Genomic DNA, 72089 nt, shown 5'->3' with positions numbered 1-72089 from the left:
CCCACTAAAAAGACCACAGCGCTCACCACTGCGCCAGGGAGGTCGTCAGATACAGTTGATATTGACAAAGTCGAGAAGGTACAGTACGCGGCTGAAAGTAATGTACATCGGCCATTAGAATGACATTTCACTCATACCTATATGACTTTTGTCGGTCTCAACGACAGAGACAGTGCTCTACAAAACTGCTATCTCCTTGTTAAGGTCGATGTACATTACTTTCTGCCACGTAATGTATTTACTCTCACGTATACTTAGCTCATTACAATATACACAAAGCTGGTAAGCATTAAAATATGGGTATAATAGATTGTATGGGTAGAATAAATCTATTATATCTACCTTTCGATATTAATCTCACTAAATTTGCAGATCTAAATCTAGTGCTATCCTTTTTCGCAGGAAGCAATACATTTATAACTGCTCTTTAAATTTAGTTTAAAGATAATATGTAAAATCTGATTTAATCGCAATATCAGTATAGTTTTACACAATTTTAAGTTTAATTTAGTTTAATGCTTCTTAGCTATCTATCTGTTTCTAGTACAATCTATATCGTTATTCCTTTTTTCAGAATTGGTGCAGGCTATCTTAAGAGCTCGTCTCTGCAGAGAATCGACCAATATTTACATTGGAGGCCACAAGTTCTTCCGCCACTCCCGATCTCTTATTGGCAACAGGATTAGATGGACTTGCGCCAAGAAACATAAGCTTAAGTGCAAAGCATCTGCAGTAACCATAGACGGAGTTGTGGTGTCAACGACGGGTCTTCACTCTCATGCTTAATTAATCGACGCTTTACGTACTGCAGTCATACATTTCATTATTGATTGATTCCATTTTAACGTTGACCAATAATTCGATTCGATTGATTAATATTAATTCATCCATAGTCCATACTATCCAAATCCATCCCTATTTCCGTACTAACAATATTATAAATGCGAAAGTGTGTCTCTCTTTGGCACTGAGATAGCTTGCATCCCAGGAATACACATAGTTCACTGTTTGTCGCGAAAATTCAATAATTTCCCGCGGGATTTTTACACTAGTTTAATTTTGACTACATTTGGTATAGAGATATATTTCGTCCCGGAGACGAACATGAGCTACTTTTTGTCCCGAAAAATCAATGATTTCCCTCAGCATTAAAAAAATCTAAATTGACGCGGACTAAGTCGCAAGCATCAGCTAGCCTATTATTAGTATTTATCTGTTCATCATTCATCACATTTCACTAAAATGATTCTTTACTAATGAACCGCCTTCTCTTCCTTGTCATCTCATTGGACCTATTTTAAGCGGTGTTTCTTTTTCCATTATATGGATAAGATGTGAGATTTCGGTATCACTTTAGTCACTGCCTTTCTTTATTTTTGAATCTCAAATATTTTCAGTATCTTATTAAAAAACTAGCTAGCTGATTTCAACGACTTCGCCCACGTAGATTTCGATTTTTAATGAACTTGTTGAAATTTCTCAAAATATTTTCTTAGTGCAAGGCTATGTTGATGATTAGGTATAAATCCCGCAAATTGCTAATGCGCTTTTCCGCCATTTTAGTAACGTCAGCACTAGACTGAAGTTTTGAGCTGATGGTACATTTTTATTTCGGCTGACGTCAAAATGACTTCATTTCAATGTTAATGAAACATGGTTCCAGCGCAATAGCAATTTGCGGATTATCATGGCTAAAAGAAAGCAACAATGAGATCGACGTTTAAGAGTATTAGGTCCCCATACCTTCTTGCCTTAAAGGCACTCCAGTTATACATGGCATTTTGTTAATTAGACAAAGCTAAGTAGCTTAAAAAATTATTAGGCATTGTTTTGGTTTAAAAATAAGAGATCTTGAGCTAGGGGATGTGGCATTTGTGCCTTACATTAAAAATTCAAAAATTCTATTAATTAATTAGTATAAACATCTTTTACATTAAGTTAATTAGGACCATGTTGATGTTAAATTTTAGGTATTTGAGAAGATTGAAAAGAGATTTAGTATATTATTATTATTATTAATGAATTAAGAGTTTCATGCAAACTCACCGTAGGTAAAATAATTTTGTAATGTAAGCAATTTGATTTAATAATAATTATGTAGAATCTTTTAGTAATATTCACGGCTAAAGTTCTTCACCTACTACATAAGACTGATAAGGTTCGTACGCACCTGAGCAGCGCGGCGCGGCGCTTCAGCGAGCTGCACGTCGCGGCACAGAGCTTCAAAATATCATTTGTATCATTTTGTATGGCGCATATCGCCCTAGAGCGGCGCTGCACAGCGCTTAACCGCGCGTTGCCGCGCGGCACGGTTGGAGAGAATATTTTGAAGCGCAGCGAAGCGACGCGCAGTGCAGTGACGCTAGTGCGACATACCCAGCGGCGCGGCGCGGCGCTTCGCGCTCGTACGCGAACGGGTATAAAAGTGACGCGCAAGTGACGCGAGGTGCCGCGTACTGAAGTTGTAGTGCGGTAGGCACCGTCGAGCGGCCTGAGGTGACGCGTTCTGCAGTCGGACTGAAGCGCCGCGCCGCGCCGCTCAGGTGCGTACGAACCTTTATGGGAAACTGTAAAAGTCATACACGGCTGTTACAGCCGTATATGACTATGTTACATCGTAGAGTAATTATTTATTAAAGCCACCCGCATGTTAGCTACAGTGTGATGCTCGCAATCATCTGATAAGCTGACACTCTCTTACTATTAGCTAAAATGCACAGCTGCAGAAAGAATACCATAAATTCAGTCAATTACAACATTTGCAATTTGATAATCAGTAGGTCGAGTCCGTAAAACTTGCATCAATCATTGTTATAATCGCAATTGTTGTGATTAGCTGGATTTGTGGTATTCTTGTTACAACAATGCATTGCAGCCAATAGTGAGCGAGCGTCAACCAATAAAACTCGATATAATTTTGTAGACATGTTGTAAATACGTTCTAGGAACTAATATTCATGTCTGTGGTTGGAAAATTTACGTAAAAATAATTAGTTAAATTCTTGAGACGTGTAACTTTGAAATTAAATATTTTAATGTAAATCTGGAAACCTACAGACATAAATTTTAGTTCCTAGAACGTATTTACAAAATTTCATTGTGTTTGATCAGTTGGTATTCAAATGAAAAAACCAATTTTAAAGTATGGAATTTAGCTGATATCTAGTGGGTGAGGACTTTCAAGCAATGACCTAAGCCGTAACTTAGAATGTATTGAAACTAATATATTTTTATAAAATTTAACGTAGATTATAGTCGAATAAAGGCGGAAACACATTTACAACGTGCGACCCGATTACGATATGCGATAAGAGTTGAGCGTTCTAAATAAAATGATAGATTTGGAAAATCTGTTCTCTAGAATATAAGGCAACGTCAACTAAATTGTATCGCAAACCAAATATAAAGCAAAGTAAATATGATAAATTGTAATATTAGAGCCTCAATAGCTCAACCGGTAAAGGAGTGGACTGAAAACCGAAAGGTCGACGGTTCAGACCCCGCCCGTTGCACTATTGTCGTACCTACTCCTAGCACAAGCTTGATGCTTAGTTGGAGAGGAAAGGGGAATATTAGTCATTTAACATGGCTAATATTCTTTAAAAAAGATATATTATTTACGACCAAAATAACACTATAATTGTCGCCCTGACCTGCCGCGACGTATTTTTGGGACACATGTTAAAAGTGTGCTTCTACCTTCCCTTGAGAACATTCCGATCACAGAGTAAGTTATGTTGATATTTTTATAATATTTCATTAGGTAGGATAATAGCATTGATAAGTAATAATAATAATTAACATATTTTAATAATGTTACCAAAGGAGCTTTTTTATCATGTTCGGATTGGTGTTTAAGGTTTTCGAAAAAAATACGACCAAAAATTTCAGAAATGTTCATAACTTAAAAATAATTATAATAGTTAGATATTTTTTATTAAATCTAAAAAAAGAAAGTTTGATAAAGTATTATTTTGTTTTGATGTTTGTAATAGAAACGTGGAGGGATGTCATTCTATTATTTTTGATTTTGTTAAGTATATTATGCATTATTATTATTATTAGTATACTAATACTATTTATAAAACAAGTGTTTACTTATAGCGATATATGCGTTGTTTTATTAAAATTTTGTTTAACGGTATTGCCTTTTTTTAAAAATCTAAAAACCAAAGTATCCCGACACTAACAAATAGTATAGTTTAATTTAATTCATTAAATCACAGTGTAAGAAAACCCATACAGTGACCCAAGCTTTTAAGCCTCGTAGCACCGAGGGTTGTATTTATAATTAAAATTAATACAATATTTTATTGTTCGTATTATAATCGGAAATGACATACATTTTCAAATCCAAGAAGACCGAAGTTAAAATAAACTTGGTATGTGTATCGCTTTCGAAGTTTCTAGTATTTTGTCCATTACGACTGTGATAACCATTTTCAAATTCCAATATGGCTGAAGTTATTTCTTTTAAACCCATGTTAATAGCTATATCATCATCATCATCATCAACCCATCGCTGACTCACTGAGCAGGGATCTCCTCTTAGAATGAGGGTTTGGGCATAGTTCAGGACGCTGGCCAAGTACGGATCGGCTGACTTCACACATATTTAGGAACATTATTGAACTCTCAGGCATGCAGGTTCCCTCACGACGTTTTCCTTCGCCGTTAAAGCATATATATTGCTTCGAACGCACATAATTCCGGAAAGTTAGAGGTGCGTGATCGAACCCCCGACCCCTGAATATGGCCGACGCGCATCTTAACTACTTGGACTAAGAGCCCGGGAGGGTCAGACCTTCGTGTTATTTTATAAAAGCTGAAGGTTTCTCTGCGTATTTTCCCCAACACAGTGAGGAACGATGAGTGATTATGAAGTTTGGATCATGGTGGCTTTGGGAGATAACAGGTATTAAATAAAGGTTTACAAATCTTACGTCAAAGTATAAGTGTAATTTTTTATATTTCCTTCGGAATAGTATTGCAAATCACGTCATGTATTGCCAGACACTTAGTATCGTGGCGACCCCCTGCCAGACACCCTTAAACTTTAACAATTTATTAAAAGTGTCTGGGGCGGGGTTAAAACTGAAGCAAATATAAAATAACTGGGCTGTCACCGATTTTTTGCATTTAACGTCAAATATTTTGGCTTACAGAGAGCAAAATGATTTTACTGGGACAAAAGGAGGCTTTGTATATTGACGGATTTACGTTCAGGTTGCAGCGCAAAGCTAGCTTTGGCAGTATCTGGTACTGCTCGATGTACCATAGAGGATGTAGGACTGTGGCTCATCTTAATAAAGAAAATGGGCTGTTGGCTTTGAAAAGAAAACATAATCACGAAAAACCAGTGCTGCAGCTAACAGCTTGCGGTTCATATGTAAGACGTCAATGACGCCTTCCTAAGAAATGAATTAGTACCTATTATATACCTATAGACAAAGCGTTGAGAAAAAGAGAGATTCTTCTAACTGCAAAAAAAATTGGGGTCTCAAGGTGGTGACACCACGCCATTCTCGCACCTTGAGACCTCAAGTTTTCATCAATACCGGGCCTAAAAAAAATAATGATTCCTACTATGTATAATAATTTAGGTAAGTACTTACAATGTTTTGTTCGGAGCAAAACTTTGTTAGGTTTAAAATAATTTTTATTTATATTAATTTTGAATTTAATTGATGGACCAATTTTTAGATGAGGTTATGAATAAATATAATGTTATTCATGTTGTTTTTAATTTCATAAGATAGGAGACTATAACAGATAAAACAGGTAAAATTATTATCAGACTGAAGCCTTGGTCAAACCAAAGTTGCGCGAGTTGGTAAACTGTTAAACGCGACGCGGGCGTGAACTGACCCCCTTGATAAAGGACCCCCGATGCAAAGTTGCGCAAGTTGGTAAACTGTTAAACGCGACGCGGGCGCGAACTGACCCCCTTGATAAAGGACCCCCGATGGGTTCGAAACTAGTCGGGCTAACGTCGACTGGATACGTGAGTATAACCGTAGAAATATACTATATATAATGGAAATCACTCACGATAGTTTAAACGCTGAAATATGTCTTTCAGATTTTAAAATAATCAATCTTGGAAAGAAAGCAGTTTTATACGTGGACGGATATACGTTTAATATGCAAAAAAATAAAGAATTTGATTTCGGAAGCGTCTGGCATTGTGCGAGTAGAGGCTGTAAGGCTGTGGCGCACACTGGAGAGAAATGCGAACTGGAGTTTGTGAAAGGGAAACACAACCATAAACCACCAAATCTGTACCAGACTTCAGATGGCTCATACTTAAGACTAAAATAATAATTATTTAAATATCTCTAGTCATGTCAGATTGCCGTCCATTCAGACTAGAGCCAGGGCATTGAAAATTTGCATGTGTTTACACTTAAGTACTTTGTGTACTACACTGGTACTGGAGCGGATTCTCTTCAAGTATATATCTCTAAACGAAACTAAATTAACGTATTTAAATCTAGTGCTATCCTTTTAATAAATAGGGAATAGGGAAAGGGATAGCAATAGATTTACACGTTTCATTTTAGTTTAGTTTAGAGTCTGTGTACAATGGAATTAGCCACAATGATTCTGAACGCAACTAAAATTTAAAGTATTCGCATTTCTTTCTTACAAATGTAACAAGAAAAGGACAGGCAAACCTTATTTAATTTAGAGCTGAAAAACTTCGTGACGAAAGTCGCGAGCCTATTGTTTGTAGAGTGCACTAAAATTTAAAATTCATCTTTCGTCCTTTTTTAGCAATATTAAAAAGAAAAAGACGCAGATACTCTAAATTTAGTTTAGAGAAAAACAAGAGAATCGACGCCAATATCCCATGCGTAGTTAGCTAGTCTCAATCGAATTGGTCTCCGAAGCCATTCGGTCATGAAAACTTAATAATTATTTAAATAAAAAATACTAGTACTTAACTAATTTAAAAATAATTTCTAATTATATCGATCATTAGTGTCTTATTAAATAAGTATGTTAATAAAAAGTACCTACTGATTTGTTAGTTTGTAGAATAGTTTTGTTTAGCTTTAATCCTACTAATATTATAAATGTGAAAGTGTGGATGTTTGGGTGTTTGGATGTTTGTTACTCAATCACGCAAAAACGGATGAACGGATTTGGATGAAATTTAGAATGGAGATAGATTATACCTTGGATTGCTTTTGCGGGATAAAAAGTAGCCTATGTGTAACGCTGCTAAATCAAATATGATTCTGGTGCTGAAATAAGAAAAATACAGTTTTTTTTGACGAAATTATGTTTACTTTTGTAAATCATGGGTAATTAAAAGTATTCTTATTAATTAAGATAATAAATTAAACAATATTTAACGTGTATTTTTTGATACTTTTGAATATTAATTTAGTAAATTAATTATTATCGTACATCACGATACGTGAGATTGTTTGTTGACGAGAGTGTGTTTGAGTCTTGTAGACGAGCGACACTTTGCCGTCGTCGCTGGCGCCTCTCGTCGGCTGCCGTCGATGCGCTGGCTTGGCAACGACAACATTTGGAAAAAAATTGGAATTTTATAATTTCTACATTTTGCCTGGTCTGGTCTGGTACCGACAAGCGATTTAGCGGTCCGATACGATGCCTTGTAAAAACCAAAGGGGTATAGAGCTTAACAAAAACTGCCATACCCCTTTCAGGTTAGCCCGCTGCCATCTTAGACTGAATCATCACTTACCACCAGGTGAGTCATTGCAGTCAAGGGTTAATTTGTATCTGAATAAAAGAAACTCGTATCGTATCGTATTGGCATCGGCATAGTATTGTATTGTATTATTACTTTCAGAATGTAAAATTATCAATCTCGGAGCTAAAAAAGTTTTGTACATAGATGGATATACATTCAACGTACACCGCCAGAAGTCTGATGGAAGAGTCTGGAAATGCTCGCAATACTTCAGAGGCTGTAGGACAATGGCACATACTGATGAAAACGACGAACTGACGAGTTTCAATGGTAACCATAACCATAGACCGCCAAATTTGATCCGATCCTCAGGTGGCACATACCTGAGGATTTGATATTTTTATTCGATTAAGTAGGTAAGTACCTAAATAAATATCCATACTAATATTATAAATGCGAAAGTGTGTCTGTCTGTCCGTCTGTCTGTCTGTCTGTCTGTCTGTCTGTCAGGCCGTTCTCTGTTGGGCCGTGAAAAGTCACCGATTTTGATGAAATTTGGCACAGAGTTAGCTTACATCCCATGGAAGGACATAAGTATGCCACTTTTTATCCCGGAAAATTAAACAGTTCCTACGGGATTTTCAAAAACCTAAATCCACGCCTACGTAGTCGCGGGCATCATCTAGTAGATTTAAAAATATAAATAAATATATTTACTTTATATTATAATGTGTGTTTTTTAATTACCTCATGGGCAACCCTGATAATGAGCTGTCATTTTTTTGAAGCACACTCGTACAGTGCGATAAAAACAGTGCGTGGCGCAAAAATATACCATCAGCTCGAAACTTCAGTCTAGTGCTGACGTCACTAAAATGGCGGCCACGCGCATTAGCAATTTGCGGGACTTATAACCGCCGAGCCTGTACCAATTTTTTAGTGGTGCATACATATAAGAGTTTAACTAATGATAATATGTGTACAAACAAATAATATATATAAACATAGATAATATTATGTCATACTAGCTTATGCTTGCGACTTCGTCCGCGTGGACTACATAAATTTCAACCCAATATTTCATTCTCTTAGGGGTTGAATTTTCAAAAATCCCTTAGCGGATGCCTACGTCATAATAGCTATCTGCATGCAAAATTTCAGCCCGATCCGTCCAGTTGTTTCAGCTGTGCGTTGATAGATCAGTCAGTCAGTCAGTTACCTCTTGCTTTTATATAATTAGATTATTTCTTTCAGAATGTAAGATAATCAATCTAGAAGATAAAGAAGTTTTATATATAGATGGGTATACATTCGACTTTCATCGCTTCAAGAAACATCTTGGAAAAGCCTGGAAGTGCTCGCAGCACTTAAGAGGCTGCGAGACAATGGCGCATACTGATGAAAACGACAAACTGACGAGATTCAAAGGAAACCATAAGCACGACCCGCCAACTTTGATCCGAACTTCAGGTGGCACGTACTTTTAAATAAAATAAAAATGAATAAATAAAATAAAATAATAAATTGGGTATTTGACTCCAATTTTTTTATTACTTTATTATAAACTAGGATAAAAATAATGACGTAAACTGAAAAAACTAATTAAATCGATCAAATAACAAAAAAGTTATAAGCATTCAAATATTTCTGATTAGACAGATATGCGATACAGCAGTTTGACGTCACACCTACTAATACCATAGTAGCTTCGTGCGGTTTCATACAAATTTTCGGATTTTCGGAAAAGGGATAGAAGACCCTCCTATTTTTCAAAAGTAGGCAAATACCCAATTGGCACGTAGCGATGGCAAGAGACCAGATGGCATGACTCTTGTCCCGTGGAAGCAAGGAAGGTCGGTCGGTTGTGTGGGATGCCACATGTGTGGATGGACTGTCACCCATACCTGTATGTGGCGACCTCCGTGGCGGCCGGAGCGACGGCTACTAAGGCGGAAAGGGCCAAGAAGCGCAAATATGAGAATATAGAAAATAGTTTCACATTTGTGCCTTTTGGGGTGGAGACCATGGGTTCGTGGGCCGAGGATGCTAGATGCTTTTTTAAGGACCTGTCATCCCGTCTCGTGGAATCCACGGGGGACCGGAGGGCTGGCAGTTACCTCAGTCAGCATATTAGTCTGGCCATTCAACGAGGTAACGCAGCCAGCGTTCTGGGCACCCTGCCTCGTTACGGTGGTTAAGATAATATTTTTGATTTGTAATTTTATTATTTGATTGTCATAGGCTTGTAAAATATAAAAGTATGATTTCGAACCACGCTACACGCAGCAGTGCTGCCGCAACAGTGCTGTCACCAGCTGTCACAGTCCTGTCGCGGCACTACTGGTCCCCATACAATCTCTATAAGCTTATATGACATTACATTCCGAGCTAGGCAGCAATTTAAACAGCGAACAGAATGCCAGCTTTTTTTTGTGTGTTTATCGTGTGTTGGATCAACCAAGAAATGTATTTCTATTCTATTATATTCCATTCTAAATGTCAGATGTGCAAGAGGAATATGAAGAAAATATTCGAATGCGTGGTCGACCCGCAGCTGTATCGATACCTTCAAAAATACGTCGAACCCAAGGCGCAGCACATATGCCAAAAGTAGTTGTGAAACAGCATCGTTGTCGCATGAGTGGATGTGATAAAAAAACAACAATAAGATGTCTTAATTGTGATCTTTTTCTCTGTTTAACAGGCAAAAGAAACTGTTTCAAAGACTTTCATGAATAGTGCTTATTTTATTTTTGAGATGCTACATTTTAAATAGTTTATGAATCATGCTTAAAAGTATTCCCGTTTTTGGGGTTCCGTACCTCAAAAGGAAAAACGGAACCCTTATAAGATCACTTTGTTGTCTGTCTGTCTGTCCGTCGTCCGTCTGTCCTTCTGTCTGTCAAGAAACCTACAGGGTACTTCCCGTTGACCTACAATCATGAAATTTAGCAGGTAGGTAGATCTTATAGCTGACATTTGGGGAAAAATCTGAAAACCGTGAATTTAGGGTTAGATCACACAAAAAAAAATTAAATTGTAGTCATGAACTAATTATTAGTATTTTCAACTTTCGAAGTGAGATAACTATATCAAGTGGGGTATCATATGAAAGGCCTTCACCTGTACATTCTAAAACAGATTTTTATTTATTTTTATGCATCATAGTTTTTGAATTATCATGCAAAATGTCGAAAAAATACGACTGTAGTACGGAACTCTCATTGCGCGAGCCTGACTCGCACTTGGCCGGTTTTTTTAATTATGTTCATGTGGCGGTACGGCTTTGCCGGTATTGATATGACATAATATATCTAACAAGCGACCCGCACCGGCTTCGCATGGGTGCAATGTAGATACTAATGTGGTGTCATTGAGGTGTCTTTGTCTCGGAAACTCTCAAATGAGAAGATTTTTTCCGACCTAATTCACATTATATCAATTTCTCTAGGGATTTCTAATTTCTCGAGAATTAAACTATAGATATAAACCTTCCTCTTGAATCACTCTATCTGTTGGTGAATACCGCATTAAAATCCGTTGCGTAGTTTGAAAGATCTACGCGTTCATACATACATACATACATACAGATATGTATGTATGTATGAACGCGTAATATATCAATACAATATGGTTAACGGGATTTAAAAAATGTTTAAAACTTTATGATTTAAATTTAAAATACTTATTTTAAAACATTTATTTAAACTTAGTGCCCCGCGATTTTAACAAAGTGTTATCGCTCACTTCAAATGCTCTCCATTCATTTTTTTTCAGATACAAAGCAGTGAACAAGACGTTACGTCTCCCAAGTGTCTCGTGTCGCTGTCGCGCGTCGCGGTCGCGTAGCTATAAATCTATAGGGCGTGACAGGTCGACATAGCAATCGGGGTTTGAGGCGGGGAGACGCCCGCACACTCACCCCAGCTCGCCTGCACCGGGCTAGCGTGGGGGCTGTGCGCAGGCCCATCTTTCCCACTGGGCATTCTGGGCACGTGCCCAGGGCCCACGATAGATCCACTAGTCCCTGCCAGATCACCAAACTATAACCGACCGACCGATGTTTTATTACCGAAAAACATATTTATTTCGATAAAATCAAAGGTCAAAAAGGCTCACTCAAACAGAAGACCATAGAGATAGTTAACTATAGTCAAGACTGACTTATATTCGATCCTTCTTGTTTACCCCCGACCCACTACTCTGTCAAGGTCATAGGGGCCCAATTATTCTAATGTGCCCAGGGCCTCCAATAGTTTAATGATGGCCCTGGCTGTGCGGGTGTGCGGGGCATCCACACCACGTTTAGCGTTCTCTCTAAGGAAACCTTACCGTTAAGTTCTCAAGATAAGTAATCATTTCATATGATTTCTTTCAGAATCCAAAATCATCGTACTCGGAAACAAAACCGTCTTGTACATAGACGGGTTTACATTTAATCTGCATCATCGGAGAGAAACTGGAAGTGTCTGGTATTGTTCTATGTACCACAACACTTGTAGGACTTGGGCTCATACTAATACAATGGATAGACTTATAGATTTAAGAGGAACACATAATCATAAACCGCCCCGTCTGTACCAAACTTCAAGTGGTGCTTATGTAAGGATTTAACTGACGCAACGGATCAGCCTGGCTGTCCAGCGCGGAAATGCAGCCAGTATTCTTGGCAACATTCCACGCGGGCATGTTTTGTATAGTAATTAGATAAGGCTAGCTTTAAGTTTAATTGTAATACTAGCTGTACCGGCGAACTTCGTACCGCCTAACAGTCGATTCTTTTTTTTTATATTTTTTTTCTTCATATTTACAAATTTTTAAATTTTTCTCTCCGTAAGAACCATCCTCGTACTTCAAGGAATATTATAAAAAAGAATTAGCGAAATCGGTTCAGCTGTTCTCGAGATTTGCGATCAGCAACACATTTAGCGATTCATTTCTAGGTATATATAGAGATTTTCACTAATGACATATATAAACGGAACAGAAATTTCTGTTCCGTGTAAATATACCATAGACATGTTACTTTTATATTATTAAATGGTGTATAATTTATATTTCTTTCATAATAGGTATATGGTATTTGAATAAATGGATTTGATTTGATTTGATATATAATTCATACTGGGTGATGAGTAAGACAGAAAATGAAAACGCATGAGAATAAAAGAAATAGCGCTCTACAAATGTGTGTCCTAGTTTTGAGTTTTCACTCATAGTCAGTTTTTCTTCGCACGGTATCGGTCACGTGATTATTGTGATGTGAACGATTAATGAACTAGTTGTGAATAAAGTATTGAACGCAAAATGACGGACTTTCATACAAACTTTCATCCCCTATTTAACCCACTTAGGGGTGGAACTTCGAAAAATCCTTTCTTATTGGATACCTACTCTTTACAAAGAACACACCCTCAAAATTTCATGTCTCTAGGACCAGTGGTTTAGGCTGTGCGTTGATATATATCTCAGTCAGTCAGGACTTTGAATTTTATATATATAATATAGATGATCGTCATGTTTTGAATCCGCGCGTAGTATGTGACACGGCCCGCACCCGCCACGTACTGGCAAAAATCATCACTTCAACAATTGACAATTGAAAACTGAATTTGAATGATGGCTTTGAGTTTGTCCTCCTAAGGTAAATAATTGTTCCTGTGGTAACTCGACTCCCCGCCTCCGTACGATTACCTTCCCACGCACACTGCGTGCGGTGAGACTCGAGACGACAGTGTTTTGAATGTAGTACATGTGTTAGTATGAATGTAAGTTTGTATGTATTATTTGCCTGTATGCTACAGTTCCATACTATTTCTTTCAGAATGCAAAATCATCAGACTCGGGACCAAAACAGTTTTGTACATAGACGGGTTTACATTTAATCTGCATCATCGGAGAAATTCTGGAAGTGTCTGGTACTGTTCTATGTACCACAATACTTGTAGGACTTCTGCGTATACAAATAAAAAGGATGAACTATTAGATTTAAGAGGAAAACATGATCATAAGCCGCCCCGTCTGTACCAAACTTTAGGTGGCGCATATGTAAGGCTTTAAAACTTTAAAACCAATGACACATTATACATACCATTTTACACGTGGCGTATAATATTCGTGCTCAGTAATGAGCGAAACAGAAGATAATAACCGGTCAAGTGCGAGTCAGACTCGTGCACCGAGGGTTCCGTACTCGGGTATGTAAGTACAAGTATACAAGTATAGAAAGAATGAATAAATGAGTTTGGTGTGATTTTCGAGTATTATTACAAGGAAATATCCCCCTGAGCTTTCAAGCTGACACACCAACATAGCCGCTAGTGCTCTTTTAACTTGTATGTTTCTTGCATTTATTTTTGAAGTCGTGGTAAAATCAATGATTTAGATAGACCTTGGAACATATTGAGGTGATGAAAAACAAACTTTCTACTTATTTGTTTTTCAAAATTATAGTTAGAAATACAAAATCTCTGATAAATAACCTACGATTTAGTACGTTGCTCACAGTTGTTAACATTTAGTGTCGCTGGCATTTGAGGTGGGGCATCTTGTAATAAGGTATTTACAAAATGCCCCAGTTATCACGGTGTAAGACGCCCCATTTTTAGTGTCACAAAATAATACGTATGTTTTACATTTTTCAGAAATGCCACGTCATTATGTAAGATCTACTTTGCGGGCATCTTGGTCTGAAACTGACCTGGATGAGGCCATGAAAAAAGTTCGCCAGAAAGAAATGGGTGTTAATGAGGCAGCACGAACATACAATATTCCTTCAAGAACACTGAGAAGACATATTTTAACTGGAACATTGAAGGTTGGGCTTGGAAGAAGGCCTGTTTTTTACCAAGCGGAGGAAAAAAAGTTGGTTGCGCACATCAAACAACTCGAAAAAGTTGGATTTGCACCAGATCGGAAGGATGTTAAAGAAATGGCGTATCAATTAGCTCAGAAGCTTAACATAAAAAATATTTTTTCTAATACGTCTAAAAAAGCTGGAGATGTTTGGTTTACCGGATTTTTAAACAGGAACCCAGAGCTGAGTCAACGAAAATCCGAAGGTTTATCTCTTGCAAGAGCATATGGAGTTAATCGCGCGGATGTCCAAGACTTTTTTACCTTGTTGGCTCAAATATACACCGAGAATGATCTAAGCACACATCCTGAGAAGATATTCAATATGGACGAAACGGGTATCCAAATGAATAATATACCTTCTAAAGTAATAGCAACAAATGGGTCTAAGGATGTGTACACGCTGACAAGCAGTGAAAAAGGAGAAAATGTCACAGTCATAGCATGTTGCAACGCACAAGGGAATTTTCTTCCACCTGTTCTAATTTACAAAGGCACATATAGTAAACCTCAATTTTCGGAAGGTTTGCCGCCAGGTTCGCAAGTGTTTATGAATAAAAAATCATCCTACATAAACACTGATCTTTTCATGAAATGGTTTGAAGAGATTTTTTTGCCAGCAAAAGGTTCTGGAAAAGCATTGTTGATCATGGATGGACATAGTTCTCATAGCAACAATATCAGATTATTGGAAGTGGCTAAAGATAATGATGTGACTTTATTATGCTTTCCCAGTCACACTACACATGCAATGCAATCTCTAGATAGAGCTTTCTTCAGACCGTTTAAAGTTTATTTTGCGCAAGAAGCCAAATCATGGATGATCATGAATAAAAACAAGAAGCTTACGAGGTACGATGTATCAAAACTTATTGGCAAAGCTTGGCGTAAAGCGGCAAGCGTATCAAACGGAGTTTCTGCTTTAAAATCTTGCGGCATATACCCTTACGACCCAAATGCCTGATCATTTTTTCGCTTTATCTGATGCCTTGCGTGAACAGGATTTGATTGCTAAAAAACAGCACGCAGGAACACCTTCAGACACGTTGGAAAATAGTTCAGAGCAACAAAATGTGGACGCTGGGGGAGTATCTTTGATAGATACTTTTGATGAGGATGCTATAGATATCATTAATCAACTTACTTCTGACGCAAATAAAGAAGGATCATTAGAACAGCTTTTGACACTGCCAATTCAAGCCACTCCTCAAAAATATCCTTGCTTACCATCTACTTCTAAGACCCCTGATCAAACACCAACAAAGCTTTTGACTGAAATCTATCCTGTTCCAAAGCTACCTGCAATGGTTTTAAAGAAAAACAAACGGTTGTGATCCTGACATCGCCAGAAAATATACAAAAACGGAAGTTGATTGAAGAAAAGAAGAAACCAGCGAAAACATGTAAATTATCTAAAAAAAAATGGTAAAAAGAACGTTGTAAAGAAGGATATAAAAGGAAAAAGACCAGCAAAGAAGAATAAATCTTTATTTCAATCATCGGACAGCGACAGTGAAAACGAAAACAAGCAAGAAAGTTCTGTTGAAGAGATATCCGAAGAAGACAACGAAAACAGATGACTGTAGAATGCACTGAAGATTATTATAAAATGACATCAACAGAAGACTGGATTAAGTGCTCTTCTTGCTCTTTTTGGCTGCACGAGTTCTGTACAATGTACAAACCTTTATGTAATAACTGTGGTAAAAAAGCTAAAAGAGAGAAGCTATCACGAAGAAAAAATAAAGTATACATTAAAGAGTATAAGTTACAATATGTGATTTAAAAGTCGATCTCTAACTAGACTGTTTTGTTATAATTATTTTTAAAATTTCTGAAGATTTGTTATTTCTATTTTACTGGAGCGTTTTGTAACTGAACTGAGGCATCTTGTCATGCAATGTCAGTACAAAACGCCCCACCAACCACCATAGGTTCGACCACCACTATTCTACATTCTATTTTTTGTTATGTGAAACAAAGTGTTTATTAAAATACAAAAAAATATATAAAATAAAGTGTTTTGTTACCTACGACGCGAGACGTAAGAATGATGGCGCTGCTTCAAAACGAAAGGGTCACAATTCGAAATTTTTTTTTTTCAGGAGAGCCAATTCAAAATTTTTATTTTATTTTTCGTCTGCTTTTCAGAACTGCCTTTGTGTCATAATTATAATAAATTGAATAAAATGGTAAAAAAATCTCAAAAATTGGTTGTGGAACGTTTCTTTTTATTGTCCCTTTTCTGTCCTGGATTTTAGCTTCAACTTAAAATAAGACGTCATTCCTAATTTTTTCATTTCAGGATTCAAAATAATTAAGCTTGGCACCAAAAAAGCTATATTACTAGATGGGTATACATTCAGACATCACCGTAAAGCTAGGGTTGGAAGCGTTTGGCATTGCACCATGTACCACAGAGGCTGCAAGACCAAGGTTCATATCAACGAGCGGTCCGAATTGATGTCCTTCATTGGGCAGCATATACATGAACCACCAAATGTGCTGCAAGCATCTGATGGCTCATACTTGAGGATTAACCAGTAATGTTACGTTGGTGGGAGCCACATTACTTTGCGGAAGTTAGGATATCTAAGGAACAACCGGTATATCAGTACCCTTATTATAAATGCGAAAGTGTGTTTGTTTGTTGGTTTATTGGTTTGTTGGTTTGTCCTTCAATCACGTCGCAACGGTGCAACGGATTGACGTGATTTTTTCCATGTGTATGAAATGAAATGAAACGAAATGAAAATTTATTTATAACAACCTATGTCGGTTTACAATTTAGTGTCGGGAACCCTGAAGTAAGTTTAATAAACAATATGTGTATAAATAAAAACCTGGGGAGTGACAAAGCCTACTTTTTATCCCGGAAAATTAAAGCGTCCCCACGGGATTTTTAAAACTTAATTCCACGCGAATGAAGTCGTGGGCATCAGCTAGTTTTTTCTATAACTCGCCAGACTAGAACCATAAACCCGGTATAAAGGGTAAATAAATAAGTACCCGGCAAGAGAGATTACTCTTCGAACTTTCATCATCATGAATAAATAACATGTCAACTGCAAAACATAGGACTCTTGTGGGGACTTCCACACGCCACAATCTTGCGCCGCCTAAATCCAGCAGCTCCCAGCGAGCAGTTCATTTGATCCATCTAGTGACTGGTTTTCCAATGCTGCGCTTTTCGGTGCAAGGTCGCCATTCTAGTACCTTGGGATCCCAACACTTTTGAACTATGTGCCCTGCCCATTGCCACTTCAGCCTCGTAACCCATTGAGCTAGGTATGTCGCTGGCATATTTTAATTTTGAAAATGTAAAGCGTAAGTCAAATTTTTTTTTGTTTACCTTCTTGATTTTATCTTCTTCAAGATACCTTGTTAGATATTTTGAAATCATTGAGTTGTCTTAGACCGTTTTTAGGAAAAACTACAGTTTAAGAAATAAATAATAATGATCGCCAATGAACTCTCACTTCTGCCTGACACGCACTTAACCAATTTTTCTTTTCTTTTATGGTTTAATAACTTCGGGTTTTATTGCAGAGTGCGAAATGATAACAATAAGCAAGAAGAAGTATTTGAAAATCGGTCATTACATCTTCAACCGTCAACGCCCAAGCATCGCCGGGTGGTCGTGGTACTGCACGAATTACCACAACGGGTGTAAGTCGACAGCGAAGACCACGGTGGACCGATTAAGCCTGCTGTTCTACTTGCCGAACCATAATCATGACCCGCCCGTTTTGTATCAAGACCTTGATGGAACTTACCGAAAGTGCTGAGTTTTATACCGCGTAGGATAACTTTTTCTGCACACACTCAAAAGAATATCACGAAGAAAAATGAACAAAAAGAAAAAGGCACAACAGGCAATCTTTCTGTTCTAAAACTACACATGATGTCAGCCGCAAAGGTAACTTCAGCGTCTACTTCTGTTTTTTCGATGCGCCGTATGTGGGCTGAATCTTGCTGGAAGATCTAAGACTTATAGTGTAGGAAAAGATTATGAATTGTTTTACTTAAATTTTAGTATGACCATTTAATTTTGGACCCGTTTAGGGTAGCAGTTTTTGCAATAAAAGAAAGACAATTAGGTAATTAATAACAATTTATCATCTACCTCTTTTTATCCTATTAAAGTCCGATTTGTATACATTTATTTTTATTTATATAAATTGTATTTCTGCAACACATTTTTATTTTTCACTCCGGATGCGATCCGGTTCGAAGGATCATAGTAATTAATAAAAAAAATGTTCTCATCTTCTGGTATGTAACTAAGGCCATACTAAGGCCTACTTTAGACCTTAATATTAACATCCAAAAGAGGAACTGTGGTTATGACTTTCAAATGAGTCAAATTTAACTGTGTTTTCATGAACAGTTGTGTTTCATGTCACAATATACGGTTAGCGCGTAGTATTTCAATGCTTATAGAGAATAAGGTGCATGAAATTAGTGCAGTCGACCGATAAAATGTGTCTAAAACTTCATTTACGCCAAAGCAACATAATGCGACATTGTGGCATGCCACAGGCTTCATGGTACTATATTTAAAATCTTGCAAGGATTGCCAGCAGACTATCATACCGTGTTCTATGACGTTGTCGCGGTATATGTGTATAGTAAGCGACAGATCGAGATTGCAATCGGGGTGGGGACGCCCTGCACACCCGCGCTAACCCGGTGTGGTATAGCACGGGTGACGTGCGGGTGTGAGGTGTCCCCCCCGCCTCATACCCCGATTGCCATCTCGACCTATCGCGTACTATACTTACCGTAATATTCCCTCTACTGTATAACATATTCTAAAAATAATATGCTGTTTAAGCCGCAAAATCAATGTTTCTATTTGTGGCATGCTACAGTGTCGCATGTTGTTGCTCTGGCGTACAGTACGATTCAAACGTAAATGCGCCCCTGAAGTTTACGCACGACGTTGCGCACCACACACTTTTTGGGTGTCCGGGGTAACGGGGAGGGTAACAGCGCACGTCTCGCGCAGACGCATTTAAGTTTGAATCGTACTGTACCTACATCCATATGCAACGCAACGACTACCACGAAATCACGATTCTCGATCTTTTCAGGGACTGGTCAATCCGCCCACATTTTCAAAAGAGGTTTGAAGAAGAGGAAGTGTCCGGTTTGCTATCAAAAGCTGAGGGAATCGTGCGGGAGTCGTGAAGCGAACAGGCGCTGCAATAAAATCTGGACGGAGTGCACAGGCTGTGTTAAACCCATGTGCATGACTTGCTTTACCGACACACATTTGTGTGAGCTGATGTCGAAATATAATACATATTTAAACAAGTCTTAGTACACATTAGCAGAGTTAACTAGAGTGAGGGACCTCTCGGGTCGACGATATGTCAAATATTAGGCTATGGTGACGTAGAATCAAAGAAAAATTGGGCTACTTGCATCAAATGTATACGCGACAGGACGAGAAGACAATCGGAGAGGGAACGCCTCACACACCCTCCGCGCTTTCCCGGTACGGGCGAGCGCAGGTGACATGCGGGTGTGCGGGGAGTCTCCACGCCTCATACCCCAATTACCATCTCGACAGAAGATTAAAAAACATGTTCAACACTATTTTTTCGTTATTTTAACGTTTAAAACAATGTCAAAACTGCCGACAGTTGACGAACGCAAAAGGTTAATGTGTACGGGGAGCTTTAAGAGATCACAATTTATTACACACACAATTTTTTATAGAACTTTTTAATTTTTATTATCAACTCTTTTTAATTTTTTTATTTTAGTTAAGTATTTTTTGTTTTCAATGAAACTACAATTAGTTATAGTTACATAATTCCTAGGTATTAGTATTTTACATTGTTTCTTTAATCGTAATTAATGTGCTTATCAAACCAATTTTCTTGGAATTTAGTATAATAGGATTTAAGCTACAACACAATGTCCGAATATCACAAATAATTAATTTCCACACAAAGAATATGTTTTATTGTAAATCCTGATCGGTCCCGGCATAGATATACAACATATTTGTATAGTATGCTAGATATGGTGTGCCGTAGAAAATTACATAATTTTTGTACCGATTCAAAGCGCCCCACCGAGCGTACTGGAAATTAAAATTGATACTGTATCAAATTGACAGATGTCTCATCACTCATCACTAACATCTAGTTCCAAATACGCTCAAATGACGCTCAGTGCTGCTATCTATGTTAAAAATGCCTAGTATTATTTCTTAATTCATCGTGTCATTATTTTTAGTCATATTAAAAAGCTCGTTAACGTTATAACGTTATATTCTGTAAAGGTATATATTTTGATATAGTTTTACTCGTATTTGTTACAGGTAAAATTATAGAAATGACGCCTGGCGGGAAAATGTTGCTTTTCAACCTTTTCACATACAACAGGTGTATTCTATCAAAGAACCTTAAATTGCGGTGGTACTGTTCAAAGTACCATAAAGGATGCAAAATTTCCATCATCACTACCCGTGATCATCAAATAGTTTCATCAAAACATTGGGGAGCATAACCACCCACACCGCCCAAACTGTTCAGGACTTCTTTCGGGAAATATGTTAATCTAAAAGGAGAACATTTTGAAGTACAAACTTACTAATTTCACAATAATATCTGTCCCGGCTCTACTCACGTGTTTAGTCGACGCGACGGTAGACGTTATTAGTGAGTACAGTCGAGACAGATATTATTTATAATGGAAATTACTAGCAGGCATCCTGCGACTTCGTCCGCGTGGAATTGGGTTTTTAGAAATCCCGCGGGAACTCTTTAATTTTCCGGGATAAAAAATAGCCTATGTCACTCTCCAGGTCTTTATCTATACCCATGCAAAAAATCACGTCAATCCGTTGCACCGTTGCGACGTGATTGAAGGACAAACCAACAAACAAACTTTCGCATTTATAATTAGTTTACTGATTACTGATTGCAAGAGGTTTTTTTTTGCAAAAAGGTTATTTAAACAAATAAATAACAAGAATTGTAATATTATTAGTTTTAATTTCCAAATAGACCTTTTTTACTTCTTTCTTTCTTTCATGGCATTTCTATTACATATTTTATAGTAGGTAACTGAGTATACTAGACTGTCCGTCCTGTCCCGTCCCGTCTGACTGTCCTGTCGTGACCACGACCCGTGCAATTGGGTTGAAATATAAACAAATAAAAATTAATCGTGGTATGTACCCGTTATCTACTTTAAAATATTATGTCATTAAACCGCGAAGTAAGCTTAAAATCATTAATTTCTATTACAGTTCTAACTGGTGAGTTGCTGGGCAAAATGAGAGGCGGTTCGGTCCTCAAGATCGCTCTCTACACGTACAACTGTCAAATCATGTCCCGGAACAGGAACTGGCGCTGGTATTGCACCAAGTACCATCGAGGGTGCAAGGCATCCGTCATCACTGACAGGAACCTGGGGGTGGTGGAGATGATCGGAACGCACGAGCATCAACCGCCCAATATGTATCAGACAGCAAGCGGGAAGTATATTAATCTTCCCTGATTTCTTGTACATACCAGAGTTTATTATAAAAGTGACATGGCGTATCTTTATATACTTTTTTCGTTCACGGAGATCTTCATAAATTATGTGATATGGGTTATGTGGGGTTTCTGTCCATTAAACCCCCTCGGTGGGCTCAGCACATAATTCTCAACTCAAAAAAACTCTTAAGAATGTGCGCCGGTGCCTCAACTTATTTGGACGATGCCCTTCTTCGCTGGACTGGTAATAAATAAATAATCAGTCCTATGTACATTCAACCAATTTTCCGTGTTTGAACGTATAACAAAATAAAGTTTTTTCTTTCCAAATTCGCATTATCACATTATACCTAATAATCTCTTTTAGTCAAATAAATAAGATACCATTATGATCAAAATGATCTCCTATTATAGGAGTAGTTATTTTTTTGTTAGGACATCAACTTGGTACTTTCATTACAGTTCTCACGGGTGAGTTGCTGGGAAAAATAAGAGGCGGTTCGGTCCTCAAGATCGGCCTCTACACGTACAACCGTCAAATGACGTCTCGGAACGGGAACTGGCGCTGGTACTGCACCAAGTACCATCGAGGGTGCAAGGCATCCGTCATCACTGACAAGAACCTGGGGGTGGTGGAGATGATCGGCCAGCATGAGCACCAACCGCCCAATATGTATCAGACTGCGAGCGGCCAGTATATTAATCTTAGCTGATTTTCTGTGTCTAAACTATGTACTAATAAATATAATTGAAGTATCTGTCTGTTGTTTCTAAAAACCTACCTCATATTAAGCTCATATGGTTATTTGAACTGTACCATAACTAAATCACACGTTTTTTAAAATAAATCTGTCTGTCTGTTTGAACGGGCTAATCTTCTAGCTGGCTAAACTTAATTTGACGGGACTTTCACAGACAAGTAGAGGATTAACCAGGGAGTAATATAGGCTACTTTTTTAACCGACTTTCAAACAAGGAGGAGTTGTGTTTTCTACCTATGTACAACCGAAATCTCCGAGATTACTGAACCGATTTACGTAGTTTCTTTTTTAATTGATAGAAAAACTTTGCGATATCGTTCTATAAAAAAATGAATTCAAACTTCTCAATTCTGTTGCTGCACGGGACCTGAACATCGAAACTGATGGGATTTAGAAACTGTCGGTTATAAATTGATATTGGAGGTACCTACCAAGTAAAGACTACCGTGGAAATCGAGGGCCCAACTCCTCTACCCTGATGCTGTAAGGAATTGCATTCCCAAATCATGGTGATTTAAATACTGGCCTACTAAGCTGGTTTAAAAAAGAATCGGCGACGACGAATTATTGTGTACTATGATAAACCGACGCGATGCCGCTTGCTTCCAAATTCTACTAACATTCCTATTTGCACTGGGCTTTGAAATCAGTTTTTTCTTTCATTCAGATACAAGTTAGCCCTTGACTGCAATCTCATCTGGTGGTAAGTGACGATGCAGTCTAAGATCGAAGCGGGCTAACCTGGAAGGGGTATGGCAGTTTTTAGTAAACCCATGCCCCTTTGGTTTCTACACGGCATCGTACCGGAACGCTAAATCGCTTGGCGGCACGGCTTTGCCGGTAATCAGTATGTTACTTGCCAGCGGGACAGGAGTGGAGAAGGCGGGTAGCGACTTGGAGAGGCGCGAAGGGTGCAACCAGGTGCAACGGATCGACGTGATTATTTTGCATGGATATAGGTAAAGACCTGGAGACTGAAGAATAACATCATCATCATCATCATCATCATCATCATCATCCTGTGGAAGTCCACTGTTGGACATAGGCCTTCCCTAAAGAGCGCCACCACACCCGGTCCTCAGTCTTCCTCATCCAGCCACTTCCCGCCAGCCTCTTTATATCGTCGGTCCATCGTGCTGGAGGGCGTCCCACACTACGCTTGCTTAAACGCGGTCTCCACTCAAGGACTTTCCGGCTCCAACGGCCATCGCCTCTACGACATGCATGACCTGCCCACTGCCACTTCAGCTTGCTAATAGTTTGGGCTATGTCAGTGAAGAGTAACATAGGCTACTTTTATCCCGGAAAATCAAATCAATCATGGGATTTAAAAAAAATCTAAATCCAGGCGGAAGTTAGCTAGTTCATAATTAAAATAAAAGCACTATCCTAGGTCAGCTATAATAATTGTGACTACGGAACCCTACACGGCGCGTGGCCCGCCACCACTTGGCCGGTTTTTATCATCTTGTAATGTATTGATATTGATATTGATTACTTTTTTTCTTTTTTACTTGATAAAATAAATACGTCGGTGACGCGCCTTTGAAGTGTCTACCCATCCAAAATCGCCCAAGGGATCTAAAGAAGTTTTTCTTCAAAAAATAGAGTTCGTAATATTTCTTTTGCATTACTTCAGTTAAAGCCTACTTTTCATTTTCAGTATTAATCAAAGCTTCCCCCTTTTCCTTCCAGATGCAATATTTCAGACATCACGCAGAGGTCAACCTGTCATACAACTCCAAGGACACCGGTTCATTAAAGACTACGAAAATATAAACTCCAAAAAGATAAGATGGCGCTGCGTCAAAAGAACTTACGGGTGTCGCGCTGCCATTACCACTTACGAAAATCTTATAATAAAACATTTGGCTAGTCATAACCATGCATAGCTCAAAGGATTAGCGGGCTGAAGTAGCAATGGGCAGGTCATGTCTGTCGCAGAACCGACGGCCGATGGGGCAGACGTGTTCTGGAGTGGAGACCGCGTACCGGTAAGCGCAGTGTGGGACGACCCCCCGCCCGCTGGACCGATGACCTGAAGAAGGTGGGGAGCGGATGGATGAGAAAGGCGGAGGACCGTGTTTGGTGGCGCGCTCTTGGAAAGGCCTATGTCCAGCAGTGGACGCAAACAGGCTGATGGATTGGAACCACGCGTGATGTCCTCGCCGATCTGGGTGGTCTGCTTGGACTTTGGAGTGAGCTGGCTGGCTGGAGTGACCTGACGGGAAGCCGTACGCACGCGTACAGCGGACGACTACGTCTAAGTGCGTGAAAGAAACGCAGGAAAAAAAAAGAAGAGAAGAGAGAACTATGCATGATCGCATAACCGACGGTGATTGGGGCAAACGTGTTCTGAAGAAATCATGTACCAGCGAGCGCAGTGTTGGATGACCTCCAGCCTGCTGGACCGATGATGAGTGACAGAGACAACGCCCTACAAAGCCGAAATGTCATTCTAAATCATTATCACTACTACTACAAAATCACCCATTTACTTACTGCCTGCTGCGCGATTGCGGGAGAATGACATCTACAATGTCACGATCGCAATCATCTCTGACTGGTTGACGCTCGCTCACTATTGGCTACAATGCATTGTTCCAACAAGAATCGCACAAATTCAGCCAATCAGAACAATTGAGATTGTAATAATGATTGATGCAGGTTTCCCGCTATCGAGGTGCTGGTGTGATTGCAGTCAACCACAAGCCTATGATATAGTTTTAAACAAGACGAATCTAATGACGAACCATTAATTGGTTAGGTACCTATATAATTTTTTTCTTGTATTTTTTGTAAGCTGGATAAACTTTTATTTATTTACTTTTATTTATTTATTATCAAAATTGATTGAGCCCTTGATTAGTTACAAGTGGACATAGGAACGGATATACATACATACATACATACACACAGAGGTCAAACACATTTAACCCTCCTTTGGGCTTCACCGCAGTCGGATATAAAGTACCTATAGGTATATAAAGCACACAAAATGTTTCTACCGTTGTCCGTTATAGATTTTGAAACCATTCTATCGATGTGCCCCAAACCAGCTTCATTAGAAAAGCAATAATGCGAAGATGGTTTTAGAGTTGGTTTCTTTAGGGTTTTTTTTGAGTATCCGCTGGTATAAAATATTCCTATTTTACTCTTTCAGAGTTCACGATCGCTACTTCAAGTCGAGAACAGCCGAGCATAAGTATCGGTGATAACCGGTTCCTCAAGCATGTTGAGAGGAAATCCGTCCGGATAGTATGGAGGTGCACGAGAAAGGCATTGGGTTGCGGCGCTTTTGTTACTACATTAGAACACACAGTCGTAATGCACAACAGAGAGAAACGTGCGGAAACCGGCCCAGAGAGAAGAGAAGAGACAATACTGAAGAGATTTTTACGTCATAATCATTATTAACGCAGATGCCACTGAGGCCACACGATGCGTTTCCGGTGCGTTGCGGCGCCGCACCGCTGTGGATTTGAGTATTGGGTGCCACCCGGGCACTGCCTAGCCGCTCCGGCAAAACGTACCTATAGCGGCGCCGCACCGCCGCGCCGCCGCAACGCATCGTGTGGCTTCACTCTTAGGGCGTTTTTGCATGAGCCACCGCACGGTACGATTTGCGTTCACAATACACGACATACGGTACTTGCCAGCTATGGACTGTATTTCAGTCGTATTTTCTTGTATAGCGCTCTATATTGCAAATAAATACATAGTTAGTTTTCATTAAAACAGGACTTTTATTTCAATACTTGACAACTTCCCCGGGATGCAAGCTATCTCTGACCTCTGTACCAAATTTCGTCAAAATCGGTTGAACGGTTGAGCCGTGATAGCTAGCAGACAGACAGACAGACACACTTTCGCATTTATAATATTAGTATGGATGACGATTGACGACGTCTTATCTTATGTCTATGGCACACCCCCGATAGTTCATACAAGCGAACTGATTTAATTAACTATTGCTACTACCGGGTCACCTGCCCATCCGCAACGATTTGTATGTGTCGGTAACGGTGGGGCTGAGCGAGGCCAATCGAGCGGGACAAGGACAACGCTATTTGTGAGCAACATCAGTGCTCGCTCGCGTGATAACAAGACAAACAAGGTTAGAACCAAGTGACAGCAACGTGACAGTGCTAGTAGCCCTGTCATTAGGTGACGATAATTGAGTATCGCTTCTTTACGTATACCTATGGTAATAGTTAAGGTGGAAACTAACCATCGGACGTGTCCGTAACCGCGGCTGACAACCGCGACAGATAGGTAGGTGTGCAGAGTGCACACTGCACAGTCGTTTGAATTGCGGCTTTTTTTAATTTTATATAGACTACTAGATGATGCTTGCGACTTCGTCGTGCGTGGATTTAGATTTTTAAAAATCCTATGGGAGTTCTTTGATTTCCCGGGATCAAAAGAAGCCTATGTCCTTCCCCGGGATGCAAAATATCTCTGTACCAAACATCAAAATCGGTTAAACGCATGAGACCTGAAAAGCTAGCAGACAGACAGACAGACACACTTTCGCATTTACAATATTAGTATGGATGTAGATAGCGCCCGCTGCAATCAGACCTGGAGAGACCTAAGATGAAGCGCGCTTGCCTAGAAGATGCCTATTCATTCTTGACTTGAAGGTACCGAAATTAAAATTGCGGCTTGCAGACAGTACTTTTTTCGGCTGATAAAAACATCCAGCGGGTAAGAATTCTATCGGACGTCTGAATGCTCAAGGTTACGTTTGCTACCTCAGAATACATAATCTGCTACTTGCATCCAACAGTTTGCAGGGTCCAGCAGGGTGATTACGTAAAACGTTGCAGTAGCGACAGCAGTAGCAATGCGACATTTGAATTGCTTTCTCTCTTCTTCTTCATCTTCTTATTTTGCTTTGTGGGTATTGCTGTTTTTCTGTAGCTGCTGTTACATGTGACGTTTGACAGCAATGATCGCGAGATTTACGCCTGTCGCAAGCCTGTCGCGAGATACATAATCACCCCGCGGCTCACGCCTACGTCACTGCAGTGGTCAGCCGCATCCAGTGTTTCCATATGTAAATCGAGAATTACCGTGTTGAAGGGTTAAAATTACGGTGTTTCTAGATTAAATTACGGTGGATTAGCTAAAAGAATACCGTGTAAATTACCGTGTCATTTTTAAAAGAAAAAAGTCACGAATTTGCTTTTTAATCAATTATTAATATTATTCTGAATCTGACTCTCCTAGCATAGCAATATCTTTTTCATAAACGGATTTATTCATATTAATATTTTGTTAAATCTCATTAATTTTACATTTCACTCCTTCCTAATTGCTTGAATATGGACGAAAATAGATTGCTGAGATTTGATGCTTAAACCGAGAGCAAGAGAAATGTTGCCATTACGAAATATGCTAACGTGACTGAGATTCGTACTCGTATTATATTATGAATTTTTCATAAACGGATTTATTCATATTAATATTTTGTTAAATCTCATTAATTTTACATTTCACTCCTTCCTAATTGCTTGAATATGGACGAAAATAGATTGCTGAGATTTGATGCTTAAACCGAGAGCAAGAGAAATGTTGCCATTACGAAATATGCTAACGTGACTGAGATTCGTACTCGTATTATATTATGAATTTTTAACGTGATTTTTGTATTACGGTGACACGGTCAAGGTAATGGCATTATTACCTTGACGGTAGATTAGGACTGAATTACGGTGCATACGGTAATTACCGTGTACATGGAAACACTGGCCGCATCCCATAATTTGTTTCCGCCTTTAGTATTCTGTGTGTATGGTATGTATTGGTAGATGTGTTCCAGATTTCATCTTTTCCACATCAACCCGAGGTCAGCCGATTATAATTTTCAAGGGTCAAAGGTTTGTCAAAGACGTGGAGAGAAATGAGAAGACAAGATGGCGGTGCGCCAAGCGGACCCATGGTTGCCGAGCTGCTATCACAACGGTAGAAAATGTTGTAATTAAACATAATTCGTACCATAACCATGCTTCCTGTATAAATGAAAGATATTTTTCTTGAAAAGGACAAAATATTGTTTTTCATTTCAATTGTTCTAAATATAACTAGGCACTTTAAAGTTTTTGTAACCAAATAACGGCCAAGTGCGAGTCGGATTCGCGAACGAAGGGTTCCGTACCATTATCTATAAAAACGAGCAAAAAAACACGTTTGTTGTATGGGATCCCCCTTAAATATTTCTTTTATTCTGTTTTTTAGTATTTGTTGTAATAGCGGCAACGGAAATACATCATCTGTGAAACTGCCAATTTCAACCCTCTAACTATTACGGTTAATGAGATACAGCTTGGTGACAGACGGACGGACAGCGGAGTCTTAGTAATAGGGTCCCGTTTAACCCTTTGGGTACGGAACCCTCAAAACAGTGATATATAAACCCTTCTCATTCTGAGAGGAGAACCGTGCTCAGTAGTCTGTAGTTCTACGTCATAATAGCTATCTGCATGCCAAATTTCAGACCGATCCGTCCAGTAGTTTGAGCTGTGCGTTGATAGGACAGTCAGTCAGTCATCTTTTCCTAATGTAATTTAATAGAGGCATTACCGCCTCTTTTACTTCACTTGTTAGAGTGTCAATATTCTTCCAGATGTTAGGTTTTCCACGTCAACCCGAGGCCAGCCGATTGTAGTTTTCAACGGACATAGGTATGTTAAAGACGTGGAAAGGAATGGAAAAACAAGATGGCGATGCGCGAAGCGAGGAAAGGGCTGCAGAGCTGCCATCACCACCATAGAGAATGTCGTAGCTAGACTTTATTCGTACCATAACCACACTTCTTGTATTTTCGAGTTTCAAGATTATCATTGAAAATAACAATTATTGTTTTTTATTTCTCTCTCTGAATCGTCGCCGTCGTGTATCTAATAGTACTATTATATATTCTGTGCTAATAGAGAAAGTGCCCGTGACGATCCCGGAGAAAATATATAAAACTAGCTTATGCTCGCGACTTCGTCCGCGTGGACTACACAAATTTCAAACCCCTATTTCACCCCCTTAGGAGTTGAATTTTCAAAAATCCTTTCTTAGCGGACGCCTACGTCATAATAGCTATCTGCATGCCAAATTTCAGCCCGATCCGTCCAGTAGTTTGAGCTGTGCTTTGATAGATCAGTCAGTCAGTCAGTCAGTCAGTCAGTCAGTCATTCAGTCAGTCAGTCACTTTTTCCTTTTATATATTTAGATAAAAACCGGCCAAGTGCGAGTCAGACTCTTTTCTCTTCAGAATTTTTTTCTTGTGGTGTAACCACAAATTCACGGTTTTCAGATTTTTCCACTCATGTCGGCTATAAGACCTACCTTCCTGCTAAATTTCATGGGTTCAAGTCAACGGGAAATACCCTATAGGTTTCTTGACAGACAGACAGACAACAAAGTGATCCTATAAGGGTTCCTTTTTTCTTTTTGAGGTACGGAATCCTAAAAATACACTTTATACTTTGAAGATTTTGGGGAGTAATTTTATACACCTTTGTTACCTGTTACTTGCCAAAGTCGCGATGCTCCAAACTTCATAGTTGCTCATCGTTCGTACCTGTGTTGGGGACAATGCGCAGATAAACTTTCAGCTTTTACATAATAACGAAGGTGTGGCCGTCATAGGCTCTTGGCCCAGTTTGATTTCTTTGATTTGCGACTGGACACATCCAACGAGTCGCAGGGAGTCGCTGGATTCAGGCAGCGCAAGACCGTATCATGTTAAAATCCCTACAAGAGACCTATGTCCAGCTGTGGACGTCTATGGGATGATAATAATGATGAGGAACTCAGAATACAGAATCAGAAATTACTATTTATTTTAAGAACCACTCTGGTGCAAAGATCGCAAGCAAATGCAATGATTTGTATAGTAGTACCCTTCCAAGATGTTATAAGTATAAGCAGCTGCCACAAAACCCTGACCCTTTTACCTGACCCTCGTGAATGCAGGGTATCCCCTAACAATAGGGGATATTATTATTATACCCCATCTTGTGATACCCGTGCCCCAAAGCAGGTACAGTCAGTTGATTCGGGATACCAAACATTACTACCCGTGTAAGTAAATGTTTTTTTTGTGTTTTAGGGTTCCGTATTTTAATCGACTTGGAAAAAGTGAAGTGTTGTAAAATAATATAATGCCACTGATATGTGTTTGTTCAGTATGGCAGAAAAGCAACGAAACTTTGAGAATCAAAAAGGGTAGTCACAAAACATTTTCATCATCATCATCATCATCATCAACCAATAGAAGTCCACTGCTGGACATAGGTCTCTTGTAGGGACTTCCACACGCCACGGTCTTGCGCTGCCTGGATCCAGCGGCTCCCTGCGACTCGTCTGATGTCGTCCGTCCACCTAGTGGGGGGGTCTTCCAACGCTGCGTCTTCCGGTGCGAGGTCGCCATTCCAGCACCTTGGGACCCCAACGTCCCCCAAAATATTTTAAGTGAAGTTAAAAAGTGGTGTTACAAAGTAAAGCTAAAATAAGATCAGTTTTAAAGAGAAACAAAAAAATGTTGGTTACAAAGTGGAGTTAAATAAGTTCAGTTACAAAGTGGAGTGAAAAAGTTCAGTTACAAAATGAAGCTAAAATATATTCAAGTTACAAAGTGGAGCTTTAAAAGTTCAGTTACAAAAGTGAATCTAAAAAAGTTTAAGTTACAAAGTGAAGTTAAAAAGTTCAGTTACAAAGGTGAAGCTAAAAAGTTTCTAAAATAAAGTTTAAAAATGTAGTTTCACAAATTTTAAATGTTCAGTTACAAAGATAAAGTTACAAAAGTGAAGTTGCAAAGGGTGTGACAAGTTTTTACCGACTTTGCCCGTCGATAAAAAGGCGTGTTGCTGGTTGCAGCTCCAGGTAAGTATTTAGAATAGTTTGGTTTCTTCTAGATCTAAAATGGAGAATTGATTTTAAGAGTGCTTTTACGTCGACACGTAATTATTATAGTATTTTTTTTACCTTTCACCATATTGGTCATAGGAAATTCAATATGGCGGCTGTTTTTTAATATTTTCAGATTAATTATATTATATTATTATAAAATAGATATTTTACTGTTTTTTAGATTTGGTGTGTTTTTAAGTAGTTTCAAGATTAAAAAGAGGTAGGTAAATTTGTGTACTTAATTTATTTCATTATTTTCATTAAACTAATTATATCCATATGTTTTATTTTTATTTTAGAAGTCCTAACTAGTCGGACGCATCGCTTAAAGTATGTGGTACCCTGAATCCTGATACGTCATAAATACCTACATGTCGGCCGTCGGGATAGACGATATTATTACGATAATCGTGGGCCAGCGACGCAGCGCTAACTGTATCGCGATTCGCGACCTTTATTCAAATGTATCGCTACCGCATCGCTGCAAAAAAATGCGGTCGCGGTGGGGATCTCCCTAATAGGTAGTGTACTAGCTGAATCCTTGCAGCATGGTTCACGTAACAGTTCTGGTAATCTTGTTCAGGATTGGCGCTGAGCGCGCTAACCCAGTGCGGAATAGTGCGGGTGACGTGCGGATGTGCGGGGCGTCCCCCCCGCCTCATACGCCGATTGTCATCTCCACCTGTCGCGGACTATAACTATTTTTTTTTTACAGAGGCGGTATTTACAAAGTCGGGCAAAGGCAATCTGTTACTTTTTATTGGGGGTCATAGATACATAAAGGATTACACTAACAAGGCAAGCAAGAAAACCAGATGGCGATGCACCAAAAAGTATTTAAGGTGTAAAGCTGCAGTAAACACCGTGGAAGGTGTTGTTGTCAAATATATTAAAGGACATAATCATGATAAATTATATGACTTCATGGATAGTGATTTTACAACCAGTGCCTAAATTAAAAAAAACGAAATATACTCATCTTTTTTGTTTGTGTCCTTTTTTTATTTAAAAATAGATTATTTCCGCGGATTCGAGTAATTTAGAGAGAGATATATGTACATATTGTAAGATCGAAAACCACTTTGATATACTTTAACAAACTTTTAATCACGGTTTGCTTATTAAATTGGTTTACAAGTTATGAATTGCCGCCATTCTGCGCGTCACCAGAGAGTCTAGACTCCACCCCAAACCATAGACTCTTAGCAAACGTCAGCGGGTTAGGGCGTATCCAGACTATCAACGATTCACATAACACACTATCAACAATCCACCTAACAATATATAGAAGTTCTTCTTCTAGGAACAAAAATATTTAAAGACTCATGCCTTTATCATCCTAAAATACCATCTGAGACCTTTGTCTACCGTAATAACCCTAATCACAACCGAAAGCGATGAAAATACTGTTAACATTGAAATTTGAAGTGAGTTTTGAAAGCTCACAATTTGATAAACTATAAATACAATAACTTAAAACCACATATTATTCAAATATATATACTTTTTGAGTCCATTCGTCATGAAATAGAAATAAAACTATTGGAAATATCTAGCAATGTGACCCGCCGGTCACCTGTTGTTAAGTGATTACCGCCGCGCATGAACATTTGCAGCACCAAAGGAATCGCCAATGCGATGCCGGCCTTTCGGGAATTTGTTGATTCGCCCCTTAAATAATCTCTCTCATGTTCCTAACAAGTCATCATCACCAAAGCTACTAAATTACAGCAGTGGGTGGGCCTTGGGTTGGTCAAGCAAACTCCGCCATCGAGGCCGGTCAGATGCAGCCTCATTCCAGCTGCGAACCCCCAAAACCCTCATTTTCTTATCCATCTCCATCAATCTACCGACTTCCGATACCGAAGTCTTGGTTGGCCTCTAAGGCCGTCTGGTTTGCTGTCCAACAACTTTTTCGGGGCTCTTGTGTCGTTCATGCGTTGCACATGTCTGCTTATCGCATTCTTGACAGTTTAATGGTTTTGACAACATTCAGTTACTAAAAAAGTTCGTACAGTTCGTGATTATAACCTATGTATTCCTAACAAGTAACAAGCCTGATATTTTTGCAGCGTCTTTCGTAACAACGTCCCGGGGTCGTCCCGCCCTGTGCTTTCACAATAACAAGTACTTTCTTGCCTCGGTGGTCAACAATAAACATAGATGGCGCTGCTCACACCGAACGAGAGGTTGTCGATCAACTATCACTACTATTGATGGGGCTTTAATTAAATATAATGATAATCATAATCACTCATAAACCCTGATAAATATAAGGCTGAAGCAGCAATCACTTATACAGCCTGATAAAACTAAGGCTGAAGTAGCAATCACTTATACAGCCCGATAAAACTAAGGCTGAAGCAGCAATCGCTTATACAGCCTGATAAAACTAATCCGGAAGCAGCAATCACTTATACAGCCTGATAAAACTAAGGCTGAAGCAGCAATCACTTATACAGCCTGATAAAACTAAGGCAGAAGCAGCAATCACTTATACAGCCTGATAAAACTAAGGCTGAAGCAGAAATCGCTTATACAGCCTGATAAAACTAAGGCTGAAATAGCAATTGTTTATACAGCCTGATAAAACGAAGGCTGAAGCAGCAATCACTTATACAGCCTGATAAAACTAAGGCTAAAGCAGCAATCACTTATACAGCCTGATAAAACGAAGAGTGAAGCAGCAATCACTTATACAGCCTGATAAAACGAAGGCTGAAGCAGCAATCACTTATACAGCCTGATAAAACTAAGGCTGAAGCAGCAATCACTTATACAGCCTGATAAAACTAAGGCTATACAAATTTCAAACCCCAATTTTACTCCCTTACGGCGGTTACCTCATCCGATCCGAGTCCGTGAAAGTAATCCGTATTTTCACGGATTCGGATCGGATGAGTGCGTGATAGCTGTAAGGGGATGAATTTTCGAAAATCATTCAATCAAAAGTGGACTCTACATGCCAAATTTTAGCCCGATCCCTCCAGTAGTTTGAGCTGTGAGTTGATAGAGCAGTCAGTCAGTTAGCTTTTCCTGTTATATACTTATAAAATATATACTTAAGTATCTAATTTAAAATAACTAGGAACGTCTGATATGTTACTTGTTTCCTTTACATATTACAATAAAATTATTTATCATGCGAATATGTTATGTACACACTACACAATATGTAAAAACTTAGCTAATTTATCAATTGTAATTATCTAAGGGTTTCTCATAACGTAATGTCTACATGCAAATATTAAAACGACCTCTTCGTCAGAAATACTTAATATATAAAAGCGTTTTCAATAAAAATATAATTAAATATGTTTACTTAATGAACTATATGAAATGAATGAAATATCCATTGTTATACACCCATGAAAAAGAACACACACACATGAAAAAGAAATACAAAATTAAAGTTTATGTATGTTGTTGTTATAAATACCGCCGATTTCAGTGTCATGTTGGTGCAAAAGTTTACCAGAAAGAGAGCAGAAAAGTCACAAGTTAACTAAACTACCCAAAACTAGAGAGCATATAACAAAAGGAGGAACCAAAATCATACCGGCTCCTCGAACTACCAGAAAATATTGCAGTAATTGTTCCAACCGAAAACAAAAGCGATTGCAGACGACGATGGTATGCAAGGAGTGTCGCGATAGCCCGCCATTTTGCTTAGAATGTTTTTTTATTGTTCACACTTGTATTAGAAGGTAGAAATCACTTGCCCAAATATTTAATTGAGACGCGAGAACTTCCTTTATTTAAAGAAAATTGAAAAAAACTACTGTTAGAAAAGACATATTATTCGATTAATGAAAAGTTTTAGTTTTATTTTAATTTGTGACATTTGTTGTTCTTCAATACTATTATTGAAATTTGTATTTTTTTTGTGACTGTGTGTATTTAATGTGACTAATTTTATCAAAACCATGTACACGTTGTTAGGTATATCATAACATATTGCATGCTAATAGGCAGAATTTGGCTGTACCTTTTTGTTTTTGTAATATCACCACTGTTTACTCATATTCGCAATATAGAAATTCAAATTTGAATTTTGCTAAATACCAAAATGCTATTTTTTTTACTTTATATTTTAATGTTAAAATATTACAATAAAACTTTAGCTTTAAAGCTAGCCTGATTTAATTATTATAAAAATTATGCCCGCATGGAATGGTGCCAAGAATACTGGCTGCATTTCCGCGCTGGACAGCCAGGCTGATCCGTTGCGCAAAAATGAGCCAGCTCTTCTGTTACCAGATGAGGCTATTAATCGCGGTGAACTGTCTCGTAATTTTTTTAGCACTAAGACTCCATGGCCCCAGGGTCTCTACGGCAAACGGAACAAAAATGTAACTCTCGATAAGAGAGGCATACTTGCGCCGCTTGCCCTTTTTCAGCTGTTTCTGCGGCTCCCGGTCTTGATGCTGTCTCCCTGATATGACACGGGGCCAATGTGTCAACGCAAGTTGCGTCCCACATTAGCGCCCGTCCCCGTTCCCAGGGAACCAGTGTCAATCCATCAGGTCTCTTGCCATCATCCCGACTAATCCCTGCCGGCTCAATGAGCCAAGGAATGTCTATGGTGGCAAGAGTTCTTTTGATCGTGTCGTTTAGAATGCCATGCCTAAACAGCCCACCAGAGCTCCTTTGGCAAGAGAGTCCGTGGATTCCATCAACCTCTTTTCCATACGGACATCTATGCTGATGGCACAGTAGTGTTCCCAATCTGAGACCAATATAATCAGTACCCTTATTATAAATGCGAAATTATGTTTGTTTGTTGGTTTATTGGTTTGTTGGTTTGTCCTTCAATCACGTCGCAACGGTGCATCGGATTGACGTGATTTTTTGCACGGGTATAGATAAAGACCTGGAGAGTGACATAGGCTACTTTTTATCCCGGAAAATCAAAGAGTTCCCACGGGATTTTTAAAAACCTAATTCCACGCGGACGAAATTGCGGGCATCAGCTAGTGCTATTTATATTTTTTACTGACCTACACGTTAAGGAAAACTCCTAAAGTATATTTTTTACTGAAATCACTCCCGGAGCGCCAATCCAGCGCTTTCGTTCAAATTTGGTTCGTGCGAACACCATTCGCCGATTCGTCGATCACGCACGGACAATCCTGACCTTCCAAGCTATCTATGCTAGATAGATAAGTAAGTAATTACGTCTTTGGCACCCAGTCTGCCCGCTCCCATAGTATTTGGAAGGTCGGGGTTGTTCGTGCGTGTTCGTACGTGTTTTTAACCGACTTCAAAAAAAGGAGGAGGTTCTCAATTCGTCGGAATCTTTTTTTTATTTTTTTATTTTTATTTTTTATGTATGTTCCCCGATTACTCGAAGACGCCTAGACCGATTTTGAAAATTCTTTTTTTGTTTGAAAAGGTATACTTCAAAGTTGGTCCCATTTAAATTTGGTGAAGATCTGATGAACATCTTCGAAGATAGATACTGGAACTCCTCAACGGATAAGAGTAAATTGCTCGCGATCAGTGTAATAGCTTAGTAAACAGTAGATTTTTAACCAGTCATAGCATAATTCCATGGGGCCACTAAAAATTGTGAAATAAATTTTTTTTACAAAAAAAATAAAAACCGACTTCGATACACAAACACTAAAAATTGAAAAATAATTTACCACCAAAAAGTATTATCATGGAACTATATTAACTCTTGTATACATAATATATTCGGTAATAAATTAAATTATTTTTCAATTTTTAGTGTTTGTGTATCGAAGTCGGTTTTTATTTTTTTTGTAAAAAAAATTTCACGAATCAACTTCATACGAACATATTATCTATCTATAATATATAATAAAAATATTTCCAAAGTGCGGATGGCCCAGCTTAACAATTGCTTAGGCTCAGTAGATACAGGAGGAGCCGTAGCCTAGGGGCCAAAGGCGCTCCGGGCGCTAAACCCAGAGAGACGCGAGTTCCGAATCCTGCTGGTTCCGTAATTTATGACATGTATTTAAAAATAACGTTGTGTTAGAGAAAAAAGAAACGGGCCGAATTGAGAACCACCTCCTTTTTGGAAGTCGGTTGAAAATAACCACGTGCACACACTTCGTTTCCACCCTGTATATAGGTACTTACATACATGCAATGCCGTTTTCAGTCAAGTATTGGTGTAAATTATTGATACCTGAAACTACAAGAGACCACGAGCTGAGTCACAAGTTAACTAAATTGGTGGAAACTAAACAGCGCATAATAAAAGGAGGGATAGAAAGAAAAGTGCAGGCAACTCGAAGAAAAGATTGTAGGCATTGCTACCGTAACAAAAAGCGAGTACAAACTACGATGGAATGCAAGAGTTGTCCTGATAGTCCGCCCATGTGCTTAGATTGCTTTTTTATTTTACACACTTGTACTGATAAGAGCTGATATTCAATCGTCAAATTTAACAAGGAATAAATTTGACGTTCAAACAGATTATACAGTCGTTTTTATCTTTATTAGTCCCGCAAATTGCTACTGCGCTGGAACCATGTCTCATTAACATCGAAATGACGTCATTTGACGTATATTTAAGTAAAAATATACCATCAGCTCGAAACTTCAGTCTAGTGCTGACGTCACTAAAATGGCGGCCACGCGCATTAGCAATTTGCGGGACTTATACCTGATTGTCAACCTGTGTACCTGAACCATTGTCATATGGTGCACGTTCTTACTAATCAAGCCTGTCTTAGTCATAGTTTTAGAATTAGGTAAATAGTTTTAAGATTACTAACATTAGTTTTAAGGTTTGTAAACTTACAAAAAAAAAGATCTTGATCTGGTCGAAATAAATGTTTTTATTTGTACATGACTGAATTTATGTCAATGCAAGCAAATGGTACCTACATTAAAATTTCCATCTATGGATGACACACACAAATTTAAAAAAATCTTTTCTTATCAAATGAGTAAATACCTACTCATGTTACAAATATTTTAGAAAATCATTTTACTTTGGACTAGAAACAAAGATATTATTAAACTCTAGATAGCTTAGATAAGACTGCTTAAGTAATTATAATAACATTAAAAAAATTGGTTTAAGGACAACGGCCTACGACGGCAACAGAAATAACGCATTTGTATAAAGAAAGACAAAGTACCAAAACTGAACGAACCACGCACAACAGACGGAAACGTTTAAGTGCGGGAACCAGCCCAGAGCGAAGAAGAACTGAACGAACATGGGATGAAAGAAGTATGCATATTGGGTAAATCCTTTTTTGCCATTTTAGTTAAAATCCAAATACTAATGTCTAATCAAAAACAACATTGTTATAGAACCAAGGACAATGACAAGAACGCACCTTTATAGAGAACGCCTTAGAATGAATAACCCAGATAAATATAAAGAAATGAAAAAACAAAAAAAAAAGACATCTGAAGAATAAAAGAGAGGCTTGGACAACATAGTTTTGGGATCATAGGTCCATTCCTTTTTATCTGTCTTTTACAGGTCTTTTATCTGTATTTTTTTGTAATATAGGTACGTGTAATTAATCAACAAAAAATCCTTCTCGTGGTTATTGTGTCAACTTTTGTCGTAATATGCCGACGACATATTTTTAAGAGATTTTCAGCATAATATTGGACATGCAGACTTAATTATAATGAATATTTGTAATAAACTTAGTAAAAATAGTATATTAATGGTTATAAATTCTAACGGTGAGATGTTAATTATACGCAATCATCTATATATATATATAAAAGGAAAAGGTGACTGACTGACTGACTGACTGATCTATCAACGCACAGCTCAAACTACTGGACGGATCGGGCTGAAATTTGACGTGCAGATAGCTATTATGACGTAGGCATCCGCTAAGAAAGGATTTTTGAAAATTCAACCCCTAAGGGGGGAAATAGGGGTTTGAAATTTGTGTATTCCACGCGGACGAATTCGCGAGCATAAGCTAGTTACTAATAAATTTAATAAAGTCTGGTCTGGTTTTTTTATTCGCAAAGAGAGTATAGGCTCCATGCAGCAGCTTTTTATAAACCTGTAGGAGGTTTAAAAAAAGCTGCTGCAAGTTATGCCTACTATGCATTGTGGGTATTCAACAATCAACAATTTCAATACAAATATTTGTTCCAGTCGAATACGTCTACAATAGAGATGGGAAACAGCTCGCTCTGATCGACGGTTACACCTTCTACGCCTGCAACAGACTACGAGCCCAGTTAGATTCGAGCATGTGGAGATGCACCAAGGGTTACCCTTGCAAAGCCAGGTTTAAAGCTCTCAACACTGGCAAGATAATAAGAGTGACCACTTTGCACCACTCGCACGAACCCCCTGATATAGGAGTTCGAGATGGAATTGTGTTCAGGAAAAGGCTACCTGCTGAATTCAGTCAGTTAATGGCCCAGTTATAAAAAATCTAAAAATTACAAAGGTTTGCAATTATTTTGGGTTTTGCCCGCGTCTTAGTTTGCATGGAAATTATTAAGTGACTAGCTTTTGCTCGCGACTTCGTCCGCGTGGACTACACAAATTTCAACCCCCTATTTCACCCCCTTAGGGGTTGAATTTTCAAAAATGCTCTTTTAGCGAATGCCTACGTCATAATAGCTATCTGCATGCCTTTCAGCTCGATCCGTCCAGTAGTTTGAGCTGTGCGTGATAGATAAATCAGTCAGTCAGTCAGTCAGTCACCGTTTCCTTTTATATATTTAGAAGAAGAAGATAAAGATTACCTGATTAAGCCTAATTTCATCCCCAGAATGTAGACTTTCGTCAAGACGCGCTCCAACTTATTTATTACTATTCTATACTAATATAATAAATGCGAAAGTGTGTTTGTTTGTTTGTCTTTCCTTGACGCCCTTGCTTAGCAACCAATCGACTTGATTTTTGGCATAGAGATAGTTGAAAGGACGGAGAGTAACATAGGCTACTTTTTATCCCCGAAAAGCAAAGAGTTCCCACGAGATTTTTTAAAACCTAAATCCACGCGGACGAAGTGGCGGGCATCAGCTATTATGTATAAAGAGGAAATATTTGTTTGTTTGTAATCGATAAACTCTGAAACTACTGAACCGATTTTAATAATTCTTTCACCATTAGAAATTTTCTTTATCCAGTGAACATACAAAATAATGTGGGTAGGTACCGTCCATAATGCGTAGTAAGTTATTGATATCATCTCTGAATAATTATAGCCTGGCCACTAGTATATAATCTATGGGCACTATGTTTACGGTCTTGCATATGTTATTTCCACTGATTTTCCGCAATATGGCGAAGTGTTTTACTTTTCTGGTCAGGCTTTAACTACATTACTGTTGCATTCAACCTAGAATTATTTAACAAAATAATATTAACTACTATTACTTCTAATATTTGTACGTAACTACAGCATCTGTCGAATATAGTGGTATTTTATATTATATTTTTTTATTTCTCTTAATATTCTATATACATATGTAAAGTAGAAAATATAAATAGTACATTTGTACCTATGACTAACATAACAGGATAATATGAAAAATGTGAAAATACTTGTAACATTTTTTAACTGTATTTACCCATTTAAACGTGAACCAACTAAATACATCAGATCTTGACGAATTTCACATAGTAAGTACGGAAGAAGAATGGTTATACAGATCGATCTCTGGCTCGCGCTGTTTTCCATTCTGGTAGTAGGTATCTCTATCACCGAAAGATTATGATTTTGAATTTGAGGACAAGATGATTCCGTAAGAACTCTTTGATTTTACGAGATAAAAAGTAGCTAAGTCAGTTTCTGGGATGCAAGCTATCTCTGCTCTAAATTTCGACAAAATTGAACAGATAGATACACTACTATAGCATTACGAAAAAAGGATCCGGCACAACGGGTGATCGAAGTGCACCAGACACAATTATACTGTGATATTAGTATGGAGAAACAGCTAAACCAGCGTTTCGTTGCAGTTCTCTACCTCCATAACCAGCTTGGAAAAAGAACCGCTCTCTTGCATGGTTACAGCTTCTACTACGATGGTCGTAGAAAGAAGACCGATGTATGGCAATGTACGAACACCGGGCGATGTAGAGCCAGATTCGTCACGACCAAAGCTGGGGCGATGCTGCGCTGGAACACTGAACACAACCATCTACCGCCTACTTATTACATCCGAGATGGGATATATAGAAAAATATTATATTCTCGGACCAGGGCGCATTTGCAACCCTCGTAGCTTTAGTTTTAAGTTTACACGGTTAATTATCCGGAAGCTGCCCGACCGAGTTGGATTCAGTGGTTAACCCTTTTCTCAAAATTGGTATTAGACATGGAGTATTGGACATGATTTTCGTCTTACTCGTTCATGTTTGGGCCCACCTGTTGTGAAACTCTGCTAGTTGAGCATTGCATCAAGGCCTTGAAGATTATGATTATCATCATCAACTGATAGACATCCACTGCTGGTAAGTTTCTTGTAAGGACTTGCACACGCCACGGTCTTGCACTGCCTGAATCCAGCGGCTCAATGCGACCCATTTGATGTCGTCCGTCCACCTGGCGAGGGCTCTCCAACGTTCTGCTTTCCAGTCGCCATTATAGCAACGAAATGAATTATATCAACCATTCTTAGTAACTGTCATATGTTGCTACCCATAGCTTATATTATAACGATGCGTTAAGTGAGACAGAATAATAGAAACAAGTGTGTAGACTAGTATAGAGCGATAATAAAATAAATTTGGATGTGCGAAATTAATTCGTACAATTTTCCCTCCCGTCGCACCACGCCGCGCTTATTACTCACAGCAAAAATTTCATGGGTAGGGGTTTGCTTGAATCATTGCAAAAAGTGATTTGTCTGTTGGGAGACTTCAGCCGTGGCTAGTTACCACCCTACTGGTAAAGCCGTGCCGCCAAGCAATTTAGCGTTCCGGTACGATGCCATGTAGAAACCGGTCAGATGTTAAGTTGATCAGGCTTTAATAAAACTGTCATACCTCTTCCAAGTTAGCCCACTTTCATCTTAGGCTGCATCATCACTTACCATCAGGTAAGATCAGTCAAGAGCTAACTTGTCTATAATATAAAAATGAATCACTAAATGTGTTGGTCATCGCAAATCTCGAGAACAGCTAAACCGATTTCGCTAATTCTTTTTTTATAATATTCCTTGAAGTACGAGAAAAATTCCTTACGGAGAGAAAAAATTAAAAAATTTGAATCGACTGTTAGGCGGAACGAAGTTCGCCAGGGCAGCTAGTATCAGAATAAAAAAGAAAAATGTTTTACTATTTTTTTGCTTTTCAGTCGCCTTCGTCTCCAACAGAAACGGCAAAAGGTTGGCTGTGTACTGCGGGTATACATTCTACTGTGGTCGCCAGTGCAACAGAACGGCTATCTGGCGTTGTACCCGCTGGGGCACATGTAAAGCCAGATTCATTATGACCAATGAAGACGGGTTTGTGATCACAGCGCATTTGGAACACAAGCATGGTCCGCCTAGCTTTATAGTTCGTAATGGGATATTACATAAGATTTAAGAGGCCAAGTGCGAGTCAGGCTCGCGCAATGAGGGTTCCGTACTGCAGTCGTATTTTTTAAACTTTTTGCACGATAAATCAAAAACTATTATGCATAAAAATAAATAAAAATCTGTTTTAGAATGCACAAGTCAAGCCCTTTCATATGATACTCCACTTGATATAGTTGTCTTACTTCGAGAGCTGGAAATAGCAATATTTGTTCATGACCACAATTTAATTTTTTTTGTGTGATGTAACCATAAATTCACAGTTTTCAGATTTTTCCCCAAATGTCAGCTATAAGACCTACCTACTTACCAAATTTCATGATTCTAGGTCAACGGGAAGTACCCTGTAGGTTTCTTGACAGACAGACAGACAGACAACAAAGTGATCCTATAAGGGTTCCGTTTTTCCTTTTGAGGTACGGAACCCTAAAAACGGACTGAATTGAGAACCACCTCCTTTTTGGAAGTCGGTTAAAAAGAAACTACTCGTTTATTTTAGTCAGTTAAGGAAAAATAGATTATACACGTTTGTATGGAGAGCGCTAAGGAGCGCGCTAGGAAAACATCTCTTAAAGCTTGATGTGTGTCCAAGACTCCATGACAAGTTAGCCCTTGAATACGATCTAACTTAGATACTTTGTGAGCAATCTGAGATCATAGCGGGCTAATCTGAAACGAGTATGGCGAGTGCTACGAAGACCAAGAGAACACTATGCAAATACTGTGGTTTTGAACAATATAGTTCCTATTCTAACATACAACGAACAATTTTATGGTAAGCACTAATTAAGCATGTAATTAATTTTATTTATTTTATCATACAACTAGATGGAGCTCGCGACTTCGTCCGCGTGGATTTAGGTTTTAAAAATCCCGTGGGAACTCTTTGATTTTCCGAGATAAAAAGTAGCCTATGTAAGGACATCTCACATCCCGAGAAAGGCTTAGAATGCAAGCTATTACTGTAACAAATTTCGTGAAAATCGGTTGAACGGATGGAACGTAAAAGGCTAGCAGACAGGCAGACAGACAGACACACTTTCGCATTTATAATATTAGTATGGATTGAAAATGATATAATATATATTATCTATTTAGTTATTTTGTAAATGCACCGTGTAAAAATTTAACTGTAAGAAATAAAGTATGACTTTTTGTAAAGCTAGTTTTTGTCTATCATCATTTCAACCCGTCTCTGGCCAATGACTGAGTCGAGTCTCCTCTTTAAAGGGCTAGTTGTCTGTCTATAATCATACAGAGTATAAATTGTAGCATATGTCACCCGGCCCATAATAACAAATCGATTGACACATCATTCATGAAAATCGGCTTAGTAGTTTAAGCGCTACGATAGAACATAGGTACATAAATATATCGACATATATACTTAATATATTTTGACATCCTCCCTGGTGCAGTGGTGAGTGCTGCGGTCTTATCAGTGGGAGGTCCCGGGTTCGGTTCCTGGCAGAGGCAATTCGGAAATTTATAATTTTTAAATTTTCTCTGGTCTGGGAGGCTTCGGCCGTGGCTAGTAACCGTCTTACCGGTAAAGCCGTACCGCCAAGTGATTGGTATGATGCCGTATAGAAACCAAAGGGGTAGTATGGGTTTAATAAAAACTACCATACCCCTTCCAGATTAACCCGCTGCCATCTTAGACTGCATCATCACTTACCACCAGGTGAGACTGCAGTCCCCTGCTAACTTGTATCTGAACAAATAAACAAAATACATACATATAGTCCGTGACAGGTTAAGATGGCAATCGTCACCCGCGCTATCCCGCACCAGATAAGCGCGGGGGCTGAACGGGGCGTTCCCTCACCGATTGCCATCTCGAGCTGTCGCGTATTATACGTATACATGTATAGTATACACACATAGACTGCTACAATCTTAACCCTTCCTTTTGGCTTTGCCGTAATCGTATTAAAAGGAGGTTGTTTAACTCAATGTTTGCTTTTCAGTCGCATTTGTCCGAAATAAAAGTGGGAAGGAGTTGGCTATACTCTTTGGATACACTTTCTACTGCGGCGCTCGGTGCACCAAAACGGCAATCTGGCGTTGTACACGGTGGGGCACGTGTAAAGCCAGATTCATTATGGGCATTGAGGGCAGTCTAGTCGCCGCGCATTTAGAACATCAGCATGCACCACCCGTGTTTATTATACGTAATGGTATTTATTATAAAATTTAGAGTTATAGAACAAAACAAAATGGCAAACCTGAGCTCTAGTTTACTGCAATCTGGCGTTGTACTCGGTGGGGAACGTGTAAAGCCAGATTTATTATGGGCATTGAAGGCAGTCTAGTCGCCGCGCATTTAGAACATCAGCATGCACCACACGTGTTTATTATTCGTAATGGTATTTATTATAAAATTTAGAGTTATAGAACAAAACAAAATGGCAAACCTGAGCTGTAGTTTACTGCAATCTGGCGTTGTACTCAGTGGGGAACGTGTAAAGCCAGATTTATTATGGGCATTGAAGGCAGTCTAGTCGCCGCACATTTGGAGTATCAACATGCACCACCCGTGTTTGTTATTCGTAATGGTATTTATTATAAAATTTTGGATTATATAGAAAGAAAGTAATTTATTGATTTATTTGTTCTGTAACATGAGGTGCATACTTTTTTATTGCATGATAGGGTTACGTTGGACGACAATCATGCTTTAAAGAATGCTTTGGTCTAAGTTGAAGCGCGTTTTCTTAGAAGATGCTTATTCACCCTTACATCTTAATCTTACAACTGAATGGGATAATATTTCTATATAGTATTTCAAGCGTTATTATATAAAGGCTATTATATCTTGCACCCACATGGAACAAAGCAAAATGGCCCCAATTCAGTATTTATACTGCAGTCTTTTGGAAACCTGAGCGCTGGTTTTCTGCAATCTGGCGTTGAACTCGTTGGGGCACATGTAAAGCCAGATTCATTATGGGCATTGAAGGCAGTCTAGTCGCTGCGCATTTAGAGCATCAGCATGTACCACCTGTGTTTGTTATTCGTAATGATATTTATTATAAGATTTAGAATTATATAGAAAGAAAGTAATTTATTTATTTACCAGCTGACCCGCCCCGGCTTCGCTCGGGTGGAATTTAGAAAAACGAGGTGGGGGTTGAATTTTCAAAAATGCTGAAATACATATTTCTTCATTTGTTACTGAAAACCCAAATACCAATTTTCATGCAAATAACTTGAACTTTGAAATGACGGACTTTCTTACAAACTTTCATCCCCTATTTAACCCCCTTGGTAGTAGAATTTCCAAAAATCGTGAAATACGTATTTTTTACTTTTTTAAAGTAAAAACTATCCTCGTACTTCAAGGAATATTATGAAAGAGAATTAGCGAAATCGGTTCAGCTGTTCTCGAGATTTGCGATCAGCAACACATTCAGCAATTCAATTTTGTATATACCTACAAAAAAGATGGTATTTATTATAAGATTTAATGAATCGGGGTATGAGGCGTTCGCCCGCAAGTTTGCACGGGGGCTGTGCGGGTGTGCGGGACGTTTCCTCCCCGAGTGCTATCGTAAACTGTCGCGGACTATAGTATGAATTGTTGTAGTGCACGATATTGTAAGTCCATAAGTCCATAGTTAAGACCTACAACTGCAAGTAGTAGGTAGATTTGACGACCTCCCTGGCGCAGTGATAAGCACTGTGGTCTTATCAGTGGGAAGTCCCGGATTCGATTCCGGGAAGGGGTTTGAAATTTTATAATTTCTGGTCTGGTCTGGCGGGTGGCTTCGGCCGTGGCTAGTAACCCCCTACCGTCAAAGCCGTGCCGCCAAACGATTTAGCGTTCCGGTACTATGCTGTGTAGAAACCAAAAGGGGCATAGGTTTAGTAAAAAAAACTGCCATACTCCTTACAGCTCCGCTTCCATCTTAGACTGCATCATCACTTACCACAGATGAGATTGCAGTCAAGGGCTAACTTGTATCTGAGTTAATAATAATTAATAATAATACACGCGCTATGTAAGACAGTGTAACAAAAGAGTTGCAATATTAAATTATGGACATAAAAATGGCTTTTTTCTAATACTTGTGAATTTCCAATATTTGTGTTGTTTTTTTTTTCGTGGGGAAATCCTCATGTATACCTACCATCGCGCCCGGGCACGGAGGTTAGGGTGTTAGCCAGGTTTTCGGTACCGATAGGCAGGTTGCGGATAAGCCCCATATTAATGATATTAAGCTTAGATAGATAGAAATACTTTATTGCATACAAAAATATTACATAACATCACAAAAACAAAGAAACTTAAACTTAAAAAAAAAAATTGTATGCAAAGGCGGCCTTATTGCTCACAGCAATCTCTACCAGGCAACCTTTGGTGAATGGAGAAACTAGGTGTGTTGGATACTTATTTCGTGGTTGAACTACATATTGTATTGTGTAAAACGGGTACATACTACGATTAATTAGGCGATTTTTAACTGCCGATATTTCGACACAGTCATCTCGCAGCACTACAGTCCCGTCGTAACCACGACTCATGCAACTGAGTCGAAATATCGACAGTTAAAAATCGCCTAATTAATCGTGGTATGTACCCGTTTTATACAATACAATAAGCCCCATATTATGTTATGAGCTGTCACATAAATACCATATGTGTCCGTTCAGCCCATGGCAAATACATATGTGTCGTTTTAACACGTCGGGTGTTTATGAATATGCGGACCCGCCCGGCCCTGGAGATCTATGTTAGAGAGGAAACCTATACATGCAAAATCACGTGTTTCTAGACACAGCAATTTGAGCTGTATGTTAGTATGTCAGTTAGTCAGTTTATCCTTAAAATAAAATAAATAAAATAAAATCCTTGCGAGTATTTTCAATGAAATCTCGATGTATAATGACCTACTATTTATTATTCAGGAGCAGAACTTAAGGTGCTAGATGCTAGATGGATGCATAAAATAACACGTATTCCTAATAAAGCTAATGGGTATCTTTGCCAAAAACGTTGCACAAGCTGCTACAAAAAGCTGAGGGAAGCTGGCTCCACAGTCGATGAAGCAAGACTAAGGGCTTCAAAAGTCATCACTGAATGCCTTCCTTGTCAAAAAGCATTTTGTTTGAGATGTTTTAATGAAGCCCACGAGAGCTTTTATTTGCAATAGCATTAAGCGTGGATTTAGATTTTTTAAAGATTTCTCAAAATTTCTCTTTTAGTAGAGGTTCTCTTCACAAAGACTTTCTCGGACCAGCTGTTAAGACTCTACGTTGGTATATAAGTCAATCGGTTTTTCTTTTATACATACGAGTGTAAAGTTGTGAGTAGTTAAGTTATTCTTGATGTGGCATAGTATGTAAAAATGCAATATTAAATTATGGGCATCAAAATAGCTTTTTTCTTTTTTATTAAAACTCCTATTTTAGGCTTAAGGATTATTAAATCACTAGCTAACTTGATCCGGCTTCGCTAAGGTGGAATTTCTGGAAACATGTCTTAGTGGAATGAGTCAAGTATAGTCAGTGCGATCTTAATATTATAATGACTAACTATTTATTATTTAGGAGCAGAAACTAAGGTGCTAGATGCTATATGGATGCATGAAATGACACGAATCCCCAATAAAGCTAATGGGAAGCTTTGCCAAAAACGTTGCACGAGTTGCTATAAAAAGCTGAGAGAAGCAGGCTCTACAGCTGACGAAGCGAGATTAAGGGCTACAAGAGTCATCACTGAATGCTTGCCGTGCAAAAAAGCGTTTTGTACCATCTGTTTTAATGAAGCTCATTAGAATTTTTATTTCTCTCAACGTGCGCTCAACTTTTACGATGCAGTACAAACGGGTAAAAACAGGACCCTATCCTACCCTAGGAAATGAGGCGTTGACATCATTTACCGCAAAATGTCCACACGCCATAGAGGTCGTCACGATCCTCAGTCATGAGGGATGACTGGAGATAGAGAGAGAGACAGAGAGAGAGAGAGAGAGAGAGGGAGAGAGAGATAGGGAGAATTTTTATTTATAGATTTGCCTGAATATTATATTAGTAAATACTCGACGTGTTATACGAGCGAAATATTTTAGAAATACCAGATGTGTTTTTCAACTTCTAACACGTCGGGTATTTATGTATATTCAGGCCGCCCCGACTTCGTTCAGGTTGAAATCAGGGATCTACGTTACAGAGAAAATCTACATGCAAAATCTCAGGTTTTGAAACCCATCGGCTTAATCTGGACAGTTGATACGTTAGTCAGATTTTATACAACATGTTTCTTTATTGTTCATAAAAAATAAAAAATAAAAAATTTATATGGAACATTAGAGTTGTATTTTACCCATTTTTTGTTCATAAGTATGTAGGTCTGTAAAAATTAAAGTTCTAGCTAACACGTCCAGTCCAGGAAACATCATTAAGGACTGTGTTCTAAGCGTGAGATCTAAAAAGGCAATTGTTACAGTGATATGGGCTAAAAACGACAAAGGAAAAGACATGCTGATAATCGACGGATACACCTTTTCGTTGATGAGGAAACATGTCTACACTGACCACTACTGGTGCAGTGTAGGGAGGAAGTGCAAATCTAGAGTGATCCTCACCAGGAAAATCAACACAATCACCAAAGCCTACCTTGAGCATTGTCATCCACGGAAGAAGTTTATGATCAGAGATGGTCACTATTATAAACTTTAAAGGGCTTCATCATCATCATCATCATCATCATCATCGTCAACCGATAGATGTCCAGGGGCTACCTGCGACTCGTTTGATGTCAGTGTTATATTAATGAGCTTGTTGTAGAACTATATGTGATGTTAAAAAAAAAACTTTTTATTCAAATAAACTTTTACAAGTACTTTCGAATAGTCGGATGCATCTACCACTGGTTCGGAATGCCTTTCCTACCGAGAAGAACCATCAAGAAACTCGGCGGTTGCTCTTTTCAAATATTTGATATAGGTACAAGATTATGCCATGTATAAAGAGTATACTGAAGAACAAAATTTTCAAAGCACAGATTTTCTATATCTGGTATAAATAAATATTTCCAGCGATATAAATGTTCCACTAGATGCGGCACGTCATAGTAACAACATGTTTCAACGAGCATCAGTTTCCGCACCCCTGTCAATCATTATTCGCTTTAGACACAGTTTAGATTAGATTATTATTCACATTATCATGTTTGACTAGTTACAGGTAGCACAGTTTTGTAAGTAAACGTCTTTTCTTTCTTTCTTTCTAATTATAAATAATTTTCAGTTCTCTACCTTTATAATTCTTCTGGCAAGCGGACAGCTCTATTGAACGGGTACAGTTTCTATTGCGATGGACGCTGGAAGAACGATGTCTGGCAATGTACCAATAATGGGACAACCAATTGTCGAGCCAGATTTGTTGCCACCAAGGATGGAGAGCTCATCCGTTGGAACGCTGTACATACACATTTACCTCCTAACTATGTGATACGGGATGGAGTGTATATTAAGATATAAGCCGAAATATACTAATGTTAGAAATACGAAAGCCTGTCTGTTGCTGTTGCTTGCACGGCCCATATTTTTAACCGAGTTTAATCGATAGCTGTCTATCTCTGTACCAAATTTTTCTATTGCGATTGACGCTGGAAGAACGATGTCTGGCAATGTACCAATAATGGGACAACCAATTGTCGAGCCAGATTTGTTGCCACCAAGGATGGGGAGCTCATCCGTTGGAACGCTGTACATACACATTTACCTCCTAACTATGTCATACGGGACGGAGTGTATATTAAGATATAAGCCGAAATATACTAATGTTAGAAATACGAAAGTCTCTTTGTACCATTTTTTTTCTATTGCGATGTATGCTAGTTAAACTTTAAGGGTGTCTGGGTTACTATGATGATAAGTGTCTGGCAATGCATGACGTGATTTCTAATACTATTCTGAAGACAAAATAAAAAATTAGACTTTATACCTTGACGTTAGATTTTTCACACCTTTATTACCTGTTACCTTCCAAAGCCATCATGATCCAAACAAAAATCCAAACAAACGTTCCTCCCAATGTTGAGGACAATACGCGGAGAAACTTTCAGCTTTTACAAAACAACGAAGGTCTGGCACGCGCTAGCTTTTAGTCCATGTATCCACACGTTTTATGTGTAATTTTTTTGTGGCAAATCTGATTTGATTGCCGCCTCGATATATTCATCATCACCACCTTCAACTTGTCGCTGGCTCACTACTGAGCACGGATCTCCTCACAGAATGAGAAGGGTTTTGGTCACCACGCTGGACAAGTACGAATTGGCAGACATCACACATTTCTGAGAACGTAATGGGGAACTCTCAGGTGTGTCAGAGGTGCATGCCCGGGATCGAACCTCCGACCTCCCTAATAGGAGGCACATGTCTTAAATATTAGGCTCTTACCGACATCACTACCCCTATTATAAATGCGAAAGTGTGTTTGTTTGTTGGATTGTTGGTTAGTCCTTCAATCACGTCGCAACGGAGCAACGGATCGGCGTGATTTTTTGCATGGATATCAAAGACCCACAGAGTGACACAGGCTACTTTTTATCCCGGAAAATTAAAGAGTTTCCACGGGATTTTCAAAAATGTAAATCCACGCGAACGAAGTAGTGGGCATCAGCTAGTAATACTATATTTCTGCAATCATTCAAGGAGTGTTAAGTTCTTTCACCAATATGATTTATTTTGTTTCAGTTATATATCTCTAACAGCTGTGTTTAACGGCTACAGCTTCTACTGTGACGGACGGTGGAAGAATGACTCCTGGCTATGTACCAATAAGAACGTATACACGAAATGTAAAGCCAACTTTGTTGCCACGAAAAGTGGGGAGGTCATCCGGTGGAACACCAACCATACACACTCTCCTCCAAGCTATATCATCCGAGATGGAGTGTATATTAGAATATCTAACAAGTACAAAGATATACAATGAACCAATACCGTGTGACGTGTGGTGAGGCAAGTCAGCCAACTTTGTTGCCACGAAAAGCGGGGAGGTCATCCGGTGGAACGCCAACCATAAACACTCTCCAAGCTATATCATCCGATATGGGGTGTATATTACAATATCTAACAAGTACAAAGATATACAATGAACCAATACCGTGTGACGTGTGGTGAGGCAAGTCAGCCAACTTTGTTGCCACGAAAAGCGGGGAGGTCATCCGGTGGAACGCCAACCATAAACACTCTCCAAGCTATATCATCCGATATGGGGTGTATATTAGAATATCTAACAATTACAGAGATGTACAATGAACCAATACCGTGTGACGTGTGGTGAGGCAGATCAGCGAACTTTGTAGCCACGAAAAGCGGGGAGGTCATCCGGTGGAACGCCAACCATAAACACTCTTCAAGCTATATCATTCGAGATGGAGTGTATATTAGAATATCTAACAAGTACAAAGATATACAATGAACCAATACCGTGTGACGTGTGGTGAGGCCAGAGGCAGATTATCCATAAAGCAAACTAGGCACGTGCCTAGGGGCGCGAGGTTACGAAGGGGCGCGCGCGATCATGTAGAGTTCCATTACCGGGCCCACCTAATTATCCATGCTAAGTAATATTATCTTGGAGTGACCAAAACTGCCTCTTCTTTAATATAGCAAAGTGCCCTGACGTGATGTTCTTCACTCGTTCACATAAATAGTACAATCACCAACAACTAGCTATGCAATGAGACGATTCCTCGTTCTTTTGAAATTAGTTTGTAAAATTTTTAATATGGCTGTTAGAGGGGTGGCTATGAAGTGCTTTCCTAGGGCGCTCTCGACATTTAATCCGCCTCTGGGTGAGGCAGATCAAAAACACACAAACACACCCACACACCCACTCACACACACAACCCTCTTCCCGCGTGTGTCGTGAAGAGACGAAGAGGACTTACCAATCAAACTCAATGGAATGTAGATAATTTCTTGTACATGTACATCTGTTGTTTTCCAGATTTCCGTTATAATATTCAGATGCGGTGGTCTCGTTGAGGTTATAGATTTAATTTGATTTATTTTAATTGTAATTTAACATTTTTATTTTTTATTTAGATTTAAGTTTATTTCATACAATAGTTAATTATTATATGACCTATTTGATTCAATAAAATTTATTACTTTTACGGAAAATATGTGATGATGATGATGAAAATATGAAAAATGATCACCTTTTTTTCTGTGATCGATGGGACAAAGGGGATTGAATATTTTAGTATTTTCGTGATGGTGTGATTATCTATAAAAGGAAAAGCTGACTGACTGATCTATCAACGCACAGCTCAAGCTACTGAACAGATCAGGCTGACATTTGGCATGCAGATAGCTATTATGAACTAGACATCCGCTCAGAAAGGATTTGTGAAAATTTAACCCCTAAGGGGCTAAAACAGGGGTTTGAAATTTATATAGCCCACGCGGACGACGCGACGTCGTGGGCATAAGCTAATTAAAATATAAAAGTAAATATTGTGCCTAATTCCGTTGTACACAAACTCTAAACTAAACTAAAACAACACGTCTAAATCTATTGCTAATCTATTTGATTTTTCGGGATAAAAAGTAGCCTATGTGTTAATCCAGGGTATAATCTATCTCCATTCCAAATTTTATCTAAATCCGTTCAGCCGTTTTTGCGTGATTGAGTAACAAACATCCAAACATCCACACTTTCACATTTAAAATATTAATTAAGATAGTAATAAGAACGCACTGAAAGCTCTGTTTTATTTTCAGTGAAATATCTTTATAATCCTGCTGGCAAACGGGTAGCTATGATAAACGGCTACAGTTTCTCCTGCGACGGACGCTGGAAGAACGACGTCTGGCAATGTACTAAACATGGGACAGCGAAATGTAGATCACGATTTCTTGCAACAAAAAATGGGGATTTGATCCGTTGGAATTTGGCTCATACACACCCCCCTCCGAAATATTTTATTCATGATGGCGTTTATATTAAAATATAAAAGAAAATATAATATTAAAATCTCATTACTTATTCATGTTTTTTTTTGCGTCATACTTAATCCAATCCAATCCATCAGTCTGTTTGCGTCCACTGCTGGACATAGGCCTTTCCAAGAGCACGCCACCAAACACGGTCCTCAGCCTTCCTCATCCACCCGCTCCCCACCACCTTACCGTAATTGGGAATAGCAGGGCTGCCGAGAACTGGGGGCCTTTGTCTGTTGGCGCTGCTCATTAGAAGTAATGCCCATACTGACCACGCTGGGCAGGCGGGTTGGTCAGCGCAGGGCTGTAGGCCATTTCGCACCAGTGACGCTGCTGCCCGTCTCTGGTCTGTGTTATTTAAAGCCAAGCCATTTGGAATGGTTATCCCGCCATTCTTCGGTCGTCATATCCTCGTTCGCTGATTCGCAGGGGGCACCGCGTGCAGGTGAGGTTGACATTTGGGGTGTTAAGATGTTAGTGCACCCCCTTACCCCCCATACTCATCACTTCTCATACTTAATACTGTTAAACAATATTAAAACGCTGTAAACGCTAAGTGACTGTGTTTTGACATTTTGTGTGTTGATGTGGTTTGAATATTTTAGTATAGAGCCTGACCTAGTAGTCCGCCTTTTTCTTTTTTTCCGAAATAGCGGCCACGTATAGAACCTGTATCAATCAATACTTAGCTTGCATCAATACAAAATAAGTATTGTAGATGTCACAAAATCCAGTGATGCCAGCTATTGATTAATATAGGTTTTATGTGTGGCTGCTATTTTGGAAAAAAAGTAAAATGGCGGATTACTAGTCAGGCCAAAAACCTTCAAAGCCTTTTCAATAATCAGATAGTGATACTGGAATTCATAGTTAAGATAGGGACTTCTTTAGGAGACTATTCAGACAGCATGGGTCATATTCAACCTTTATGCATTAAGGTTGAATATGACACAATATGGCGTTTGAATGGTCCCCTAAAGAAACACCTATCTTCACTATTGTACTTACGGGTAGAATATGTTATAATTAATATGCAGGTATCTTAAATCTTTGCGATATCTGTACTGGATTTTTTTTTTTAAAGTAGGTATATTCCATACTAAGAAGGCACTCATTTTCAGCTGAAATTATTCAATACGTGCTTACTCCCACTGAAAAGAGATGTGCCATAATGGACGGATACAGCTATTACCACGACAGACGAAAGAAAACAAAGGATGAGTGGAAGTGTGCCAAAGGGGGGACCTGTAGTGCGAGCTTTGTTACTAACGAAAGTGGGGAGATACGTCGGACTAACACTGTCCATACGCATGCACCACCTTTTTTCTTTATCCGAGATGGAATTTACTTCGAAATATGATGTCCTTAAATAATATCATATATAAAAAAAAGATTCCGACGAATTGAGAACCTCCTCCTTTTTTTGAAGTCGGTTAAAAATATATACTTTATGTATATTTTCACGGGGACATTCCTTAGCCAACTACCTACTCAGGACTATTAGCTTGTCCCCGCCTGCCATACATTTTCTAATATTTAACCGACTTTTTTTTTGTATGTTTGTTACGCAATTACTCCGTCAATTATGAACCGATGATTCTTTTTTTGTATTGTAGAACATACTTCAGAGGTGGTCCCATTTTAATTTGGTAAAGATCTGATGAACGGAACTCCTCAATGGATAAGAGTAAATTGCTCGCGATCAGTGTAATAGCTTTGTAATAAACAGTAAGATTTTAACCAGGCATAGCATATTTTTAACCGACTTAAAAAAAGGAGGAAGTTCTCAATTGAAATGTATGTTTTTTTGTATGTTTGCTACGCGATTTCTCCGCCAAATATAAACTGATTTTGATGATTCTTTTTTGTTTGGTAGGACATATTTGAGATGTCTATTTTATTTCGGAGAAGATCTGATGAATATCTGCGGAGATGAAGAACAGAACTCCTCAGTGGATAAGAGTAGGTAAATTGCTCGCGATCAGTGTAATAGTTTAGTAAACAGTAGGTGTTTAACTAGGCATATCATATTTTAGTACAATGGGGCCACTAAAAATTGTGAAATAAAAAAAATTCAAAAAAAAATAATTAATGACCTTATCAATTTCTATTTTATAGAATGCAAAGCTTGTTTTTTGCTTTTTAATTACTCATACAATCCATACTAATATTATAAATGCGAAAGTGTGTCTGTCTGTCTGTCTGTCTGTCTGCTAGCCTTTCACCATCCATTGCCTGCCTTTACCTGCCCATCCATTCAACCGATTTTGGACGAAATTTGGTACAGATATAGCTTGCATCCCGGGGAAGGACATAGGCTACTTTTTATCCCGGAAAATCAAAGAGTTCCCACGGGATTTTTAAAAAAACCTAATTCCACGCGGACGAAGTCGCGGGCATCAGATAGTATACAATATATATAATCTCTATAATGTAAAACAAAGTCGCTTCCCGCCGTCTTTCTACAATCTGCATTGTCTCTTCCATGGCATAAATCCTCTTGTGCGCTCGTGTCTTTCTAGTGTTATAGTTTTTCCTGTATATTCGATAGATTAACAGTATTAATTGTTGTAATTGTGAAATAAAATTTGAATAGAAAAGGTATGTTGAGTAATAAGTTTGAATACTTACGGTGGCGCCCAACGTAGGGCGCACAATATCATCTTTATAAATATACATATACACCACAGCTTAATAGCTTGTCGGAGTATGCCCGACTAGTGCCAAACCCGTCGGTACAGAGGTCCATGAATAAGGGCCCCGGACGGGTTCAAAACTAGCATAATCCGACAAGCATGTTCATCAAGCCGTCATACATATAGTCCGTACAAAATGAGAACTCACTCGCCATTTTAACTCAATGTGTCAACTGTCTGTCAAAAGTACGGTTCACCTTAAATCCAAATATATAAAAGGAAGAAAAAGTGACTAACTGATCTATTAACGCACAGCTCAAACCACTGGACGGATCGGGCTGAAACTATTATGACGTAGGCATCCGCCAAGAAAGGGTTTTTGAAAATTCAACCTAAAGGGGTGAAATAGGGGTTTGAAATTTGTGTAGTCGACGCGGACGAAGTCGCGACCATAAGCTAGTTAAGAACTAAAATCGTACTTGTGACATTGACATGACAATTGACACATTAAGTTAAAATGGCAAGTGAGATCTCATTTTGTATGCATTATATCATATTTGTAATGACTAATACTCACGATAGTTTAATCACCATACTGTATTTTCAAATAAATCCTTTTTGTTACAGTGACCATGCTTTGCAGCGGTACAGGGAAAGAAGTAGCCATTTTTGATAAGCACATTTACTATATCGAAAAGCGAAGCCAGACGATGATTTTGTGGCGTTGTAGAAGTAAAGAATGTATGGCGCGATTCGTGACTTCTAAGATCACGAATAAGGTAATCCTTCGTGGCCAAATCACCCATGATCACGTCCCGCTTAAAATGAACATCATGGGATGGAGGGTCAAGCCGCGCGTGCTTGAAAATGTACCGCCGAACCGGAAAAATGAGAAAACGACTTTAGTGGAAGCTAAAAATAATGTTTCTTAGCAGTTTAAAAGCGGTTACAATAAGACGACCTGCAAATTCTACATAAGCAGCAAGGGGCACATCAAGCGATTCGATTTTGTGGCGCTATAGAAGTACAGACTGTGACTTCTCAAATCACTGAGAAGGTAAATCCGTGGTCCAGCCACCCACGCTCATGACTTGCTTAAAGTAGATATCACGGGATGGAGTCGAAATCCACGTGTTTCTAAAGAGCCACCGCCGATCCTGATATGAAAATGATTAAGTCAAAGCCAAAAATAATGTTTCTTAGCAGTTTAAAAGCGGTTACAATAAGACAACGTGCAAATTCCACATAAGCAGCAAGGGGCACAAAATGCGGTTCGATTTTGTGGCAATATAGATGTACAGACCGTGACTTCTCCAATCACTGAGAAGGTTAATACGTGGTCAAGCCACCCACGCTCATGACCCGCTTAAAGTGGATATCACGGGATGGAGTCGAAAGCCACGTGTTTCTAAAGAGCCACCGCCGATCCTGATATGAAAATGACTTAGTCAAAGCAAAAAATAACGTTTCTTAGCAGTTTAAAAGCGATTACAATAAGACAACCTGCAAAATCTACATAAGCAGCAAGGGGCACATCATGCAGTTTGATTTTGTGGCACTATAGGAGTACGGCCCGTGACTTGTCAAATCACTAAGAAGGAAAATCCGTGATCAAGCCCATGATCATGATCCGCTTAGAGTGGATATCACAGGAAAGAGTGTCAAGCCACTACATACAACAATAACAAGTACATGAAGAGCTACCACCGTTCCTGATACGGAAAAATATGAAAATTACTTTAGTCAAAGCAAAAAATAACGTTTCTTATTGGTTCGTTCATTTTTAGTTTCGGAGAATGCGTTCGTGCGCTATTTGTGGCTTTCGTAGTTATATTTGCAGGTCGTTTCGTTGAATTAAAAAAAATATTGGTTCGGAAATTTCTTGTTTTGATTGGCAGAGATGAGTATAATAAGTAGGATCTTCTAAGATAACTGATCAGTCTTTTCAGTACATAATTGCTCAAGCGTTTGATTTTGTAAATATTTTATAAAGAGGTAAATATTTTTCTAAAAATTAAAATTGAATAAACTTTCCATGGCAACAAAGGCTTTCAATAAGATAATTATCAATCAATTTATTCAGCTAAAAAGTGTTGATAAACTTGTGTCCAATTTTAATGTTGATTTTGTAAATATTTTACAAAAAAGTATACTTATTTTTGTAAAATCACAATGGATTTTTACTAGTACCATCACTCAAGACTCATGATTGACAGGAGAACCTTAATTTTCTCTGGGTTTTTATTTAAATCAAAATAATTTTAAATACATATCAAGATCACGCTTGACGGTCTAATCACTAAGCTACGGCTCGCTTGCCGCCAGTGACGAAATTTGTGATAAGTATATAAGTATATAAATGTATATTCACTCAGTACTAAAGCGCGACTGTTAATGCTATCTAGTAGCGACACTTTGCAGCTATCTAAACAATGTAATTAGTAATTAATAAACTATGTCTAATGTTAAATACGAACTAAAAAACTATCTAAACTACTTTCTAAGGCCCATATAACAATGCAGCTCTTTGAACGAGAAGTTACATATTTGCTTTTTATTATATTTTTATAATTTTTATAGTATTTTACCTATACTTCAAGGAAATTATTTAGAAGTTTCCTTGAAGTGTAGGTAAAACACTATACAATTTGTAAAAATTATTCAAATCAATTTTTAACTAATCACGTTATGTCTGTTACAGTGGTAGTAGTTTCCAATACCACGGGAAAGCAAATAGCAATCTGGAATGGATATACATACTACTGTGCTGTCTTGAGTTGCTCGACTATCGCCTGGCGGTGTTCGAGAGGAAGGAATTGCAAGGCCCGCTTCGTTACGACCAAAGATATGAAATCTATAATAAGCTGTCAAACCTACCATGTGCATAGTCCGCCCATTTTCTATGTCGAGAAAGGTGTGTTATATAGATCGAAGAAATCACTTGCATAACTTATTATTAACTAGGTGATGCCCGTGGATTTAGTATCTCTAATATCCCGTGGGAACTATTCAATTTTCTAGGATAAAAAGTAGCCTATGTCCGTCTCTGGAATGCAAGCTATCTTTGTACCAAATTTCGCCAAAAGCGGTTGAAGTGATGGGCCGTGAAACGTTAGCAGACAGACAGACAGACATTTTTGCATTTATAATATTAGTATAGATAAGATTAATGTTAAGTTAAATAGGCTACTCGACAGCTAACGTGTGCTCGCAATCACCTCTGATTGGCTGACACTATGGCTAATATATGGCTAATAATATCTAAAGGGAATCGCTCACTGCGACTTTTTGCTGCGATACAGTAGCGATACAGCCGCAAAAAGGTCGCTATACAATATACATACAGTGTGCTTTTTTAACTGGAACAGTAGATATTGGAAAATTTGACCAGCTTCTGCTGTCACAATTTTTTTCTTTTGATACGATAAATGATCCTTTACATGAAACTGAGTCGTCGCATAAAAAAAAATTAGTAAATTTCTTTGATTTTTATGGACAACTCACGCTTGAGCAAAAAAATCAATTTTTTCACAAAAAAAACTGAAGTTTCCTAAGACAATTTTCCTGAACATCCTATGGTTTTGAATTTCTCCATACTGTCCCAATGAAAAAAACAGCCACAAAAACGGCGCGATGCTGTACCTAGCAATACATCGCTGGCTTTCTTCCACGATTCTGTATAGCTACTGTCGCGATTCAGATTTCGTTATCACGTTCAAGATACGCGCGGTTGTATCAATAAAAATAGTTGCGATGGGCAAGGTCCTTTAATTAAACTAGAATTATGATAAGTCTAAATCTATTGCTATCCCTTTTATAATGCTCCCTGTAGAAATAATATTAGTGTAATGACTGTACAGTAAGGGCTTAAAACAAACCATTTTATCTGTGACGTTTATGTACCTCAGCCGAAAATGAGGACAAATATAAGTCGAGCATAAATTTGGATGGAGCTATACACCCTTTCCCACCTTTCCCTACCTCTTATTTCTCATCGCGGAGGGTCATGATCTCTTCGAAGAACTATATAACGAAATAGTATTACTTCTATAGTTTTGTAAGGTATTTAATACATTATTATCATAATTGTAACCTTTTTAGGAATAAGAAATTAAACATGATCAACAAACTTTTTACTTTTATTTAGAAAAAGTCTCCAATGGTGGCGGCAGTGGATTGTGTTCTTGCATCTATGCGTTTTCCTCGCTGTTGTCAGTTGTGAAATGATAAGTTGCGTGTTACGCACGGCTGCAAAATTTGCGCTCGTGACTTTGAATTCCTCGTTACGCTCAGGATTCTATATTCAACCTCCTCTTTCGCTGGCTTGGAATTCAATACAAACTCTGGTGCCAAAATAACAACTTTGGAGCCTTGCATAACAAAGGAATATTGATTCAATATCTAAATACATAATAGGAAAAGGTCACTGACTGATTGACTGACTGACTGACTAACTAACTGATCTATCAACGCACAACTCTAACTACTGGACGGATCGGGCTGAAATTTGGCATGCAGATAGCTATTATGAGTAAGACGAAAATCATGTCTAATAGTCCAGCAGCCGCCAAGGGATTTTTTTCTGATTAATAACAGGCTGGATTTTCGTGAAGCTTAGTTCAGGCTACGGTTTTTAATTGTACCTACTTAAATATTATTTATTTTGCAGTAAAATTGGTTACGAACAAAGCAGGGAAAAGAATTGCAATCCTAAATGGTTACACGTACTACTGCAACAAAGTATGTTTCAACACCCTAGCCTGGAGGTGTACGAAGGGCAAAATATGCAAGGCCAGATTCGTCTCGTCGTCTACCATGACGGTTCTAAAGTCGAACTTTTGTCATGACCATCACCCGCCGGCCTTTTATATTGAAAAGGGATATTATCACAAGTTGTAAAACTACCAAATGAATTGTTAGTTTGTACAAATATTTTTTTTAAAAATATCTTAATAAAAAATAAAAAAAACCGGTCAAGTGCGAGTCAGACTCGTCGAACGAGGGTTCCGTACTACAGTCGTATTTTTTTGACATTTTGCACGATAATTCAAAAACTATGATGCATAAAATAAATAAAAATCTGCTTTAGAATGCAGTAAAGCTCTTTCACATGATACCCCACTTGATATATGTAGTTATCTTACTTCGAAAATTGAAAATACTAATTTTTTTTTTTTTTTTTTGTGTATGTAACCACAAATTCACGGTTTTCAGATTTTCCCCCTAATGTCTGCTATACGACCTACCTGCCAAATTTCATGATTTTAGGTCAACGGGAACTACCCTGTAGGTTTCTTGACAGACAGACAGACAGCCAGACAGACAGACAATAAAGTGAGCCTGTAAGGGTTCCGTTTTTCCTCTTGAGGCACGGAACCCTAAAACACAACATTAAATTAAAAATAAATTAAATTAAATCTAAAACCTCATCGAGACCACCGCTGTGAGGCATTGTACCCGAGATGCTGGCAGCATTACCCCTTTTAATGGCCAAACTAATTCTTTGACTAAGCCACGGCTTGACCAGCTCTCGGGTCCCCAGTTGACTCGATAACCAAATTAATTATCTGTTAATGACTTGTTTTGACGACCTTCCTAGCACATTTTGAGAGTGATAATTATGGTCTTGGTAGATAATGCCCGCGATTTTAATAAAACTCATTCTTACAACTAACTGATCTAATAAAACTCTTTTAAAAAGTATGTTTTTTTATTTACTGAATTAAATTGAAATGATATTCACATTTCAGTTTGTTTTTTCATTTTATTGCTCAGTAAATCCATACTATATACATTACGCAGCCAAAAGTGATGAACATCGATCTTTAGAAGGAGACAGCAGATTTGTAGAGCACTGTCTCGGTCGTTGAGACTGACAAAGCGTCATATGGGTATAAATGATAGAGACAACGCTCTACAAAGTTGAAATGTCATTCTCAAGGTCGATGTTCATCATTTTCGGCCGCGTACTGTACCTACTATACTATCTACTATGCCCGCGACTTCGTCCGCGTGGATTTAGGATTTTAAAAATCCCGTGGGAACTCATTGATTTTCCGGTATAAAATGTAGCCTATGTCCTTCCCCGGGATGCAAGCTATCTCTGTACTAAATTTAGTCAAAATCGGTTGAACGGATGGGCCGTGATAAGCTAGCAGACAAACAGACAGAGAGACAGAAAGTCAGACACACACACTTTCGCATTTATAATATTAGTATGGATTAAGCTTGTGGTTCCTCGTCCTCAGCTCATTTCAGCCCGATCCGTTCAGTAGTTTGAGCTGTACATTGATAAATCAGTCAGTCAGTCGGTCGGTCGGTCGGTCGGTCGGTCGGTCACCTTTTCCTTTTATATATTTAGATTTAATGTTATCATTTCAGTTGTATGGGTGAAGAACAGATCGGGAAAACAGCTGGCCATAATCGACAATTTTACCTTCTACAATGAAAAGCAGAGTTATTCCACTGCGGCTTGGCGGTGTACCCGAGGAGCTACGTGCAAAGCGCGCTTTGTTACTGATAGAGATATGAAAGTGATAAGAACTCATCTGGTGCATGACCATATAGCACCTCAGTATGTTATACACGGTGGGGTGTATCTGAAGATATAGGCATCTCTCCCTCTGCGTTGTATCCCTCATTTTTCATGGTCGTGATACTCTATATTAATCACATAATGGTAGGGTGAGTTTTTGAGTTATTTAACCTTGTAGGCATCCTTTTGTAAACAAACAAATAAATAAATAAATAAGCCTCCATTTTGCAGAGTCATGACACACCATATTAATCACATAATGGTAGGGTGCGTTTTTGACATAATGCAGGGCCTAAAAATAAACGTAATATAATATATAGAAAGAACGTAATATAATATATAATAAATAAGAAGACTTTGATATTGATAAAAATGGGAAAGATTGATGCTAGAGTCGACACATTTTAAACTAAGTCGTAGAGTTATCTGTCTGTTTCGCTCGCACTTACCTACGACCTGTAAGTGCGAGCGAAACAGACACAACTCGACGGCTCAGTTTAAAATGCGTTGACTATAGAAGCACATCAATTTTATAAAGCTAGGATTTATTTTGAAAGTAGTGCCGTCATATTGCAGTGTAGCGTCGAGTCCTGTCATTGACATCTTGTCTATCTTTGATCAATCTACAGCTTGGCGGTGTACCCGAGGAGTTACGTGCAAAGCGCGCTTCGTTACTGATAGAGACATGAGTGATAAGTACTCATCTGGTGCATGACCATATAGCACCCCAGTATGTTATACACGGTGGGGTGTATCTGAAGATATAGGCATCTCTCCCTCTGCGTTGTATCCCTCATTTTTCATGGTCGTGATACTCTATATTAATCACATAATGGTAGGGTGTGTTTTTGAGTTATTTAACCTTGTAAGCATCCTTTTGTAAACAAACAAATAAATAAATAAATAAGCCTCCATTTTGCAGAGTCATGACACACCATATTAATCACATAATGGTAGGGTGCGTTTTTGACATAATGCGGGGCCTAAAAATAAACGTAATATAATATATAGAAATAACGTAATATAATATATAATAAATAAGAAGACTTTGATATTGATAAAAATGGGAAAGATTGATGCTAGAGTCGACACATTTTAAACTGAGTCGTAGAGTTATCTGTCTGTTTCGCTCGCACTTACCTACGACCTGTAAGTGCGAGCGAAACAGACACAACTCGACGGCTCAGTTTAAAATGCGTCGACTATAGAAGCACATCAATTTTATAAAGCTAGGATTTATTTTGAAAGTAGTGCCGTCATATTACAGTGTAGCGTCGAGTCCTGTCATTGACATCTTGTCTATCTTTGATCAATCTAATTCTACAGCTTGGCGGTGTACCCGAGGAGCTACGTGCAAAGCGCGCTTCGTTACTGATAGAGACATGAGAGTGATAAGAACTCATCTGGTGCATGACCATATAGCACCCCAGTATGTTATACACGGTGGGGTGTATCTAAAGATATAGGCATCTCTCCCTCTGCGTTGTATCCCTCATTTTTCATGGTCGTGATACTCTATATTAATCACATAATGGTAGGGTGAGTTTTTGAGTTATTTAACCTAGTTAGCATCCTTTTGTAAACAAACAAATAAATAAATATTAATATTTCATGCCTTTTGGTTCACAAGTGTAGGTTGTGTATTGGATGTCAGTTAGTCACGGTACTGTTTTGTATGTATTGATAGAAGATTGATATAATAATTCTGGTACACAGTTCAATTGCTTCGCAACAAATCCGGAAGACCAATCGCCTTGATTGACGGCTATTCATTTTACTTGGCCATCGAAGCAACCAACACCTTGACGTGGAGATGTACCCGCGGACCGAACTGCAAGGCCCGGTTCACTTGCACCCCGGAACTAGAAATAGTGCGGCAGAATCTGATACATGAACACAAGGCGTCGAATTACGTTGTCCACGACGGGATTTATATTAAAATTTAGAGTCAATAGAAATCTTTGCTTAGAGTAGGTATTTCTGACTTATAAAGGTATTGTGACGTTACAAACTGCATTTTTTGTTATGCCATATTATACCACTGTAGTTGGAAACAACAAGTCTGGAAAGAGACTGTGTACCTTGATCTATGGCTCTTCTACCTAGCCATTGAAACGAGTAAAACCGTGATCTGGCTTTGTACTTGAGGACCAAACTACTAGGCCCGGTTCATAATTTACTGTAGTTATAATGTGGAGAAATAATATAATGCTGAACTGTGTCATTGATTTTAAGTTCCTAATATTATGAAACTCAGATCTCTCTAACTTTAGTTTTGTAGTATAAAACATGCGTTTAATTCTGGTTCACAGTGAAATTGCTTCGCAACAAATCTGGAAAAGACATCGCCTTGCTTAACGACTATTCTTTCTACCTGGCCGTCGAAAGAAGTGACACTTTGACCTGGCGGTGCACCCGTGGGAAAAGCTGCAAAGCTCGGTTCACTTGCACTCCGGAACCACAAGTAGTACGACGGAACTTGGTACACGAACACCCGCCGTCAAATTACGTCGTTCTCGACGGCATTTATATTAAACTTTAGGTTATTTTTTAGCTAATTCTGTTGCAAAGTCTCTGATCTAAAATTACAAGTACATGGTTGATTATTATTTACTTTTGTTTAATTTTATGAAATACAATACATAGTTGATGTTCATCATCATTATTGGGGTTTCGTATTCGAAGGGTACCAACGGAACCCTATTACTAAACTTCCACTGTCTGCCAGTCCGTTCGTATGTCTATCAGCGGGCTGTATCTCGTGAACCGTAATAGGTAGAGAGTTAAAATGTTCGCAGAATGTGTTTCTATTGCCGTTATAACAGCAAATAAATAAATAAATAAATAAAAACTTTAAAATCTTATTTCTTGTACGATGGTGCGGAACTCTTCGCCCGACTCACACTTGACTGATGTTTTATTAGAATTTTTCGTAATATGCAATATCGTCGAAATCCTAATAAATGGAGTTTTCTATATTAGGACCCCAACGTAAGCAAGTTTTAATGTGGTGACTGATTACTATTTCTCCCTTTGACAGATATATTTGTGATCGACATAGCCCCGCCAGTAAAAAAACGAAAAAGATGGGACAAAATCAATATGAAAAATGCTATTGAAGCTGTGAAAACCCATACAATGGGTTATAAGAAAGCTGCACAGGTTTTTAATATACCTCGGTCTACTCTCTTTCGGTTTTGTCATACCAACGAACCAAATATAGACTGCCGCCTAGGTCGTAAACCAGTTTTGGGACCTGACCTTGAACATATGTTAGTACAGTATGTCAAGCAAATAAAAAAATGGTATTTTGGGATTACACGAAATGATGTGGAGACAATGGCATATCAATTGGCGGTAAGAAATAACTTAAAACATCCTTTTAACAAAAAAACAGCTGGACATAAATGGTTAAAAGGCTTTCTGGCGAGGCATGAAGAACTTTCTCTGCGCCAACCTACCGGTACATCATTTGCTCAGGCTAAAGGCTTTACGAAAGAAAATTTTGAATTCTTCTTTGATTTGCTGGAAAAGGAATTTGAACTATTTAATTTTCCACCAACTAGGATCTACAAAGTCGACGTGATTGGGCTTAGCATAGATCAATCAAAGACACGCAAGGTTTTGGCTACAAAAAGTAAAAAACAAATCGAAGGCCTGACAAGGACGGAAAGAGGGACCTTCATAACAATTTGTCTCGCAATGAATGCAGCTGATGACTTTGTACCCCCGCTGATCATTTTCCCACACAAAAAAATGAATGATTTGCTCATGAAAGGAGCTCCTATTGGTGCTATTGCGCGATGCCATCCATCAGGTTGGATGCAGTCAGACATCTTTCTTGATTGGTTTAAGCATTTTATTCAGCACACAAAACCCTCAAAAGAAAACCCAATTTTGTTGATTTTAGATGGCCATTACAGCCACATACGCAACATAAATTTCATTGACTTGGCACGTGAAAGTTTTGTTGCTGTTCTTTGTTTGCCTCCGCACTCTACGCATAAGATGCAACCTATAGACAAGGCAGTCATGGGCCCTTTAACATACTACTATGGCGAAGAAATACGTCAGTGGCTTTTAACTTACCAAGGACCTCTTAGCCCTTTCGATGTTGTGGAAATATTTGGTAAGGCTTATTCGAAAATTCTAAACGCAGAGTTGGCTATAAACGGGTTTAAGACAACAGGCATTTATCCACTCAACAGAAACATTTTCACAGATGCTGACTTTGTAACTGAAGAGGATGAATGAAGTTCACGAGATATTGCTATATTATTATCATAAATAAATAGTTCTCTATAAGAAGGATGTTCCTAATGCATTGTTTTTTTTGTCTAAAATCATCTACTCATTATTGGCTTTCTAAATTCTAATGAATATGGTTTGGGGCACATTGTTGGATGGTTTCAAAGTCTATAAGAGACATAGGTAGATTTTTTTTTGTGTTTTATATACAACGAAGATTATATTAGTATATATCTGTAGTTATACCTAAGAACGACATATGGTTCGTACCTATGATATGCGCGTTCGGTAATATTATTTTATTAAAACTATAACAGCAACTACAGTTTTTCTTCTTAATACGCGCAAGGCCTGAAATCCTTTCCTAGTTTCAGACCATTCCGAGGACCTTACTCAATGGACCTTATCTTCTAGTTTTAGTGATTTATTATTTTTCAAATCCGCAATGTACAGCGTGCAAAACTTGAGTCAATGCGCCCCATCTACGATGCGGCGATGACTCCAAGTGCCCTATTTTACGTAACGTTAGTTTGCTTCTAGCGTCAGTCAGATGTTTTATTTGGAATATTATATTGTTAATTTTAAAATACACAGGATTTTTAACCCTTTTTCGCGTTTTTTTAATAGCTGTATTATTTTGGCTGCTAACTATCATTTTACCATGTCCGTTTTTGATGCACGCTTCCTGACTTTCAATTTCCGTAATTTGGAAATTGTTCGTAAGTAATATGGAATATCCTTGAAGTCCTAATAGATGGAATAGTACCTCGACAAAAGTAAGTTTTAATATGGTGACTGATTACTATTTTTACTTTTGACAGATAATATATTTGTGATCAACATGGCCCCGCCAGTAAAAAAACGAAAGAAATGGGACAAAATCAATATGAAAAATGCTATTGAAGCCGTGAAAATCCAAACAATGGGTTATAAGAAAGCTGCACAGGTCTTTAATGTACCTCGGTCTACTCTCTTTGGGTTTTGTCATACCAATGAACCAAATATAGACTGCCGCCTAGGTCGTAAACCAGTTTTGGGACCTGACCTTGAACATATGTTAGTACAGTATGTCAAGCAAATAAAAAAATGGTATTTTGGGATTACACGAAATGATGTGGAGACAATGGCATATCAATTGGCGGTAAGAAATAACTTAAAACATCCTTTTAACAAAAAAACAGCTGGACATAAATGGTTAAAAGGCTTTTTGGCGAGGCATGAAGAACTTTCTCTGCGTCAACCTACCGGTACATCATTTGCTCAGGCTAAAGGCTTTACGAAAGAAAATTTTGAATTCTTCTTTGATTTGCTGGAAAAGGAATTTGAACTATTTAATTTTCCACCAACTAGGATCTACAACGTCGACGTGATTGGGCTTAGCATAGATCAATCAAAGACACGCAAGGTTTTGGCTACAAAAAGTAAAAAACAAATCGAAGGCCTGACTAGGACGGAAAGAGGGTCCTTCATGACAGTTTGTCTCGCAATGAATGCAGCTGATGACTTTGTACCCCCGCTGATTATTTTTCCACACAAAAAAATGAATGATTTGCTCATGAAAGGAGCTCCTATTGGTGCTATTGCGCGATGCCATCCATCAGGTTGGATGCAGTCGGACATTTTTCTTGATTGGTTTAAGCATTTTATTCAGCACACAAAACCCTCAAAAGAAAATCCAATTTTGTTGACTTTAGATGGCCAGTACAGCCACATACGCAACATAAATTTCATTGACTTGGCACGTGAAAGTTTTGTTACTGTTCTATGTTTGCCTCCGCATTCTACGCATAAGATGCAACCTATAGACAAGACAGTCATGAGCCCTTTAACATACTACTACGGCGAAGAAATACGTCAGTGGCTTTTAACTTACCAAGGACCTCTTAGCCCTTTCGATGTTGTGGAAATATTTGGTAAGGCTTATTCGAAAATTCTAAACGCAGAGTTGGCTATAAACGGGTTTAAGACAACAGGAATTTATCCCCTCAACAGAAACATTTTCACAGATACTGACTTTGTAACTGAAGAGGATGAATGAAGTTCACGAGATATTGCTATATTATTATAATAAATAAATAGTTCTCTATAAGAAGGATGTTCCTAATGCATTGTTTTTTTTGTCTAAAATCATCTACTCATTATTGGCTTTCAAACCTGCAAACAATGTATGGCGTGCAAAACTCGGGTTAATGCCCCACCTACAACGCGGCATTGACTCCGAGTGCCCTATTTACGTAACATTCGTTGACCTCTAGCGTCAGTCAGATGTTTTATTTGCAATATATTGTGAATTTTTAAAATACAGGATTTTTTTATTGTTTTTTTGGTACCTTTTGAGTAATCATCAGAACTATTACCCGTTTTCGTTTTTGCTAGCGTTGTGGTTAAACCTTGTATCAATATTTTCTTCACAGTGATGCCGGAATTCGTTAGAAGAGACAGTGGTAAAGAACTCGTGATTGTTGATGGATATACTTACAACAAATATACTGTCAACAGAGATAAGGTGATAACATGGCGGTGCACAAACGGAAATTTTTGTAAAGCTCGATTGAAATCAGCGGGATCCGATGTAATAATCAATCCTACGCGTTTATGCCACAACCATGAGAGGCCCCGTTTCAAAGTATGTAATGGAATTTTGCACAAATTACATGGGGCGTCATAACGCCCCGTACCAATTACTGGACAGAAAAAGTAGAGTAATCTCAGAATTTTTAGTAACGTACAGTACGTTACTAAAAATTACTTAGCGATTAAACTATCGTGAGTGATAGCCATGTTCCATTATAAATATTATAGGTGTTTTATTGTTTTGTTTTATTTAGATACAAGTTAGCCCTTGACTGCAATCTCATCTGGTGGTAAGTGATGATGCAGTCTAAGATGATAGCGGGCTAACCTGAAAGGGGTATGACAGTTTTTATTAAACCCATACCCCTTTGGTTTCTACACGGCATCGTACCGGAACGCTAATACGCTTGGCGACACGGCTTTGCCGGTAGGGTGGTAACTAGCCACGGCCGAAGCCTCCCACCAGACCAGACCAGAAATTTAGAAAATTATAAAATTCCAAACCACTGCCAGGAATCAAACCCGGGACCTCCCACTATTAAGACCACAGCGCTCACAACTGCGCCAGGGAGGTAATTAATAATTAACGACTAGTCTTAGGGTTAGACTAAACTAAGCTAAACACAATCTAATGCCAATAACCATTTGCCTTATCTTATAGTTTTATTCGTCGGATGTTTTATTTGCAATATATGTATTGTGAATTTTTTTTAAATACAACATTTTTAAATTCTTTTTTTCGTGTTATTTTTGTGGTACCTTATCAGTAATCATCAGAACTATCACATGTTTTTGTTTTTGCTAACATTCTGGTTACACCTTGTATAAATATTTTCTTCACAGTGATGCCGGAATACGTAAAAAGAGCCAACGGTAAAGAACTCGTGATTGTTGATGGATATACCTTCAACAAATATGCTGTCAACAAAAACAAGGTGATAACATGGCGCTGCACAACTGGGAGTTATTGTAAAGCTCAAGTGAAATCAGTGGGACGCGGTGAAATTATCATTGATAAGCGTATATGCCACAACCATGAGAAGCCCTGTTTCAAAGTATATAATGGGATTTTGTACAAGTTATAGGGGCGTCAGAATGCCCCGTACCAATTACTGGAATGAAAAAGTAGAGTAACCTTAAGAGTTTTAATTAGGTACTTTCTTAGCGATTAAACTAACGTGAGTGATATCACTACTCGGGTGCAAAACTCGGGTCAATGCCCCACCTACAACGCGGCATTGATTTCGAGTGCCCTATTTACGTAACGTTCGTTGACCTCTAGCGTCAGTCAGATGTTTTATTTGCAATATATTATGTATTGTAAATTTTTAAAAAATACAACATTTTTAAATTATTTTTTTCGTGTTTTTTTGTGGTACCTTATCAGTAATCATCAGAACTATCACATGTTTTTGTTTTTGCTAACATTCTGGTTACACCTTGTATAAATATTTTCTTCACAGTGATGCCGAAATACGTAAAAAGAGATAGCGGTAAAGAACTCGTGATTGTTGATGGATATACCTTCAACAAATATGCTGTCAACAAAAACAAGGTGATAACATGGCGGTGCACAACCGGAACTTATTGTAAAGCTCAAGTGAAATCAGTGGGACGCGGTAAAATTATCACCCCTAAGCGTATATGCCACAACCATGAGAAGCCCCGTTTCAAAGTATGTAATGGGATTTTGTACAAGTTATATGGGGCGCAGTAATGCCCCATACCAATTACTGGACCAGAAAAAGTAAGGGTAATCTTAGAGTGTTTAATTAGGTACTTTTTTAGCGTTTAAACTATCGTGAGTGATACCATTGTAAATATAACTAGCTGTTGCCCGCGTCTTCGTCCGCGTCCCTCGGGAACTGTCTTTTCCCGTGGATTTTCAAGAAAAAATCTGTGTAGACCTCGTCTTAACAAATTACAA

The 72089-nt window shown here is 38.4% G+C and overlaps 3 protein-coding genes and 2 long non-coding RNA genes across 5 annotated transcripts; all 5 read left to right on the top strand.

The window, feature by feature from the left end:
• The first annotated feature begins 781 nt into the window (after window positions 1–781).
• On the top strand, window positions 782–4144 carry LOC138402848 (uncharacterized). The gene is made up of 2 exons (XR_011237192.1): window positions 782–2158; window positions 2596–4144. It is a non-coding gene; the product is annotated as an uncharacterized lncRNA (long non-coding RNA).
• Window positions 4145–14323: 10179 nt separating this feature from the next.
• LOC138402882 (uncharacterized) lies at window positions 14324–21109 on the top strand. Its single transcript, XM_069501415.1, has 3 exons — window positions 14324–16963; window positions 18077–18446; window positions 19624–21109. The coding sequence occupies exon 1, from the start codon at window positions 14385–14387 to the stop codon at window positions 15489–15491; it is 1107 nt and encodes a 368-aa protein (XP_069357516.1). The 5' UTR covers window positions 14324–14384; the 3' UTR covers window positions 15492–16963; window positions 18077–18446; window positions 19624–21109.
• Window positions 21110–22919: 1810 nt separating this feature from the next.
• LOC138402852 (uncharacterized) lies at window positions 22920–26528 on the top strand. The gene is made up of 2 exons (XR_011237195.1): window positions 22920–25557; window positions 25954–26528. It is a non-coding gene; the product is annotated as an uncharacterized lncRNA (long non-coding RNA).
• A 12238-nt stretch (window positions 26529–38766) lies between these two features.
• On the top strand, window positions 38767–49494 carry LOC138402922 (uncharacterized). Its single transcript, XM_069501458.1, has 4 exons — window positions 38767–38929; window positions 39817–40092; window positions 42980–43210; window positions 45167–49494. The coding sequence occupies exons 1-4, from the start codon at window positions 38908–38910 to the stop codon at window positions 45400–45402; spliced, it is 765 nt and encodes a 254-aa protein (XP_069357559.1). The 5' UTR covers window positions 38767–38907; the 3' UTR covers window positions 45403–49494.
• On the top strand, window positions 46152–56671 carry LOC138402921 (uncharacterized). The gene is made up of 5 exons (XM_069501457.1): window positions 46152–46221; window positions 49654–49866; window positions 50457–50688; window positions 51911–52014; window positions 55291–56671. The coding sequence occupies exons 1-5, from the start codon at window positions 46152–46154 to the stop codon at window positions 55527–55529; spliced, it is 858 nt and encodes a 285-aa protein (XP_069357558.1). The 3' UTR covers window positions 55530–56671.
• The last annotated feature ends 15418 nt before the right edge of the window (window positions 56672–72089 follow it).

Source organism: Maniola hyperantus, chromosome 10 (genome assembly GCF_902806685.2).
Source record: "Maniola hyperantus chromosome 10, iAphHyp1.2, whole genome shotgun sequence".
In the NCBI taxonomy this organism is placed as follows: domain Eukaryota; kingdom Metazoa; phylum Arthropoda; class Insecta; order Lepidoptera; family Nymphalidae; genus Maniola; species Maniola hyperantus.
This window is presented reverse-complemented; position numbering and strand designations above follow the sequence as displayed.

Bases quoted from the DNA above. Each gene is read 5' to 3' on its own strand.
- LOC138402922 (XM_069501458.1), top strand. From the start codon at position 38,908: ATGAAAGAAGTATGCATATTGG. The intron at 40,093-42,979 runs TATAAAAAATCT...TTTGCTTTTCAG, and splicing joins CAGTCAGTTAATGGCCCAGT to TCGCCTTCGTCTCCAACAGA. The intron at 43,211-45,166 runs AAGAGGCCAAGT...TCAATGTTTGCT, and splicing joins TGGGATATTACATAAGATTT to TTTCAGTCGCATTTGTCCGA.
- LOC138402921 (XM_069501457.1), top strand. From the start codon at position 46,152: ATGGGCATTGAAGGCAGTCTAGTCGCTGCGCATTTAGAGCATCAGCAT. The intron at 50,689-51,910 runs AGCCGAAATATA...ATTTTGTTTCAG, and splicing joins GGAGTGTATATTAAGATATA to TTATATATCTCTAACAGCTG. The intron at 52,015-55,290 runs GTAAAGCCAACT...ACTCATTTTCAG, and splicing joins TAAGAACGTATACACGAAAT to CTGAAATTATTCAATACGTG.
- LOC138402882 (XM_069501415.1), top strand. From the start codon at position 14,385: ATGAAAAAAGTTCGCCAGAAAGAAATGGGTGTTAATGAGGCAGCACGA.